At 36.4% G+C, this 72,089-nt stretch overlaps 2 protein-coding genes, 3 long non-coding RNA genes and 1 other non-coding gene across 11 annotated transcripts in view; 4 read left to right on the forward strand and 2 right to left on the reverse strand.

Annotated features, from left to right (window-relative positions):
- Positions 1-774: 774 nt before the first annotated feature.
- On the reverse strand, positions 775-880 carry LOC119987593. The gene has a single exon (XR_005465481.1). It is a non-coding gene; the product is annotated as a small nucleolar RNA R71 (small nucleolar RNA).
- Positions 881-5,943: 5,063 nt separating this feature from the next.
- On the reverse strand, positions 5,944-34,525 carry LOC119987003 (lysine-specific demethylase 5A). Of its 4 annotated transcripts, none has more exons than XM_038831686.1 (34): positions 34,387-34,525; positions 32,903-34,267; positions 27,888-27,945; positions 27,311-27,433; positions 26,821-26,878; positions 26,573-26,709; positions 23,499-23,660; positions 23,283-23,369; positions 22,400-22,582; positions 20,804-20,956; positions 20,519-20,710; positions 20,355-20,420; positions 20,103-20,198; positions 18,497-18,583; positions 18,284-18,400; positions 17,965-18,172; positions 17,294-17,358; positions 16,828-16,886; positions 16,601-16,732; positions 16,355-16,511; positions 15,940-16,275; positions 14,349-14,531; positions 14,141-14,202; positions 13,491-13,569; positions 10,586-10,735; positions 10,369-10,502; positions 9,945-10,065; positions 9,776-9,849; positions 8,774-8,918; positions 8,426-8,575; positions 7,654-7,749; positions 7,437-7,532; positions 7,171-7,361; positions 5,944-6,456 (listed from the first exon to the last, which is right to left on the reverse strand). In XM_038831686.1, the coding sequence occupies exons 2-34, from the start codon at positions 34,240-34,242 to the stop codon at positions 6,210-6,212; spliced, it is 5,544 nt and encodes a 1,847-aa protein (XP_038687614.1). In that variant the 5' UTR covers positions 34,243-34,267; positions 34,387-34,525; the 3' UTR covers positions 5,944-6,209. The 4 variants fall into 4 exon arrangements, with proteins under 4 accessions (XP_038687614.1, XP_038687615.1, XP_038687616.1 ...); XM_038831687.1 differs by having other exon boundaries at positions 32,903-34,276; positions 34,387-34,455; XM_038831688.1 differs by having other exon boundaries at positions 23,499-23,657; positions 32,903-34,425.
- A 1,398-nt stretch (positions 34,526-35,923) lies between these two features.
- Positions 35,924-36,998, forward strand: LOC119987563. The gene is made up of 5 exons (XR_005465465.1): positions 35,924-36,027; positions 36,196-36,371; positions 36,559-36,651; positions 36,779-36,852; positions 36,948-36,998. It is a non-coding gene; the product is annotated as an uncharacterized LOC119987563 (long non-coding RNA).
- Positions 36,999-38,316: 1,318 nt separating this feature from the next.
- LOC119986652 lies at positions 38,317-39,658 on the forward strand. Its single transcript, XR_005465309.1, has 3 exons — positions 38,317-38,473; positions 39,431-39,476; positions 39,560-39,658. It is a non-coding gene; the product is annotated as an uncharacterized LOC119986652 (long non-coding RNA).
- Positions 39,659-62,764: 23,106 nt separating this feature from the next.
- On the forward strand, positions 62,765-63,266 carry LOC119987368. Its single transcript, XR_005465441.1, has 2 exons — positions 62,765-62,831; positions 62,959-63,266. It is a non-coding gene; the product is annotated as an uncharacterized LOC119987368 (long non-coding RNA).
- Positions 63,267-68,550: 5,284 nt separating this feature from the next.
- LOC119986791 (serine/threonine-protein kinase BSK7-like) overlaps positions 68,551-72,089 on the forward strand; it is a 9,292-nt gene continuing 5,753 nt past the window's right edge. Inside the window, exons 1-8 of one of the 3 annotated variants that reach the window (XM_038831473.1) lie at positions 68,556-68,706; positions 69,141-69,142; positions 69,182-69,392; positions 69,472-69,692; positions 70,224-70,359; positions 71,299-71,432; positions 71,525-71,630; positions 72,027-72,089. The exon at positions 72,027-72,089 is cut by the window's right edge and continues 23 nt beyond it. In XM_038831473.1, the coding sequence (XP_038687401.1) occupies positions 69,311-69,392; positions 69,472-69,692; positions 70,224-70,359; positions 71,299-71,432; positions 71,525-71,630; positions 72,027-72,089 (742 nt within the window). In that variant the 5' untranslated portion in view covers positions 68,556-68,706; positions 69,141-69,142; positions 69,182-69,310. Of the gene's footprint in view, positions 68,707-69,140; positions 69,143-69,181; positions 69,393-69,471; positions 69,693-70,223; positions 70,360-71,298; positions 71,433-71,524; positions 71,631-72,026 lie in introns of those variants that run through there. The other 2 variants (XM_038831471.1, XM_038831472.1) reach the window with 2 other exon arrangements.

Here is a 72,089-nt window from a genome sequence, read left to right on the forward strand (position 1 = left end):
ATATTACTTGTGCGATTTGTGCGCTTGCAATTAAATCCATATCAAGTTTTTGGCGCCGTTGCCGGGGATTGAGGCAATTGTTTTTTGTGTCAATTTAGGTTTTAAATTGTGTTAATTGGTTTTTTTTATTTTTCTGCAGAAATTCTTTCTCTTGTATGAGCTTGGGAACACGTTCTTCTAATCCAGAATTAATTGCTATTGATTTGGAGATTGAAAGAACTCTTCACAATCTTAGACGGGAGCTTATTAATAATCAAATGGAAGACATTGGAGACAATCAAGGAAGGGGGAATGTTGGTGATCTTGGTGGAGCTTTAAATGTGAATGTTGGCAATGGTAATGGTGGAGGTGCTAATGGAGGAAATGGTGGTGATGAAGTTGAAGGCCCTCCTAGGCAATTTGACCCTCGCTCTCTTGAGGATTGTGCTAGGCCTACTTGGGACACAAATCCTTCAAGCATCTGCTATCCTCCTATCAATGCTACTAATTTTGAGATCAAGCCGGCTATCATCAACATTATCTCAAATTCGGTTGTTTTCTATGGTCTTCCTAATGAAGAGCCCAATATCCATCTTCGCTCTTTCTTACATATGTGCACTACTTTTGGGATTAACGGAGCTTCTAAAGATGCTATCTTGTTGAGGTTATTCCCATTTTCTTTGAGGGATAAGGCTAAGGGATGGTTAATGTCCTTGCCTCCCAATTCTATCACCACTTGGGATGAGATGGCGGAGCAATTCTTGACAAAATTCTTTCCTCCGGGCAAGGCGATGCAAATTAGGGCGGATATCATGTCCTTTGCCCAAAAGGATTTTGAATCATTTTATGAGGCTTGGGAGCGCTTTAAAGGAATTATTCGAAGTTGCCCAAATCATGGTCTTCCGGAATGGGTGGTGTACCAAGCTTTCTATAATGGGTTGTGCATGCATACTAAGGAGATTATTGATGCGGCTGCGGGAGGTTCTTTTATGACCAAAAATCAAGAGGAGGCTAGGGAATTACTTGATAAAGTGGCCAAGACCACTAACTCTTGGTCCTCGGTGAGGGGGAATCCAAAGCAAGGAGGAAGCTTTAGAGATGATGAGGTTATGTCTACCTTGAATATCATGGCAAGGAAGATTGATGCATTGACACTAAATCAAGCTCAAGAAGTACATGCTATGCAAAGCACACCTTCTCATATGTCTTGTGCTTATTGTTGTGGACGCCATCCTACGGGGGAATGTTTTATTGCTTCTTCATCTAATCCTAGTGAGCAAGTGAATGCCATTGGTGGAGGTAATTTCAATCAACCCGGCAAAGATCCTTATTCCAACTTCTACAATCCGGGATTTAGGAATCACCCCAACTTCTCTTGGAGCAATACTCAAAATGTGCAAAATCCTCAACATCTAGTGCAGCCCCAAGAGAAGAAGAGGGATATTGATGAGATGTTCTCAAAGCTTGCGGGAGGTCTTGATATGCTTACAACACATACCTCCCAATTTATGACAAGGACGGAGCAATACATGAGTAAAACCGATGCCACTCTACAAGCTCAAGCAACTTTGATGCAAAGCTATGGAACTTCCATCCGGAATCTTGAGGTACAATTGGGGCAAATAGCTAACAATTTGTCATCTAGAGAAAGAGGTATCTTGCCAAGCCAACCGGAATTGAATCCAAGAGGGAAGGATAAAGAGCAATGCATGGCAATCACTCTTCGGACTGGTAAGGTAGCTCAAAATGCTGCTGATCTTGATGTCGAAAAGGCAAAAATTTTGCAGGAAAAGGGGGAGTGCAGCAGAACCAGGGAAAAAGAAGCTGAAAAGTGTTCAGGGGCTATTTCCGATCGATCGGACCCCATCCCGATCGATCGGCCAACTGCAGTACATGATGAAAAATGCAGAAATGAGAAAGATATGCAGAATCGGTATGCTATGGAATTGGATTGGCCCGATAGTTCTCTTCCTGCACCTCCAGTCAAACCTTATGTGCCTCCAATTCCATTTCCTCAAAGATTGAAGAGCACTAAGAAGAATGATGATCAATTCTCTAAATTTTTGGAGGTATTCAAGAAGCTTCAAGTGAACATCCCCTTTGCCGAAGCTTTAGAGCAAATTCCTTGCTATGCCAAATTCATGAAGGAGATTTTATCCAAGAAACGGAGATTGAAGGAGCATGAAAAGATACAATTAACCGAAGAGTGTAGTGCCATTGTGCAAAGGAAGCTCCCAATTAAGCAAGATGATCCGGGAAGTTTCACAATTCCGTGCACCATTGGAAGCACCTTGATTGAAAGATCTTTATGTGATCTTGGAGCTAGCATCAATTTGATGCCATTGTCCGTTGCTAAGCAAATTGGGATGAAGGAGATTAGTCCAACCACAGTGTCTTTGCAAATGGCGGATCGATCTATCAAGTATCCTATTGGCATGGTAGAGGATGTCTTAGTGAAGGTGGGTGATCTTATGTTCCCGGTTGATTTTCTTATTTTGGATATGGAGGCCAACCCCACTACTCCTATAATCTTGGGAAGACCATTCTTGAGCACCGGGAGAGCTTTGATAGATGTTGAAAAAGGGAAGCTTACTTTGAGAGGTGCGGGAGGTGACCAAATCACTTTTAAAGTGTTTGGAACTAGGAGGCAAGAGGAGATTTCTCAACAATGCCTCCAAGTAGAGCATATTGACATGATCATCCCCGACACTCTTGAGAAGGAAGTTCCATATATTCCGGTGGAAGTTCTTTTAGGCAAAAATTCCAAGGTTGAGCATGAAGTTCCTAAGACAGCCTCCCAAGCTGCAATTGAAGTTCAAAAGCCTCAAATTGAAGATCCCAAGGAGAAGAAAAAGAAGAGCAAGAAAAAGAAGAAGAAGAGGAAGACCAAGAAAATGAAGAAAAATGTCTATCCTAAGGAAATGGTGGTGATGAAAGCTTATTCTCCTTGCATGGAACCTAAGCAATCCAATGTTAATCCTAGGAAGCCATCAAGGGGAGTCTACACCACAACTCTCAAGGATCTCGGTTGAATCCAAAAGGGAAGTCGGGCTGAAGACTTTAAACCAAGCGCTTTTGGGAGGCAACCCAGGTTTTATTGTTCTATCCCTATCTTTTTAGTTTTATTTTCACCTATTCCATGCATTGAGGACATTGCATATTTTAAGTGTGGGGGTGGGAATTTAGGTTTCTAGTTATTGTTAAATAATAAAATTTTTGACTTCAAATGCCTTATGTCATGCCATTCTTGAGTGTATTTGGATGAATTTTGTGATCCTTGAAGCATTGATGGATCTTGCTATGGACATTCTTTCCAATTGAGTTTTCCTATCTTGAAAATTGTTTTGTCCATTGTGCTTTTGTGAATATGGAACACTTGATTGTGGGGTATGAAATATGACTTGACTTTGGCATTTGTGGTTGTTTGAGATCAATATGATTCTAAGTAGCATTACTTGAGCAATAAAAAAAAAATATAGATATATATATATATATATATAGAAAATAGAAAAAAAAAATATTTTGTGTTTGTGAATAAATGATTTCTTTCATAAGTTTTCTGCTGAGTAACCGGGCCTCTTGCCTAGCAAGCAATGAGTTTCGCGTAAAAGGTAGGAAATGAATGTTAGAGTACCTTGGTGACTAGTTTAACCTCGTAGCCTTTTTGACTCGGGTAATTAGATCCGTTGGGGTGTCTTAACACCTAGTGCCCTAAGCCAACTGGATTGGGAGTCATTGGTCGAAAGCTCGTTACATGGGTCATTTAGAAAGCTTAAGGAGGTTGAACATTGCACAAGTCACCTTTGAGAAGAAAAGGAAAGAAAAAATGTGAATAAGAATGAAGTTTGAATAAATGCTCTTTGTATTTGCTTTTTGATTCTTATTGTTCTTGGAAGACTTCATGGCCATTGTTTATGTCACTTTGAAGCCAAATATCAAGTGAAATCCATTATGTGCATCATTTCTTGAATTTATAAGCAAAGTGGATGAGATAAGATTCTTGAAGGAATGCTTTTATTGATTTGAATGCCCTAATGTTTGGTTTGTTAGTGTGGATAGGGTTGCAATTGTGAGTTCATTTTATACTCTTGTTGATGGCATGAATTTTGGCATTGAAGTTGTTTAATGTTTGTGGGTATCATTCTGGTAAACCCTCAGGAGACACAACTCCTCCTACTAGGGGCACCTAGGGGTTTAAAGGCTTGTGACACATGCTAAGTGTCATCGTGAGCCCTACGAAAGTGGCATAGATTAGTTGCTTATTTGGAGTAGGTCTTTGTTGTTTTATTTTTCATTTGAGCTTAACAGAAAATACTCTTTCCCTCCTTTATTCATTCTCAACTTGCTCGAGGACGAGCAAAGGTTAAGTGTGGGGGTGTTTGATGTGTCAAATATATACATACATTTGTGCATCCTTTACACATAAGTTCATTGCATTTTGAGTTGATTAAGAGTTAATATTGCCTAAGAAAGCTATATTTGCATATTATAAGAGTCAAGGCAAGAAAGGGAGGAAAAAAGTGCAAAATGAAGATTTGGAGCCTAGTACTGATTTCCGATCGATCGACCATATTCCCGATCGATCGGACCTGCCAAAAAATCTAAAAATATCATCGAGACAGATTGTATTCCGATCGATCGGACTATTCCCGATCGATCGGAGTACTATTCACAGCACTGCGCAGTTTCGCAAAAAAGACTCGAATTCACGTGTTTCTAAGCCAAAACGACCCCAACTTGTTTTGGAAACGACATAAGAGTTTGGAGAAGTATAAAAGGACATAAGATAGGGTTTTGGAAAAAAGCTTGGAGGCTGGGGAGCTGGATTTCGTGCTACCTCCATTGGAGAGCTTGGAGGCCACCTTGGAGCTTGGAGAAGAAGAGGATCTACAAGGGGGTTTCCTCTCTCCTTTTCTATCCTAGTTTCTATGGTTGATTTCCTTTGTTTAATGATGTATTTTGCTTCCATGAGTGGCTAGATTTCCTACTAGGGTCTTAATGTAACCAAACCTTGAAGATTCAATAAACTTGATTTCCTTATTTCTTGATTTCTCTTTCTCTCTTGATTGTCTATGGGTGTGATTAATGCTTTTGAGTGTTTGGCCATCATTCAATTGATTTGCTGCCTAGATTGAGACCGGAAGGAGATATCTAGGGTTTGCCTCAAGCCATAGATGACATAGGATGCATGAACCATAGGAATATAGGTTTGTGACTTATGCAATCGCTAAATGATTTCCATAGTTCGTAATGGGTTTTTGATATATTAATCCGATTGTTAGGAATAACAGGGATTTATATTGAAAATACGTTTGATGTATCTAGGAATAGAACATTGAATAGGTTGGGAAATCGATTGTCATTATTGAGAGATGAATTAGGGATTAAGGAATCAAGGGAATTGAATTGGATAGGTGAGGTGAAGTTAAGTACCCTAGTGCTTTCCATCCTTGATCTCATATTTGTGTTTGATTTGTTTTTGTTCTTTTTAATTAGTTTAGTAAAAATCAAATCCTTCTCCATCCCCCTCTTCACCCTAAAAAACGCAACGATTTGCATTCAACCCTCCATTTGGCTGCCAATTCCAGTGCAAATCCACCCCTCTAACTAGTGGTCTCGGTTGAAGCGGATGAGAACTACTTCGAAAAAAAGAACGTAGTCCTTAAGAACTGAGTTTACATTTGTGGCACGCATCAAAACTCTAGTGGAATTTCTGAGCAATTGGCGATCAACATGCAACAACTTTATCATCACCTTTTTCATGTCCCTTCGGGGACATCCGATAAAATCACCACCTTTTTTCATCAGCAACAAGACAGACCTGCAACAATATATTATTAGAAATACAAAATAGACTAACACTACAAATCACTTGAGCTTGCAATCTGGTTAACCTCGAGCTGCACAGACTGATTACATCTAGATTCAACCAACAAAACTAAAAACCAGTAAAGAAATGGCAAATAAGAAATACAACACCAACCGGCAAAGAACTTGTATTGCAATGCGAAATTAGTGGATCTCTAGAGTGTATGAAAGAAATGAAATTCTAAAATTGCTCGAGTCAGATACAACTAAGGAGGCTACAAAACTAAGTATACAGACACTGGTGAGTTCTGGAGGCGACGGCTGGGCTGCTATTGATTAGAGGAGATTAAAGTTTTTTTGCTGAAAGCTAAGAATCAATTGAATGAATTAAATAAAATAAAAATAATGATTTTTTAAAGCTATTACTGTCTATGATAGAATGGAACAAGACACTCGAAATCAGTACGTTTTTTAGCAAGCCTCCTAAAAGGCTTCCGATTCTGCCACCACAAACGATCCATCCCACTAGAACAGCCAGAAGGGCTACTGTGATTTGTAATTGCAATCATCTTTTGTGTTAGACTGGACTTGACTCCTTTAGCTCTCTTCCTTGATTTCGTGTGCTGTGGAGAGGGTGTTTTAGGCTCTACAGAGATAGAGTCGGTTGATCTGTCAAAAGATTAAAGAAAAGAAGTTAGCAAAAGCAGACAACTTATATATAAAAGTAGAGCATAAAAAACCAACGGAAGTTAAAAGACATGACATGCAAAACAATGAGACAGCAATTATGTACTTCCAGCGTCTAATATACATACTAAATTAGCCTTTACACTTGATCACAAATCATGGATACTAGTCAACAAAAATGATCATATGCGCATATGCACCAAAAATGACTGCACTCAAAATATTCTCAATAGCAAGGGTTAAACGGGGACAAAGCAAAAATGTGTCAGAAATACCAAATAATCCCTAGTTTGCAGACAAACGAAGAACAAAAAAAATACAAGAACGGGAAAAATAAGGGGGTAACAAAGGTTTCTTCATGGATTCTAATCGTTTACTTTCAATAGAATGGGAAACCAGTGAAAGATCTATCAATTTAGTAAGGCATGATCTGCAGTTTAGGGTTTCGGATATAATTATTGCATTCTTGGAAAGCCATGTCAAATGGAAAGCATTAGCCAATATAGTAAAGGGAATATACATCGTCAAATAATCACTCCCAAAAATCATTTTAAATGAAAAGCTTACCAAGTGCCAACAGAAAAAATATGTTCAAGAATCGTAAAGAAGCAGAATGTGGAACCAAATTCAGCCAACAGAAAATAATTTTAATAAAATGATGTTCTTTCTAGACAAGTTTCTAAACAAATGACTCACCTCTCATGATCCAACATTACACATTCTCCTGTCTGAGGCCTACATGCACCACAAATGTAAACTTTTCGTGGGGAATGTAACTTAACACATGCAATGTGGTACCACTCGTTGCACTGATCGCAGGCAATCATTGTCATCTCATCATAAGGTTTTCGACAAATACAGTAAAGCATAGTTCGAGCTCTTAGCCACTGCACAGACAAAGTTATCATCAAATAAGAAAATGATAAACCATTCAGACACACAAATATGACAATAGTTATCACCTTTAATTCTCGGTCTAAATGCACAGGCAAATTCTCAACTTCCGTAATAAGCTCAAAAACTTCATCTAGAACAAGAGCCCCCGAGTCTCTTGCAACCTGTACAATGAAATTAGTTTTGTATCAGATAATCAGACCAGCATAATTTCTTTTTTGTTGAGACGAGGTGAGAGGGGAGAGAGAGAATGAGAGAGAGAGGGATTTAGATTAGGTGCGGAACCTTTTTAGCTCGGTCTGCCCACCACAGACCAATACACTCCAACTCTACAAGTTTCTGCCTAAAGTGGTCTTCAGGTGGTATATTCATAGCCACTCCCTGCCAAGTATTTTTATACAGTAATCCCCCATTATACAATCAGGGAAAAGAAAAATTGCTCGTGGATTATATTTTCAAGCGCATCAGACCAAAAGCACATAAAAGCAAAGAAGTTAGCTGAATACATAGGAAATGTTTACGAAAGAGAAATCAGCAAGAGGGGCTGCAATATGAATTATGAAGGTTATTGCTTCATATTACAAATGGAAAAGAACTTCAAGAATGATCTATCCAGAACTATCACATTTTTTTTTGTGGAATGGAAAAAAAACAAAATCAACTTCAAACTACTGCTTGTAGCTAATGGTCTTAACATATTAAGGCACAACGCACTTGTGCACACTAGGACTCAAAGTAAACATTCATTTATTCCAGTTTAAAATGTTAAAAGTAATTACTAACCCTCTCCTTCCCTTCCCAATTTTAAGGCAGGCAATGCAATTACAAAGCTAAAATAGGCATGGAATCAAGGTAGTCAAGAAACTGGTTCCCATTTTATTGATCTTAATTGAGTACTTCAAGAATCTAGTGTAAGTTATACACACTTCTGTTTTCACAAGATTTTGATGTCATAATGATGAAGCTTCTATTGGCAAGTTCCGGAAAACTTCAACAAAAGAATTCCATTTTGAGTTGTGGAACAGTTTACGTCCTAGCACACACTACCAGCACATACCTCTTTCAAATGCTGCTGAATCTGTTTGATTGTGGGCTTTTCTATACCCTCCAGTAATCTATTAACTCTGAGTCTCCATGAATTTCTTGCCAAGGCCATCTGAAGGTCACAATGGTCCTGATGATCATACACACCAGCCATTTCGATGGCCTGCAAAGAGAAACAATTTCAAATCAGGAAGACTTTACCTATCCACAGCAACATCTTTTCAGCCTTTTAAAATATTTAAACACAACAGAGCAAAGACTAATCATGCCATGAAAAACATTAGTCCTCCAAGATTAAGGGAAAAAAAAATCGTAAATAAATGAATTGTCAGCAAATGATTCAGGGCTAGAAAATAAGTACCTTAAAAGCAATACTTAGCTTTTTACGAATAATGCTAAGATTTTTATCCCGATAAGAAGATGCAAAAGAAATTATTTCTGCCAAAAAACTTTTTAATAAAAGAGCTTGATCCATGAGTTGTTGCAGCATATCTCTTTCTTCAATCCTAAGAAAACAGGAGTCATACAATAATAGTTGATTCTCTCAGAACAAGAACACGAAGAGGATAAAAATAAGAACAAGAAAACTTGTAAGTGTTAATAACCCTCAAAGAAAAACCTTGCTTGTTGTCAATTATAAATTCTTGAAGGGATTTTATTAATTAGAATAGATCTGAGTCCAAAGATGCAAATAGAAATCAAGCTATTTCCCATTTGAAGCAGAAACAAAAGTGGGAAACACCCTCCCCCCAAAGCTCTTACTGTTCAAACAAGTAAAGTTTCAATTGTACTTGGAGGAAGATGAATAAATAGCGGCATGTATGCTTATCATTATAGCAAAGTTTTCAGGACCTTGCAAAGCGTTATGGAAAATATAATTGAAGGAAATTTCTTACTGATGCTTGATGGCACCCTTCTAAATGTTTGACCCAATCATTATCAGGTTGCTTTGCCCCTTTGTGGTGGTTTCTCTTTTTAAAAGAAGACTGTCATTATTACCACCTTTTACATGCTGAGCTTTGTTTGGCAGTTTTATGTCATAGGCATTGTAAGTTTTAGTTTGCTACAGTTCAAAATAAGTTTGTAGCAAAGGATTCCACAAGGAGCCTAAAAGACAGGAAATGAAATAATAGAGTGAATCTCACTATCAAATGTGTTGAATTCATGAAACAATTGTGATTTTATTCCCATTCAGCCTAAAATTCTAGGAATTTGTTGATAGTTAGAATAGATTCGTAGACCCGGTCAACTAATGCAAGCCAAAAACAAATAAAATAATTAAAATAGTGACAAGTTCAACTAAGACTTTAGTAACGGTGCTAACTATAGAGAAGAAATTTGCATCACTAATGCAGCGTATTACCTAATGCAGAAACTTTCAGCATCAGATATGAGCTGAATAAGAACTTTCAGCTCGGGACGCCTCCCTTTGAATCTCTGCATGAAGCATTGAAGAAATTGAGAAATGTAAACAAGGTCCACTGGAAAAAGAAACTCCTAAATCAACACAAAACTTGAGAACAAATACATACCAAAGGACTGCCTCCACTTTGAAATGTTGATCCACCCTCTAAAACCTGACAATACGTACATTTATATACCTCTGCGCAGTCAGCATCAATTGAAGTTGACTCCAGGCAATGCAAATGATAGCTGTCCATAATCGAAGAGTGGGGAGGGAATTAAACATCTATACACCAAATCATATAAATTGAACAAAAGTGATTATATGCAAACCATGGGTAATAGCTATGGGCAATAAAACTAATTACACGTCAAGCTTCATAATTCATAGCATAAATCCTCCAAAACAAGCTAAAACAATTACAGGTCATTTCTATGAAAATATCAGTCCACAATTTCTAATCATTAGCGTCAAGTCTCATAGCAATATTAGGACCTTAAGACGTGCATTGAAGAAGTACCAATAAACGTAACATAGTAATGGATCTTTACCAGTCCTCACATGAAGAACAAGTTAGATATTCCTGATCCCCTTGATAACAAGGATAACAAAAGCATATCTTTCTTGCTGTCCACTCCCGCAACTTGTCATATATGTACAAAGATCTTTCCATGGACTGTTGTATCTGCATGAATAAAAGTTACTGGTGTATTGTAACTACATATCCATCTAGTGGAAGAAAATTGAACATGATTATCCGATCAAAACCTTTTGCAGAGCTCCAAGTAATACATTCATGTCATCAACAGACGGTCCTAAGATGGCCAGGCAGCGTCGCTTCCACTTCTCAACCTTTTCTACTTCAGATAAAATCATATCTAGCTCTGAACAATTAAAGGCGGCAGCCTTACCAAGTTCCTAAATTTAACAAAGTGGAACTAAGTGAGCAAGAAATTAAGTCAAGAATATACTTGAAATAACTTAAATCGAGAAGGAAGCAATGTTTTGCTATAGGCTTTTGAAATACAACAGCAGCTTGTTGTGCGAAAGCACCAGTTTAACAAAAAGCACTCTGAACCCATAGCAAATGTACATAATCTTTTAAGCCACGACATCAAGTACATTGCAATGACAACTAAAAGACGACATATAGAGGTGGGAGAGAACTTAAGCCCATGGAAATATACAGGAAACAGAACTTCCCGCCTAAGCAAGAAGTTGATGAAGCACAAAAAAGACAAAAGCCCCATAAATACTAATACGCGCCACTACTAATTGGGAAGGGCAAGAACAGCAGGTTTAGACCTTGCTAGCATCAAATATATAAATGAGAAACTTTAGATAATTTAATTTGATTTACCAACACGTAAAAGTTTTCCACTGCATACAAGGGAAACGGATGTGATGAGTATCTGATCACAAAATGCATATGAACTTGGGCATCTCATGCAGTTAACGACACATGCCCAAAGTTTTCTTCTGCCAAAACTTGCAGAAGAGAAAGATAACAACAATTCTATTAAGGCAAAAATGTACTTTTCATCCCTCAACTATAGGCGTAGTTTCATTTTCCTTTCCTTTCTTGTCCCATTTTATGTCTCAACTATTGGGAGATAACCCAGTTGTCCCTGAAATAGATCCGGCGACGGAAAGTCTGATGTGGCATCTGAGTTGACTAAATTTGTACATGTGGGAATGATATGTCAGAGTCCACAGAAGACAACTATCCATGTGACTAATGAATTGAATGAAAAAACCCTAATCCCCTAATTACCTCATCTTCATTCTCCCGCAGCTGGTCTCCGTCTTCTCCGTAGGGCATATTGCAGAAACCATCTCAACGAGAGAGCTTTGATTGTTCCCTCGTAGCATACATGTCTCCCCATAGAGCACCTCAGAGAGTTACATAAGGAGGCATCATCGCCACGATCTAGCGAAGAATCTTGTCAAGCATATCAAAGCCCACGTTCATCTTGTAACTCTCTCTCTCTCTCCCCTCTCGTTCTCTCTGTTTCATTTTTGCGCTGTTTGCGACTTTCGTTATTTTCGGTGCTTCGATTTCTATAAATTGGCTCTATCTATGCCCAGCAAGATTTATGGTTTTATCTGCATAGATTTGGGTGGATCACGGAGGAGATTTGTGCAATTTGGGACAAATCCCTTCAAATTCTCTACAATGTGAGATTTGGGATGAATCCCTTCTGTTTGGCACAAATCCCTTCGAATTCTCTTCAATGTGCAATTTGGGACGAATCCCTTCAAATTCTCTTCAATGCAATTTGGTGCCCCACCTGCTGTTTGGCTAAGGATTTCAATGATTGTATGCAACTAGTAAAAGAGGAGTATGTGTCCATGAATCAAAAAGTGCATCTGTCTTATACAAATTAACACTAAAGTGAATTTACGCTAGTGAAGAGACTGCAATTTTTGTCTACATTTATAGAGTTCTTTGTTCAGATAAGCTTATAGATATCTTGATGTCTAGTTGCTAAATAATGCATGTGTACATTATGTGTTTATATGTACAGGTGGGTTTCAAGAATCCAAGTTGTTAGAGCTGCTTGGGGAAAGTGGTCTTAAGCATGGAAGCAATCCATTCTAAGCATATAGATGTAGCAAAGTTCATCCCATGTCCTGTATTACTTCTGTCATTATGAACAAGTGAGGACTTTGCTTACTTGGTTTTCCTTGGAGCTTATCTATGTTTCTACTAGACTGTTTTTGTGGTTTGTATTGGATTTTGTTATGGTTTGCATTGGATGTTGTTTATGTTTGAAGCAGCTGGCTTTGTGTTGTAATGTAAGACTTTATGGATAATATTTGTATTGAACTGAATGTGTTATGGTGGTAGTGGATTTAGTTATTTTGCCTTCTGAAAAATGCTGTGTTTACAGGGACAATTTGTCGATTCTCATGTAAAAATCGGGGACTAAATGTCTCACAATTTAATACATTAGGGACATATCGTTCAATTTTGGTATCGGTTGCCCTGTTAGCAAAGTCCGATTAGCCACATAGGTGCCACGTCAGATTTTTCAGACGTCAATCTCACTAGAAGGACTAAAGGGGTACCTGGCAAAAGGTCGGACACGAAAATGGTACAAAAAAGGGAAAAGGACGAAAATGAAACCTCGCCCATAGTTAAGGGACGAAAAGTACATTTTTGCCGTTCTATTAATGCCAAAAGTATGAGGCCAGAAATACAGTTATTAATAGTAGATATAATTGGTACACCCCCAAATTGTTATTTACAACAAAACATAGGAATGTCAGAATTAAGATTGGACATTCATTCAAAGACATTCATTTATTTCTCCATTTTCAAATCATTGACAGTAATTTGTGAAGTCCCTAATCAAGAAAACTAGCAGGACAACTTCGCATCACTGTTTTCTTTTTTCTTTTATTGAAAATATTCCCATCACTGTTGATAAAAGAGTTAAGGGATTAAAGCTTCAAGATTCCTCACTCCAAATTAAAAACTCCATTTTTACACTATCATCATCTTCACCAAAGCCTTTGTATCAAATAGTATGGGGTTTTACACTATCAACGTAAAGAATTAAATAAATTATGAGATTCCAAGTCTGTACATATAAAGGAAAAGTCTGCACATGATTTATTACAAATGAACAAGATAACAAAAACTTTTGAGTGCAAAAATGTGGCATACCTTGAGCTGTAATATCTGAGGCCAAGACCTCTCCTGAGATTCCAAACTAAAGAATTGATTCACTTGTTCTTGCCATAGCCTAAAATAGTTGACATTAAATTTAATAAAACAAAAAATTACAATGACGATGATAAATGGTGTTAGCCATATGCAAAGTACCACAACAGAAAATTACCGTAAATGGGAAACACAAAACATAAATGAGAAGACTGTAATGGCATTTAAATACAATATTCTACACAAAGGTATTGAGCAAGCTGTAGCCAGATATATGGCTGCAAAAGTCACTTCATCTGCAAGAGTTAAACTTTGTATTTCTCACTTGCTTCATAAAATAATACAACAACGATTCAGCGGATCTCCAAAATTAATGCGAAATCAAATGGGCAAGTGTGTTTCATCTTAAATGGAAAATTCAAACATAAATGAGAAGACCATACTGAAATCAAAAGGCAATGTTAGGTGCTAACTGTAGCCAGATGTACAAATACTGAAGGCATTTCATGTATAAGAGCTATGAATTTTTATTATACAGCAATGATTGAATAGACCTTCAAAAGTATATTTTATTCCACCATGAATTAGCATAATGAAATCTAATAAATAGAGAACATTAGATATTAACCATTTTACAGAATCAGAAAACTCACTTGTGCTCTTCAATGGCTTTGACAAGTAAACCAACCAACATTGGGAAGGATATGCTTATGCTCTGCATGTAGAAGATACTAGCATAATGTCTACATAACTATCTATATAATCAACTATTGATGATAAATATTCACCATAAATAGCGAACATTTAACTTCTCAAAAGTAACGAAAGCAAAGCAAAAAAGCAAACATAAAATCTAAACACCTGCGATTCAGCAAGAAGTTCTTGGGCTTCACTCATCTTGCATTTTCTGAAATTGCTTGAGAAGGAAACTACCTCTGAGGCTTTCTTGAGCCATTTCACACCATTAACTAATATAACCCAAAGAGAACAAGCAGACCATTTAACAGAAAACTTTTCCACAGCCTCCAACAAATTCTCTACTTCCTGCATGATAGCATAGAAAATTGTTCAGAAAATTTTTCAGGAAGAAAAAAATAAATAAATAAAAGAAAAAGAAAAGAAATAAGATACGAAAGGACACCATGCAAAAGCAAATCCAACAAGGAATAGCACAGAAAAAGCAACATCCAAACGTAAATATAACTCCATATGCAGAAAAGCTTCTATTCACTGAATACAACATTAAGGGCTCCTTATTAGCAGCAATTAAGTTAGAATCAATGTTGAAGCCAGTCCTGCAATAACCATATTTCTAAAGATCAAAATAGGGGCCAATACTTTGTGCAGGTTCCAACAAAGAATGATGATCCAAAACATAAGAAGTTCAAGGAAAAAAAACTTGATCAAAAAAATTCTGCAATTATGGTCTAAATATTAAATAACCCTCATTACACCTCAAAGGAGCTTATTTAGTTAATATTCTGTTACATTTACATTTATTAGGATGTATTATTAGTGACTTAATGTTGTTTAAGTTAACTTTCATCTGACTGATTGGGGAATTTTCAATAATTTCCAAGTTCATCAGAACTTGGCACCCCATACATATCTATGATATAGTTATTTCATCAGTTTTAATGTTACGTCAAACCCTGGCCAAGTCAATCTTATTCATCTCCAGATCGTAATCAAAATAATCAAAGATGAATATCCCCTACAACTAGTGGCTGGTGCAATTGCCTACACTTGGACATCCTACAGCCAAGATCTAGCCTTTCACTCAATCATCTGACATCATTTGTTGCTTTTTTTCTCAAGAAATTCATCGAGATGTGCTCTTTCAAATGACGCAATTTTAAACAGAATCGCAGGCAAGTGCACCAAACAATAACTGCAGGAAATCCTTTTTCATACTAACAGAATAGGATAACATGCATGAACATACATTTACATAAATTTGTATTTCAATAAGCTGTAATTTTGAAAGCATTTCCAGCTCAATATGACACAAAATCGCGCCATATGGTCAATCCTTAGTTCTGACGTTCAGGGCACACTATATTTGACGTCCAAGATTCCACCTTTTCTCTAACTTTCCAAAAGTTGCCTACTAACTCCAGCACATTCAACTATAGGTACATGTGCAAACCCTAAAAAATCTCACTTTGCGAAATCCAACCTTGCAACAAGATATTCAGCCCTAGTTGTGAATCATCAGATCCTGAATCTCTAGAACATAAAAAATGCCCCAAAATTTCCAATTTCACTGCCAAGTTTTTCTCAATAATTATAACAACACAAATCCTGAACCTTTTTACCATCTTGAATCCTCAGAACAGGAATTCAATCTTCAATAAACCCAGAGAAAGAAATATAACTGTTGAGGTCCTACGGAAAGGTCTTACATGTAAGCACCACTGGCAACAATTTAAAAAAGGAATAAAATTCTCACCTTGAGAGAAGGAACGACAGAACAGAAAGAAAGGGTTGTACTGCAATATTGCAGCATTGAACAAGCATTTTGGAGTTTAGGAATCTGAGGAAAGTCAAGACCAAGAGATAATCCAGCTTTTGTAATGGTTTCCAATTTAGTAATCAAACATTCAATTTTCGAACGAAGACCATTGCTTATTTCACTGCCAATATCACTTAGATCAAACAGGCAATCTGCCTCAAGAAGTATAGAGCAGGCGTCATTCTCCCATTGCTCACAATTCTTTAATACTCTTTCAAGTAATTTCGGTTCTTCAAAAGATATCTTCAGTAAGAAAGACTGAGAAACCAACTCCTGCAAGAGTTGAGCATTTCAGCATAAACGTGCTCCATTTTCAAGGAAAAAAAAAGCAACATGGAGAGACATGACAAACCTTGAGACTATCGATCTTCGGCAAAGAATGGGTAGGAATCCCAGAAAAGGCAGAACCAAAAAATGGTTTAGAATTCTCTAACCAAGACTTTGCCAGTGATACTGCATCTTGGACATCATCCAGAGAAGGGAGGACTACCCATATATCTTCCGAATTCCTAAAGATGTAAACTCAACGATTATTTCTGGTAAAAGAAGATAAACAATAAAAGTCATGTGAAGATAATGAGAGAAAAACAGCCAGAACCTTATAGCATCCTCAAAGTCAGACATCTGAGCCCCGTGTGCAAGAATTCCTGTTGCTCTTTGTTCCCAATGTAGAGCCTTCTCAAGAATCATCGACATATCAACAAATAATTGCTCTCCCTCAATGTGTAAGCTGAAAAAGTCGTGTGCAAGACTTGAGAAAATAATTGAAATAAAAGTAAAAGAACAGAAATGTCAGACTGAGAGGCATCAAGCAAGAAAGCATACACGACAGCCTCCATCATCAGCTGCTGCATTGATTCCAAAGGCCCTTTGATTTCACGAGCCTGTATTAAATAACATTTGATGGTGAAACTAATCTTCATTTGATGAATAGCAATCATTATAGGTGAACATGTGGCCCAATGGTAGAGTTGTAGGATGCAACCTAGAGGTCAAAGGTCCAATTCAAACAGTCTCTCCACAATTCAAGTGGGGGTCAGGTTTGCGTACATCTTATCCGTCCCCGACTCCACTCATTGCGGGAGCTTTGTGCACGGGTGTTGTTTAACTTTTATGAATAGCAATCATTAACTAAATGAAGCATTCATGTCCAGCTATAAGAAAACATTGGACTTTAAAAGCTTTCCCTTTCTTGGAGGTGGGTGAAGGAAGCTGAAGGGTTATATTAAGTGGCAACAAAATACTAAGCACTGGACAGAAGCTGGAAAGAAAAATATGCTGTCTCTTTTACCTTCAATGCCTTCTGTCTGCAACAAGCCTTCTTCAACTCAGCCTCCACAAGAGGCAACTTATCAACTGTCGGAGAAAAGAAAATATATTCAGGGAGATTTAAAGAAAGATATTTACTACAGAAAACAATTCAACTGATGGAGGACAATATTATGAGGACGAAAATTATCGATGCAAAATAAGGAGCAGGGAGAAATGGTTTCCAAGGCTAATAGAAATTTGCAATGGGTTCGGTTTTGGAAGCAAATTTTTCAAGAATGGGAGGAATGGTTGTCCTATGTTCATTTTGCAGTTGGCAAAGGGAAAAGAGTGGTCTTTCGGCGTGACAAACAGTACAGGATGGATCCATCAAGTGTTCAATTCCATTCAATTTTTGGGATGGCTATAAATAAAGAGATGTTTTGGTGGAAGATAGCTATGAAATGGGGGAAGGGGTAGTTAGTCAGAATGTAACTTTTACAATGGAGGTTATACATTGGGAGTTGGAGGAGTTTAACATCTTCTTTGAAACCATCTACAATTGTATCCCTTGGTGCCTATACAATTTTTTTACAATAATGACTGTGCCTTTTGTTTATGATACTTATCACTTATCATTCAAAAAACGTACTACTGATAGATTAATGATTGCTACTAAAAAACACCACAATAAGAGTTCAGAAAAGAACAAACCTTGAATTCTCAAATATGCCCCATCTTTAAGAATGCAGTTCAACTCATCAATTACATTACATTGATCCTTCCGTTCATGAACATTCTCTAAGACATCATTAACACGAGTAATCCATGAAAGAGCATCAAAGTGGTATTGCTTCAGAAGGGCCAATTCCGGTATATTAATCGTGAAAGTATTCCATTCTTGGAGAACCCCTTCAACATTCTGTTAAACTCAAATTATAATGTTAGAAATATGTATACATGACCTTCAATTACAAGAATCATAGGTCAAAGACGAGAGAGAGTGAGAGAGAGAAGAAACCGCAAAGCTCACCTGCAGACTAGTAAGACCATTTAGAATTTCGTTGCACCGAACTCGACACAATTCAGCTTGCCTTAATAGATTCAAAAGCATTTCTGCTTCTGGAAGATTAACTTCAAGCTCCTTCATCTACTCAACAAAATCAGCACTAATCAAAACCAAGACCACAAGATATGACAGCAGGAATGACAAAGCAATTGTAGAGGATAAAGAAATTCATATCACCTCTGAGTTTAATTTGTAAAGAACATCAACTGCAATTGCTGCAGGACGTTTATCAGCCACATATTTTCTTACGCTGTCGATCCAGACCTACAGTGTCTCAAAATGAAATCCCATTAACAACAATGAAAAAGCACAGAAACATTGTCATTCGGAGGAAACTCGATTAGATTGGCAAATCAGGTTTTTCATCCTAAAAGAAGTCGACAATCTCTCTTTTCTCAAAGTACATGGAAGAAGTCCGAATGCAGTACCATAAAAAACTGATAACTAAAATGAACATCTTCTCCTAACGTATTTTTCCAGGAGAAACAACAGGAGAAGTATAATTTCTTTATTCCAACTTGTGAAAATACGCGGAAGTCCAATGTTTGGAGTGAACCAAAAGCATGTCAAGGAAATATTTTGCAGGGAAAACAAGAAGCTCATTGATGAGCCTATATCAACAAAGGCAACTGATGAAGATCTATCTAAAAAGGACTATTGTAAATATTCGACAATTGTATCCTTCACAGTGGGTGCAAAAACATAAAGCTGTAAAGAAATGCTTGATTATGGACATGTTAGAAAACTTGGCTTGTACTTACTGATTCAAGGCAGTCACATAATGATTTAAGGGAGATACAGACTTTAGTGTCACAATAAAACTTCTAGAAGTCCGGTTTACTTTTCCTTTGGTCTGATGCACTGTTTTAGGTGTCAGGACTCAGGACAGTAGTTTTGCTTCTAGTGTCAAATTCTTCAATAGGATGAAAGAAGTACACAAGATCATAAACATATATTCTATCTTAAAAATTGTTCAAGAGTTTAACAGATAAAAGTTTCAGTTTTGAATGTTTAAGTCAAAGGTATGTTTGTCCAGATGAGTCAGTTACTTCTAAATCTCACTAATTTTTGACTCAGAAAAAAACATGTACAATGAATAAAGTTCACACCACACACACACACACACACAGAGCATACATAAAGAATGATGCAGGACCAAGATCTGGAGTAATACTAATTTATTTTAGATTAATATCGTTTGTTCATGCTTGTTTTAAGCATACTAATATCGTTTATTCATGCTTGTTTTAAGCTTTTTAATATTAAGTCGTCCGAGTCACTTAAGTACGAGTACTAAAGTCTTACAGTCTACGGCAATGCTAGATTATTATAAATGGTTTTTAGCCACCACTTTTTTAGTATCCAAACAAGGAAATCAAGTAAAGAAACGTTCTTGGGTTGGATAAACCCTACAAATTCGGGTTCCCTCTTCTGTCCTATGCTTTTCTCCTGACTCTACTTCTACAATTGACTTTGGAGAGAACTCACTTGCTGGAGTGTTGTGTTCAAAAGCCCCTACTTGTTTAAACTATCAGAAACGTACAAAAAAACCAATCGTGAATGCCTACTACATAATTTTGAACTGAAATGGAACTATTACTACAAAGGCACAGCACAACCATAAACATAGCATATACACGCGACAGCACACAAAAGGGTTTGTAACTCCACAGAAACTAGGAGGAAGAGAACAAAACAGACATAAACACAGGAGTTTGCATGCACACACACATATGACAGAAAAAGGAGAGGAAGAAAACTTGATGTGTAATCAGAAATATACCTTTGCTGAACTGATTTTCTGGGACAACTTCTCGCTTTCTTGTACATAGATTGGCAAACTACAAGCTCTGGCGCATAATGCTTCTAACTCAGAGAGCTGAAGCAAAACAAAAATGGTTAAAACATATATATATATCAGTAAAAGACCACTGAAAAGAAGCATAAGCAATCAAATTACAAACGTGGATTGACAGCATAATTATAGATCCAAGATAAAGTAAAGCCCCGATGATATGAACTGGGAATGATTTACATTTGAAGATGTGGACAGAGCGTCATCAACTTGCTGAATCAACATCCTAGCATCTTGTGCCCAGTCCTGTATGAATGAATGAAAAGGCAAGAGTTCTAATTAGTACGATGCAAGGGGAGAAAAGGCATAGCAAAAGCTATAACCAAGTAGGAAACAATAACCACCTTCAACTTAAGGCGTCCAGGTTCATTACATGGCACGGGATCAAACTGCAACAACTTATTAACATATTCAAATTTCACTCTCTCTAAATCACTGTCATGATGACATGACCACTTCTCAATTTTAGAAAGACAATCTCTTATGCCTTCTGCCCAATTTTGAGCTTCAATCAAATTCTTTACCACTTCCCGCATCTATATTCAAACGAAACAAAGTTGTTTTAGACAACATTCAAAGAGCACATTGAATTAATAGAACTCTGAAACAAAGGAAAGCTCAAAGCGAACCGGATCCATCTCGTAGCCAGCCCAAAGAAACTGTTCAGCATCCTTCAGCAAAGTAGCATATTCATCAGCAGAATATGGATTTTGTGAGATCTTACAGGACCGTAGAATCCATTTTTCAGCAAGTTGTCCAAAAGTTACATTGCCACTTTTCACCTACATGCATTATACATTCTTTAGTAGTTAATAATTATGAAGTACCTTTCACAATCAACCCTAATTTTATGACGTAATATCCAACTCATCACAGTAGTCAGTAAATAAAATCACAAACATCAAGATCGTGTAGTGGTTGGCTTCTGGCTTCAAGAGAACCTCAGTTAAAAGATTATAACAAATAAAATTTAGTTCGCATACAACACGATAAACAAAACAGATTCAATAAGAACTAAGAATAGGCCATTAACATTCAACCAACAATGTTCATATGAACTGTAGTTTGTTTCAACCAACACTCACAAAGTCACAATTGCTAAAAGTGTAATAGCACTATCGCAATACTAGTTTCCTTTCCTCCTGATGCACACCACTGTACCTCCAAAAAAGATGAGTATATGAAAGATATCACAATGGGGACCTTCTCCGGTTTTCAAGGGTTGCACATCATATTCTGAACTCCTATAAACTTTCAAATTTTCAAGAAAATTTTGAACTTATTTAAGGCCCAAAACTATCTTCCAAGTTCTAGGAAAAATCTATCCAAGGAATATGACTAGAAAGAGAAGCTTCATTCAAAAGGAATACCAAAGTAGGAATACCAAAGTAGAAATACCATTTCCACAACAGATCCCTATGACCATGCAATGCCAACCGTTGAACCACCCCAAAGGCACAGATAGTGGTAGTACATCTTTGCCTCAAAAGGAAAGGAACAATAGCAAATTTTAAAATTAAAGAGCCGAGATAGATAAAGCAGCAATCTAACTTCTTTTTTTAAAATGATAAATAAACCACCTCCACTTATCACGAACATTAACGTGCATCATATGAAAGCCGACACATATTAACACCACAGCCAATACCCTAAAACTATCAATAGAACACCAGCCATGATTTCAATATAAGTTGTGTATCTTTCAGCCTGCGAGCAAGGAAGATGGCAAAACAATATTTTATATTATATTGCACTACATTGCATCCTTAAGTTTAGCAACCATTAAGTATCATATGCTGTGAAAGGTAAAAATTGGAAAGAAATTGCTAATACCAATGAGCCGTTCTACCAATAACCAACTAGCATTTCCTTGAGATAAGTCATAAGTCATAACCATGCAAGGGCCATCCATTCATATTTCCATAGGCCAAAGCATGACTTTCAGAGTTCACAGTCTAATAACACTAGCCAACAAATCAGACATAAGCTATTATCTCAATCCAAAATATATATGAAAAACATAATACGCAGTATAAATGATGTGAAATGCCCCAACCCACCAAGTTAACTTATTAGGTTGAATGGCAAAGTAATTAAACTTAACATGGTATGTGGGTTCCAACACTTTGAAAGAACCTCATATGCGACAGATCATTTACCAACAATAAATATAAATCAATCATTTTATATTATCCAATACTATCAAAAATTAATTTTGAACACACCTTTTTCTTCAATAAACACAGCTCACTGGAGAATGAGATTCGCCTACGTGAATTATTGCTCCGTGGTCTCTCCTCGGAAGAGTTTTTAACCACAGGAAGCAACAAATCATATAATTCTGCCAGCGAATGACGATAAAGAAGACGATGTTTGCTGGATTTGCATTCGCAAAGGTGTTCCCAGTGCTGTATATAGGTAAATGTCGTAAGTAATCATGGAAAAATGTATGTCAAAAGCACCCACAAGATTTAAAATATAGAAGATGAGATTGACCAGGTCTGGTTACCAGGGATAAATACATAGGAGTCCACCATCCAATCACACAATTATGAACCATACTTACAGAAGTGGAAAAAAAAAAAGGACCAACAACAAAGAAAGTTAATGAGAGCTTACTGTTAGCATTCCCAATCACTGATTGGATCGCTTTCACTTACTGAAGAGACCCCAACAATTTATTTTTTTAATGGAACCCATAGTTACATACCTAAGCCTTTTCAGCACACTTAAATAAAAGAACTAGAAGTGCCAATACATGCAATATAATAGGGCAACATCAATTTATCATTTACTAACATAAATTATAAAAATAGGACAACACTAAATTTAACAAGTATCTAAAGCAAAGATACTCCATTTTCCCCCAAAATAATAAAAAAAATAGCATACTTTCATTGTTAACACCAAATTACAATAAATATTAGCATTGCAGATCAACACAAATAGAACAGTACAGTTAAAATGCAGATAAGTACTCATTTCAATAACAATTTTCTAAAGCTTTCACTGCTAGCAAAGAGAAGATGAATAGGCTAATAAAATTCTCATGGAATGAATACTGACTAATTTAAAATCAGTCATTTAAAGTTAATGACTTAATGTTACCTCCAAACATATGAAAGCTGATGGCCTACAGCGGCAGACAACAGCAGAAAGATAAAGATACTGCTGGCATATAATGCATGTTGGATCCTGTAACGGCCACCAAGAAACATTAATCACAACCAAAAGCCATCTCATGAAGTCATGATAAATTGATAACTACAATTGAATTGCAAGACACCAAAACAAAATATTAAGTGCCTATATTGTGCCATTTACCTCTTCAGTACCAAGATATGCAGGATATTTCCGTGGGGACATGGAAGATGATCTGACGAAGCCACTTTTCCAAAGTTGTTCTCTCCAAGTTTTCTCATTAGTATAAATCCTTAGCAATTCTTCTTCAAGATGTGGCAAAACTTTGCTATCGTGATCACCCTGCTAAAACAATGAATAAATGATATTTATCATATGCTACAAACAACTTGTTGAGTGAAGAACGAAAAGTATGAAAGCAGACAAGTAAACAATTATATCAAATGTGTAAAATCAGGAAACTTGTTGCGGACAAATAATATTGCAATTGCATACATCTTGCCCTTCCTGGACCTGCCTCCACTACGAGAGCCTTGTGCATCAGAATTGCATATCTTTCTTTAACATGAATCCATAAGAGAAAGTTGTTGGAATAATTCTCTATTGGTATCATGTTTCGTAGTTTTGACAAAGTTTTATACTAGCTGCGAACCTAACATAACCCACTTCCTTTGTCATTGCTTGGGACCAACCATGACACAAAGCGAGTTTCATTCTCTACTCTCCTTGCATCGCATGTATTCCGTTTTGTTCCTACTTAGTTTATAGCCCCACAAATCCAGAGTTTGCCTCCGTGTTTATATTTTTGACAAGCTCCCGACACACTTTGATTTCATACACTAAAACAATATCATATGCAAATAACATGCACCAAAGGGCTTAACCCTTAATAGATCTTGTAAGCACGTTCATTATGAATCACCACTATCGGCAAACTACAAGAGGCTCATATAAACTTATTGGGATGAAAAATTCAACAATAAATCCCTACACTTTTCACTATTCCCTCTTAAATATCATTTGTTATATTTAACAGGGACTAAAACCCACCAACAATAGTCCTTTAGATACCTTATCATAAGCCTTCTCTAAATCAATGAAAACTAACATCCTCTTCTCTCTTGCTTACTGATAAGGACCTAGGCACCAACTCATTATACCAAGGGCCCAACCCCCACCCACGCATGGGCCGGGCTGTTCCCATAGGCCAGCAGGCCCACGGGCCAAGATACCATCAGGTATCTCCAATTGGGCTCAGCCCTCATCAGAAAACCCTTGGTACAATGGGAAGGTGGCGGCCACGCTTATAAGCTGTATCATCCTGCCCACATCTTTCGATGTGGTACTTATCAATACCGCCCCCTTTGAAACCAACGCCCACGTTGGTCGAGCACCATGGCCCTTCTGTCCGTATTCGGACAGGCACTGCCATGGCCGGCCACTCCGCAGGGGCGGCCCAAAGGGAAGGATCGACAATGCTCCGATACCACTGATAAGGACCTAGGCACCAACTCATTATACCAAGGGCCCAACCCCCACCCACGCATGGGCTGGGCTGTTCCCATAGGCCAGCAGGCCCACGGGCCAAGATACCATCAGGTATCTCCAATTGGGCTCAGCCCTCATCAGAAAACCCTTGGTACAATGGGAAGGTGGCGGCCACGCTTATAAGCTGTATCATCCTGCCCACATCTTTCGATGTGGTACTTATCACTTACTTTTCTACATGTCTCCTTAATAAGAATATATCATAGCAGGTAGGCATGGTAGCATGTTCTCCTGACAATTGAGATGTTAAAAAAGCTAATATATTGATAGCCCTGCATAAGAGGAGTGATCCTATACAACAAGGTGGGACCGGTGACTGATTAAAAGGCTAACACTTGTAGCTTTTCTATTAGGTAGTTATTATAGTAGTTTCTCTAATGGGCGTTAAAATGGGGTTGTGCGAGGATGGGAAGCAGGTTTATGTAGTGGAGAATATTGGGAGGTTATTGGCGCCTCAAAAGCCATTGGGAGGCTACTGGTTCCTCAAAAACCAGATTATCATTTGCTTGCTCAATCTACTATAATTTCATATATCTATCAATTTGTTTCTATTCACTGTGGTGCTTGTATTTGGGTGTGTTCTTATCAATTGGTATCGGAGCGGTGTCGATTATGGTATGGTCTGATCTAAGATGGAAGGACAATCAAAGTTCTTGGAGAAAGAGGTGAGTGACTTGAAGACTACTGTAGGGAGTTTGACGGAAGACATGGCGGCGATGAAGACGTACATATGCAAGATGCACGACTTGTCGAAGCTGCAGGCTATGTCGGAGAAAGGGAAGAGGAAACTTGAAGGAGACTCTTCTCGTACTCCAAAGGACACAGTCAAGACTCGAGAGACGATCTCCAGTGGAGTAGGAATTTGGTAGGCGGAAGTTAGAGTTACCATTATTCTAAGGGGGTTATACAACCAGGTGGTTGTTTCGAGCGCAACAATACTTTGCAATCAATAAGTTGGCTGTAGATGAGAAGCTCTCGGCAGTTATGGAGCGTTTGGAAGGTAAAGCCCTGAGATTGGTACCAGTGGGTGGAAGCTCGTACACCCATTGTTACTTGGCTAGCTTTTCGATCTGCTCTATGGCTGATGGGGAGGAAGAGGGAACTGAAACATCCGATGGCCAAGGTACGTTGGAGGGTGAAACTACTATGGAAGACAAACCTTGAGGACAAGGTTGTGGAATTTTTTTATTTTTTTTTTTTTTGGGTGGTGGGGGGGATTGATAGACCTGCATAAGATGAGAGATCCTATACAACAAGGTGGGACAAGTGGTTGATTAAGAACTTGTAGCTTTTCTATTAGGTAGTTATTCTAGTAGTTTCTTTAATGGTAGTTAAAATGGGGTTGTGGGAGGATGGGGAAGCAGGTTTTACGTAGTGGGGAATATTGGGAGGTTATTGGCTCCTCAAAAGCCATTGGGAGGCTACTGGTTCCTCGAAAATCAGATTATCATTGTCTTGCTAAATCTACAGTAATTTCAGTTCTATTGCATATATACATATGGCGTGTTCTTATCAACTATAGTCAGACCGAAGAGAAGTGCAACCAACTCTTGAAGGAGGGAGAACTGGCCAATGGAAGTTACACGTGAGCTAAAACTTTGGTGTCTACGACCAAAAACTTACTATTAAATTTAGTTTTAAGTGGAGCGGAATGATGAGTCAAAAAAACCATCATTGTTAGCATCAAAAAATTGGGTCAGTATAATAACCTTGGCTACCACACAAAGAAGCTCCTCATGAGATAACACAGAAGATTTATGATACAGCCGATACCGTTCTGCTGCAAAACCACCATGAGGTAGCCAGTCAGCAGGAGCGAAATTGACAGCCTCTGCACAGTTCAGACCTGACAGGATCAGAGACCAAAAGTGTTACTTGCCGTGCACCATTCATAACAAACTTCAAGAGCTTTTCCCATAATTTATCTATACCAACTTATAAGATGTTATGCACATACCGAAATTGAATCCAGCATGGTAAGATCTTGGGAAAGTGATGACAAAATTTCCAGGCTCCTGAATGTAAAGCAGCCATACAGTTACAATATCAGAATCATATGACCACATGAGAAGACAAAAAATAATGCATCAGCAGCCAATAAAAAAACTGCTAATGTTATAAAAAGATTATTAGGCAGAAAGAGTAAATAGGCATTGCAAAGAAAGGACTCAGGCTGCTTTGACATCATACATGCAACCAACTCGAGATTACTCGGCCACTACTTTTCTTTGAATTAAAGCATGAATCTAGAAATGCACCAAGTGAGTTTCTCTTTTTTTTTTTCTGTAAGTAAAGTTAAGAGAAAATTTATTTTAAAAAAGAAGCCTGATAAAAAAATTCAAGCATCTTCTGATTTCAATAATGTTATTGTATTTCACAAAGGTAAGAAAATAAACATTTAAATTAAAGAAAAAGATAACTGATAAAGTGCATGTCTTTGCATATACCTGCATCACATTATAGACTGGAACCCCATTTTTTTGTAGGACGGATGGATTCAACATGGTTACGAGCTGAAACAGCAAATCTGGTTGGGCATCAAACAGATCAGGAAGACTATTCCGCATCACCTGCAGAAAAGTAGAATATCAATCATATTTCTTCATGACACATTCAAAAAGCTAACCATTTAGCACATGTGAACAAATAAGCAGAAAGGTCAATAAAGACCATGAGTAAAAAAGACACTTAATTCTCAAAAAAATCCAATTAACCTACTCTAAAGGTGATTCAAATGCTAATAAAAGGACGGATAATCATGGCAAGTTATTTTTCTTTTCTACTGTGAGTGAGGAAAAAAGTTCAACCAAGCAAAAATAGTTGGTTATGTGCAGAATAGTCCTAAACATGAAGGACAATAACAATCTGCAGAAGCTTAACCAAGAAATAACATCCTCCACCAGTTACAAACTCTCAAGGTTTTTTGTCACAAATAACTTATTTATCAAAAAATATGTGGAAGGCATGTCTAAGTACTTTAATAGCGAAATTTAACTTCAACTCAAAATAACAAAAAAGATCTACCTCCTCAAAAGCACTGGCTTCATTACCAGGGATACTGTACCAACATTTTGGCTCACCCCTAAAAAACAAGAGAAACAGTTATCAAGTTAATGAATGACATCCATAAAAGAACTAATTAATGGTTTTAAAGTAATCATCACTCGGAAATGAGAGCTAGAAAGAAATAAAGCTATTTCTTATAGTCTGCTAGGGTTCAAGAGTGTATCCATATGATAAAGAAACAAGAATCATCACAGTTAAACTTTAACTCTTTTAAGTTATTGCATAATATGAAATTCTCAAATAAAAAACGCACCAATTGACGAGAGGCATATGGGAGACTGAAAGAATGTCAACTGATTCAGGTTTTTTTTTTCTGGAACAGCAATTGAAAGTGGTGCCAACTGGGCACATGAACAATCAGGCAAGTTTTTGAGTTTAAACTCAAACAAATGAGAGACACCAAACCAATTTCAATGTGGTGAGGCACCCTCACCATGAATGTTAACAGGATCAGTCCACCCACTAGGGGTGGGTGGAAGAAAAAAGGCCCATCATTTAATCCGTCAGTGAATTTGAAGTTTTAGTTTACTAAGCCCAAATTGATTTGGATTTTAAAGCAGCCGTGAATTTGAAGTAGTCCAGCTAATGTTAAAACAGGTTTCAAGCTATCATCATCATCATCCGAGCCTTTATCCCAAAAGTTTGGGGTCGGCTACACGAGTCTATGAGAACATCACCGGAAATCCACCATATGTATTTGTTTTCTCCATTCATTTCTATCATGGATCATACACTCATCCACTCCTATTAAATTCATATCATTTCTTATTACTTCAAGCCATGTCTTTTTAGGTCTACCTCGCCGCCTCCTACTCTCTCCTATACAAATTCTCTAATTCCTCCTCACTGTTGCACCGCTATCATTAATGAAATGCATTTGACTCATAATTAATCAAACTAAGCAATACCTACTGAAGATGACATCTTGAAGTGCACAATAAAAAAACAGGCCAGCTTAGTTTAATATAGAGAAATGGTATGAGACGACAACCATTACTTTTGGCAGCGCAGCGTATTCAGAGTCAAAATGAAGATCAGCCACCTTGTTCATTTCTCAATGAGATACCTCTCAATTAGCAACTCTGTTTTTTTTTTTTTTGACTATTTTGGAGTTTGAGAAAAGATCTAACCCATGGATTTTAGGACTGTGAAGCTTTTCTTCTTGCTTTTCTCAATTTTCTTGAGAAGGGCTTGTCTTTTATGCATCCCAATTACTATTATTATTATTATTATTATTCAACACAACAAAAGAAAATATAAAATTAAATGGACCCTAATAACCAACATTTAGTGCATCATGTCTCTTTCCACAATATAATGTAAACATATCAACGAGGTACAAAACATCGTTAAAATTACAAAACTGAGGTGTTTGGAAGCACGAATAAGAAAGCTACATTAAACAACCGTTAATCCAAACTATTTCAAGGCCACATATCGAGGGGCATGTAGTGCCTAGCATCATATCCAAAATCTGCATAACTTGTGGTACTTTCCTTCAAGAGGTTGAGTAAGCAAGTCGAACAGTTTTACAACCACCTGTTCAATAAAATTCTTCTTTGGCTGCTAAATAAGTTCTGCCGCATGTTTCAGAATTTACTACTCCTAATGTAGTGAAATTGTAACATTACACATTTAACTACCACACGACTTAACAAAGGGCCATTGGCGTCTCTACTGTAATCCTCTTTTTTACTTTTGTTTAGGTCCCAATATGTCTCTAATGTTTTCTTTCCTTTCCTTCCCACGAAAGAGAATGAGTCGCAATGTAAAGATTTAGCATTGGCATGCTAGGTATCATATATAGATATCACAGAAACAGAAAATTCACAATGTGAGTTAAGACAGCATAGATATATCCTCCCTACACCTCTCAGTGGCTGGAGCCTGCCCATTTTCCATTTATTCGTCAACATCACAATCAGCAATAAAATGAACAACTAATATGTAATGTGACTCAAACGTTATGTTCACCAGAAGAATCATGTTTACATATAATATCCACCACACAAATAAATATCAAGAGCTATTTTCCAAGACAGTAAAAGGAGAAATTTTAAGTCTTACAATATCCATACATTCCAAATTACCACTTTCCTCTTTTTTTATTTTTGAAATGTTTTAAGGAGCAATTTTCTTCTATTGCAATTTTACAATAGTTACAGGGTTTAACGACTTCCCTGGCTGCATGCCCATGCAAAAATATCAGTTTGTTCCATGTTTCTAAATAATTCTTTTGTGGAAAAAAATTTTATTAAAGGGTGTATGCCACCAGAATAAAATTAAGCATCTTCAAACTACTTAAAGTTCATAATTTCATATAAGCTCAACGTGCTCCAAGTATGTTAGCAGCATAATTTTTGTTATTTTCATTCACGCAACTTTGCCCACAAGAAAGCACTAAGTTATGAAAAGATATTTAGCAAACATGGTTCATTCTATGTCTGCCTTCAAATCCTGCTAATTTCCCCATAACTGGGCCAGAAGCTGGATGTTATGACAAATGATATCCCTCAATATATTACATGTCATGGATACATATGGTAATCAATATCGGACTCATAACAATTTTAAACTCATAACAGGAAAAACCATTCTTCCTTGAGACATTCCCACATGTTAAATTCATCTCACTACTAAGAGGAACAAAAGGAGGGAAGAAGTATAAGGTCAAGGAACACAAATGCACTAAAGGTTCCTTCTCGAAAACAATAAAGAATCAAAGCATGAAATATCTTGCTAGAGAAAAGCACTTAGTAAAAAGACTTCAGCTTTTCTATGATTAATAGAAAAGAGACGTACATCCTTATTACACCAGTTCATAAAGGTGATTAATACAAGGAGGAGATACCACAAAAACATAAGTATCACACTCATGTTGCCTGCTTTCCAAAACATGGACATAGTTAAGAAACCGACTTCGACCAAGAGTTTATAGAGGATATCGATCTCTAAATGGGTATGGTGCAAAAAAGGATTGAAATAAGTAAACCATGTTATTACAAGTTAGTTGGGTGGCGCGCATAACCAGCTATCAAAGGGAGCCACAACACCCCATAGGAAGTAAAGTTTCAATTAGTATGAGTGAACCACCAATGTCAAGAGTTATAAATATTCTTGATGAGTTCCTATTTTTATCAAGGCAATATAGAGGAACAATTCAGAAAGAAGGAAAACTGAGTTGCTACAACAAACGAGAAGGGCAGGCCATGTTTCTTACTTTCTTTTTCAAAAAAACAATTATTAATTTCACTGAAAGAAAAGATGATGAAACAGGTACAAAGGATTTCCAAATCTGAACCATTGCAGAATTAGAAATACAAGATGAAAATTTTAAGAAATCATTAAAACAAGAAATTGTTTACGAAAAAAAAGGCCCAAGTAGACAAATAAGCTTCAAACATATCATCAAAAATATGGAGAGATGCCACTGCCACATCAAGTACATATATTTATCTAGGTAAAAATCTATATTAGGTACAATCCACTAAATATGAATCCGGTTGTTCCAAATACTCCTCGCCAAAGAAATATTTTCTATCTTCAACACCATTTTCATCCGTTACATCCAAGTCTCAAATGTAGGCCTATCTAATATTGAACAAGGATCAGCATTTCCCAAACCAATTTTGTTAAATGTAGGCCTATCCATGCACTCTCAAAGTAATAAACTACTAATCATATTCTACCAACAACAATGACTTAATAGTGATTAAAAATACCCTCGTATTTATATGTAAATCTTAAAACCAGTGCACAAGGTTCTTGTCCTTGGAGCCTCGGAGAGTCTGGGGAGGGCAATATATAGGGTCCGTTTGGCGCACAATTTTGACAGTAGCATATATTGCAACATATATGGTACATAATAAATGGTAGTAGATATGGTTCCAGAAATGTTGGTAGATGTTTAGTTGTACTTTTGTTGATAGTATAAATGGCGTTAAATAGTTGTGTAAATTACGTGTAGGGGAATTATGCATTAAAGTTGAAACATGGTAAAATAAATAACAAATCATTTATAAAAATTAATAAAATAAATGTATTATCAGCAATTACTTTTCAAATAATTTTAATAATTTTTATTTAAAGAATTAAATTATTAACTAATCCAAACTAAAAATGTGGGGTAAAAAAGGTGGAGAGAGAATGAGGGTATTATATTCACTCTAATATAAAGTGAGGGTTAAAAAAGGAAAATTGTTGCAAATTGTCCCATATAAGACCATTTGAAAATTGACAATATATTGTCTAGAAATTGTCTCGGTTTTTGGGATGGGAAATTGTTGTTTGTTTGTGGTTTATAATTTATTGTTAAAAGACAATATATGGTACACCAAACGGACCCATAGTCACTTTCTCCTGCATAGTGGAAATGTCGTTTTCATGGCATGAACTTGCAACTCCTATGTTCCAAAGGAGAAAATTATCGTGATACCAATGATCACCTTCTTATAAATTTTACATGTTACAATAAATGATGCATCTCATAAAAATCAGGACCATTGACTGGTCTTCTCATTTTCGAAACCTCCACCTTCATCAAATCCAAAATAACTTGGCACGTATCTCCAGAATGGTCTCCTTGAGGATCCATCGAAAATCCTCCTAATTGAGGAGTTGCAAACAGAGTAGGAAGTATTGCTTTTTTTTTCCCCTTTCGAATAGTCAATTTCCTAGAGATTAAACTACCACCACACTTCGCCTATTGGTCTAATATTAGATTTATAGTTCATCTTATCTATGCAAGCCTCAACTTTCATGAGAACTCACACTCTTGCTGAGCAACTCAATTAAGCCAACTTAATCATTATTCAAACAAAGCATTTGGTAATTAATAAATTTCAAATTACCAAAGATAAGAATAGGTTAGTACAAAAAACAATGAGACTGGCATGATATTTAAAAATAAATGATTTCTCCATCAAAATTAAAGATTAAGGATTAAGCATAATGAGGTGCCAAGAAATACATACCAATGTAGATAGTTCATTGAGTAAAAACAATGGTCTTCAAAATGCCAGCAAAAAGATGAGAATAACATGCCAATATAAAGCCACGGCACCATGACACCAGTAATGTTATGATGAACAGCTTGAAGCATTGAGCCTTTTGACTTTGGCAAGTTATTGAGATTCCAAGGACTGGAACGGTATTCCTCCCATACTTTAGCCTCAATCGAATCCGGTCTCTGGTCACTTGCACGTGGAAAACCACTCCCATAAACGGTGGTATCTAAGTCACTACCATACATTACTTCAACCTCACCAGTCAACCCCTCCACAATTTCCCAAAACTTTTTCTCCATTTGCACATGAGAACGGGGTCCCGACCCAAACCATTTCTTCTTTGCACGATCAGCCATACGCCTGAAAGCATCCAACGAAAAATGTTTGCCAGGTACAAAACCAAAACTATCCTTGTCAGAATTCAAGCACTCCAAGCAATACCAGTTCCCTGGAGGTACCTGCTTTAAAGGAGGAGAAAGACAGTAAATGTGCCACCCTTTGTTACATCGATCACACAAAAGCATCAGTTCACCATGCAACCCACTTTGGCATTGCTCACATATCTGATCAAGCTCTTCTTCCTTCTTCTCAGCCTTATGAGAAACCTTGACTTTTTCACCTCGAATATTCTTTCGCCTCCTCTTCGGGCAAGAAAATTCAATTTTATCTTCACTTTTTTCATCGGCTGGTACTATGTTCTTACAGCTCCTATCAGCCTCCTTATTTAACCAATTGGAATAATTTTCATAATCGTACAAATGCTCACGATACAACTGACACAGCACGTGTTTCGCACAGTCAGAGATCTTCTTCCCGGACTTGAAAAAACGAAAAACTTCCCCCCACTTCTTGTCCTTCGTAACATTATCATAACCCCCAAAACGCTTTACGGCATTAAACAATTTACACAAGTCCAATTCCTCCCCATCAAAAACCACCTTCTTCTTCAATTTTTTACCACAATGTTCTTCCAAAAACCTATTGTACTCTAATTCAAAAGTCTTAGAATCACACCCCGGGGGCCGCACTTGCAATTGGTGAATGGCTTGTGTTTTCGTGGGAAATGTAAAAGAATCAGCATTCAGCGCAAATGGTGGAGACCAACTCTTTGGTGGAACAATCCTACAGATTCCGTAAGGCTCAGCCTCAGGCCTGATCTTGTATATATACTCTAATGGATCCCTAAATTCATCCTCAGTAGGATAATACACAGGCCCAGGCGGCGCAATCAATGAACCAGAAGTTGATACAGTCGAGTTCTGCCCTAACACCCCTTCCTTCACAGCCCTAGGTCTTCCCTTCCCCATTAATACCACAACATAAAAGGTTTACCTGCATACACTTTATAAAAGCGAATCTAAATACCTAGACATATATAGTATGCATAGATTCAACAGCTCCAAATCTATCAAGAAATTCAGAAAGATTTGCTTTCAGGGTTTCAAGCGTACCTTCCTACGGAGAGACTAGTGAGGTTTTGCGCACTCGCCATAGAGAGTTTCCCGTGATATCTCCTTTTCTATTTGGTCAAGTCAATTCCGTGCGATATTTGGCTCAAAAGCAGTACATTTTGGGTTGATAATGGGGCCTGGAAATCGAGATATTTACGAAATTAGTACATTACCTTTTGTGTTTTAATAGGGCGGGTCTTTCGTCGTTATTGTGTTCCATATCTCATCGTAGTCTCCTTCGCAGAGTATGTAGCAAGTTGGAATCTTCATACGAGGGCGTGAATTTCAAGGCGTACAGTCTGCCGTACGTGGGATGAAGGGTGATGATTGCCTCGTATTGAGAAAGATTTCTCTCGAATCTATCTAGCGTTGATCTTCCTCGAAAGTTTTCCTACTATTAAGCATAGTTTTTAAAATCCACTCGTCCATTGAATCATCAAAACGGAATATTTAAGGCTTTCAATATTCAATCGTTACGATGAAGGTTAAATAGTAGGTTTTAATAAATAATAAAATAATAAATATTTAGTTATATAATAATTAATATATATTATATTAGTATCTATTACTTATATATAAAGCCCCTGGTGGGCCTGTGCTGAGGTGGCGAGTAGAGTGTGTTTTCTACAGTCGCGAGTTTAGCCGTCTTTCTGGATGTGGTTCGTGTATTGTTTGGTAGCGCAAAACGGCGACGTTTGTGTGCTATATTTGTTTCGTAGGTGAACGGTGACGTTTTGTTGTGTTAGTTAGAGAGTTCCTTTTGTCATTTTGTGCTGCTGCTTTTGCTACTGTGGCTGACTGTTTGAGACAGCGTCGCATGACGACAAATGCCTGGGTTCATGAATTTTGGTAAAGAGATGCTTCGTGCATGAACCAGTTGTGTTCGGTGGTGGCGATTCGTGCAGGATTGTGCTATGGGTGTTAGACGGAGCTCCAATACTGTGTTCGGTTGCTTATTTGCTTCAGTATTATGGGAAAGATTGGAGCTTCTTTGCTATGTTGTTCATCAATTTCAGTGCTCCGTTTCGTTTTTGCTGTCAATAATTGATCTAAATTGAGCGCGCTGGTGTTGTTAGCTGAGAGCAATGGAAGATACCAATTTCTGGAATTTGCATTGTTTTCGTGTTTCTTTCTTCCATTATTTGACAATTTTTTTTGCTAATCGTTGTGTTTATGTCGGTTTGCCTTTGTTCAATTCGAATGGAGTATATTGCAATTGTAGTTAAGTTAAGCGACGGATTCCATCTGATTTTGAAATTGTTGCGGCGATTCGTGCAGGATTGGGCTACGAGTGTTAGGCAGAGTTTCGAGACTGTGTTCGATCGCCTGTTGTTTTGAAGGTTTGTCAACTCAAATCCTTCTTAGTCTGTTAATTTCCCTTTTTAGTGTGTTTTCTTCGATGTGTGTGGCCATTTCGTTTGTCGGGTGTCGTTTCTCTCATCAGCTTCTTCATGCTTTTTGTGGTTTATATGGGTACGGCTTAAATCCACCATGTGATTATCTTTTTGATGCTTTTGCCTTCGATTTTGGTACGGTTGAATTTCATCGGCATCCTGAGTTGGGTTTATTGAAGTGCATGAATTTCACAATTGCTATTTTGTCTTGCCTTCTTCAATTTACTTCGCTGGTGTGTTCGGTTTGGTACGGAACTCTTTCTCCGTCTTCTTTTTACTGTGTGTTTGATTCATGAACCACAATAGAGTCGTGCTTAATCCATCAATGTGTTGATCTGGGGTTTTGTTGTTTGTGGGGGTTTTTGGCTGCGGGTGTTAGGTGTGGGTTTTAAAGTGATCTGATCTCATTTTGCAGGTTTGGTAGCTGAAGTTGGTTCGATCTGTGGTGGGATTTTGAAGGTTTGGTAGATTGTTGATCCATGTGTGTCAGCTGTGTATGGTTTGATGATTTTCTTGATGCTGGTGTGGTTGATTTTTTGTACAGGTTCATTTCATCGGCTTTGTCTGTTGCTTTGTTGATTTTTGCCGAAGGTAAGTTTACTTCATCGAGATTTTAAATTGAGGGAATTACATGTTTGATGAAATAAGCATCAGCTTGGGTCATGTTGGTGTTAATTGCTCCATTGTTGTCGTGTTTCAAGGCAATACTTCTTTAATAAGTCAAGATGGCATCGTGTGTGGGTGGATTCTGATTGATATTACATGGAAGTTTCTGCAGGTTTTGTTCTTATTATCATGTAATGAAGTTAAGATCCATGCATACCAAGGACGGATTGATCCAGGAACATTGGAGGAATAGCCTAATATCCATGTAAGAATCAATGAACATTACTTCCAATAAATCACACGTTACATTTCTTTTAGTTTTGAGATTTATCTGATATTGGGTGCTTCTCAAATACTGAAATGAATTCAGTGGTCGCATTCTCTTATGATAGATGGAACAAGAAACTGGCCGAGGAGAAGGCACTCTGAAGACAGGTTGGTGCATTGCAGTGTAGAGGAGCTAATGGTATGGATACTTCATTGGCACATGGTTTTGGTTAGGTACAATACATTGACTACCATTAATTGCTAAATCTGAAACTCTGGGTTTTCTGGGAGCAGATTAGCTGGTTGTACTACCAAAACGAATGTTGGATTAATGATGAAGAACCAAATAGTCAATTCCTCAATGAGATCAAATAGGTTGAATGTTAGAGGGGAAAGGCAATTGTTGATGCTCCTGTCAAAGGGAATGTTGCAGCTTCTAACCACAGGCTCTGTTGTTTTGCAAGCAATGTTCAACTCTCTTTTATTCTCAGGTGAGTTTCTTCAGTTGTGGGTTGACGTTTATCATTTGTGCCTGTGGTTCTTTGGTGTGGATTCAGTGCGGGTGTTAGGCGGGGTTCATAGGTTGAGTGCGATCTGGGTATGCCTCTATTTTTCTGCTCTCTTATGATTCACCTTAATTGTTTCGATTACCTGATTTTGTTTCAGATTTTATGGTTCAATTCTTCGATTTTTGACGGGTAATTGGCTCTGGGTTTTATGGCGTTTCCGGGTTGGTCGGTTGGTTTTGAGTGACACTCAAAAAATGAAGCAAACGCTTTACCAATCTCATTGTGAAGATACCCAACTTTATATTATGTTTGGTCAGAATGTTCTCTGTGCTTATATTGTCATTTTTTCAGCTTTAATTAGAGGATTTTGGTTCTTTGATGAGAAGTCTGAGTTCTTGAATTGTGATTTACAATATCATTATTTTGTGCAAACTACAAATGTTTCAATACAGGTCGTGTTAGGTGGGACTCTTCATGACCTTACCTGGCTTACCATGCTTTCAATTTTGTAGGGAAGCAAATGAAAAAAAAAATTAGGTGACCACTTCCTGGAGCCTAAAGCTACTGAGATGCAACACATTCTCTGAGTTTTCAAGGTATTGGTTCCCATCTTTGTGGATGTATTTATCTGTAAATTTTTGTAGGAACAATTTATGGAACATAACACAATTTTTTTTTCCTTTCATGCATAAATGAGGTCTATTAAAAAGCATTGGACCTGTGAAGATGTCTAAACGTTCTGGCTGGAGTGTGATACTCAACTTCATTGTCATATTTTAACTAAGATAGGAAAAACGTTACTGACATTTTATTACAGACATCCCGGGGCAATGCGCAGGTCGGACACTAGTATATATAGATATACTATATTACTCTAAAAGCCAAAGTTTAGGCGGATTTTTGTGGCGAATTGGGACTGTTTATTCTACTCGCGATTGGTTTTGAGTTCACTAATTGGTTTCCTGCTATTGTCCACAGTCTTCTTTGTTTCGTGTATGAAGACGAAACCAAATGCGGACAAAACCATTGTTTTCGTTTCGTGTGGGTGTTGCTTTTGACCTGTGCAATATGTCCTGCAATTCATGCATCTACTTCTTTCTTGCTTTCTAATCTCCACGTATTTCTTCCTTTCTAATCAACCTGGTTTTCTTCTGTTGGTCTGTCAAGCTTTAGTACGGGTGTGAGACGAGGGAAGATCTTTAGAGGAGGCATCTTTGTAGGTGTCTGATTTGTTTGCAGATTATCGTTGGTGTGACCAATCTTCAGATCCAGAGTTTGGCAAAGCCAAAGAAGGCAGATCATGAACGCTTGGTGAGTTTTATGGCTTTGATCAGACCAATTTTCTTCCATACGACTCTCTCTCTAGGGATTTTAGAGGTTTTTGGTGCGGGTGTTAGGCGGGGTTGATAAATTGTCTTTGATAGTTGATTTTAGTTTGCCATGTTATGATTTCTTCTTTATGTCGATAATTTTACTGTTACAATTGTGTTGCAGCTCTCTCTATCTCTGTTCTTCCCTGGGTTTTGTGGGTCGATGTTGTTATTCCTGTACATAGTTCTTCTATGTCTCTGAGCTTTGTAGAATGTCCTGATTTAATTCAATATGCTAATACCACAGACCTAAAACCTGAATAGAAATCAGGTACATACTCAATTGCTTAACAGGAGTGTCAAGAAGAGAGGGAAAGACCCAATTGACCATGAGAAAACAATAAAACTTCTTCCCCACCCCAGCCGCAACCCTTTTCTTCTCTTAGTCACGGATGTTACAACAATGATTTCTTGGAAGCTTTCAGCATCAGCCATTAAAAAAGCCCTATTTTGTGGGTTTGTTGGAATCTACTGTTGCTCCTTCATGTTCATTTGTGCATGTAATTTTGGTTGCATCTTTGCTTCACTACTTCTGCAAACAAATCAGTAAGACTTTGATCTTCTAATTTTTGTTCTTCAATATGCTATGCCTTTCGTTTTATATTTGGGTAGTGGTAGTGAAGGCACTCCCAGAGGGGGTTTTGTTGGAAGAGGCGATAGAGTCGTGTCATAAAGGTAGGTGAACTATCCGGAGTAGATTGTTGGATTTCTATTGCTCATGTTTATAGTTAGCAATGCAATTACGTATAAGCCAAAAGGGCAAGATGTACATATAATGGCATCCTCACAAGCAATAACAGAGGCTAAAACACCAAGTAAAGTCTTACATCATACATTCTCATGTGAAACCTTTTCCTGAGAAGTTACTGAATATATTGTTGTGATTCTTTCTTTTTAGCTCCTAGCCCCAGTTGTGGCAGAGACACGAAAAAGAATGGTCATAGGTAATATTTTTATAAAACAAGAATAAATATGTAATTGAGTGTGTGAGTAGCCTTTTAAATTATATTTTTAATTTTTTTCTCAGCATATGGAAGGAATGACCCATCTTCCTTACTTGTTCAAGGGAGAAAAAGAGGTGATAATGTAAGTAGGTCAAGTAATTGAAGGAGCTCTAGCAGTGAAATGGGATCTTCTTCAAGTGGTAATTGCTACATCTCAAATCCTATCCAGTTTTGTTCATCATATCTTCTTATTCATGCAATAACATCAATGTTGAGTTTAGGTCTTGACATCTATTTTTTCTAAAATATACTTCTATCATAAATATTCCAGACTCAAATAGTCCATGGACAACATAATATCAAATTTGTTAAATACTATCGTTAATGGATGATAAGATGCTTAGTTATGGTACTAAAATGAATCTATATGGACATTAGGTTTTGTTGGGTTGGTCTATGCATGACCATATTGCTTATGGACATTAGGTTTTGTTCATTTACCTGTATTGGTCTATCCATGTTGTACTCTCTTGTTAGAACCCCAACAATTTTTGATTTTTGATAGTTTTGTTGTTCATCAATTTCTGATAATTTTGTGGTTCATGAAGCAGTTTTGCCTTGGTTAGGGTTTCAAAAATTTAGTGTTTTAGCACTGTGGTGAATTTCTTGCTTATTTTGTGTTTAATATAGCCTTTACTGTTTCATTATTTTTCTCTTCGATTAAGTCCTCCCACTTTCTTCTAGACAACTCTATTCACTTGGTGGGGAGAATACAACTGTCTTGTGCGCAATTCCTGCTTTTCAATTTGAAAATCAATTTGGGCAAGTGGAATGGGAGATTGGTGCACTTGGTAAAGCCATTTTTGTTTATTTTGGTACCACCTAAGATAGACATACATATTTCTATCGAAATTGATTGAATGCATACTCTCTGGAAATTCATTACATATATGATTCTCAATCACTTTTGTTTGTTTTTGCTGATTTGCTATAGGTTTTGCACACAAACACTAAAATTATTTATATCTACATTGATTGAGAAGTGAAGAGAATAAGATATAGGAAAGTGGAGTGGATATAAATACATGGATAGAAAAATGCGACTTAAGAGAAAAATTTCCCCGCATCAATCCATGGGTTACACACTAGTAGTTATATACTACCAATAGATAAAATGGATATTGAGTATATTATTATTATCCAAATAACAATTCGTCTTTTTGCCAACGTGATTATGGTTTTTGATTAAATAATAAATATAAAAACAATCAGTTATATATTGTTGTCTCATGCCTGGTATGGTTTGGTCCTACACTTACAAAAAGTATTTATGCAGGAGATGAAAAATTGACGAGTTTTGAGTGCAGTAAAAGCTTTGTCAAACAAATCCCACATCGGAAGGATGACAAAAGACGTTTGTACAATTTACTATAAAAAAAAGGTAATTCTTAGCAGTAAGAATCTCACATCGAAAAAGGACATAAACTTGACGAGGCAATGACTTTATGAAAGCAACTCCTCCTTTTTCAATGAGTGCGTCAGCCTCCTTTACCACTAAGCCCTACCAGCAGATTTTAATCAAACCGGCAATTCATGGGTTTGATGAGTTTTGTGGTTTAACTTGTGGTTTGCGACGATTCAATGCTTCAATGATAAAATACTAGTAATAAAGGCCACCGGTTCTCGAGTTTGACGGTCGAACTGGCGGGCCGGTCTGGGTTTCAAAACTATGATATTAAGGTGAACGGTTTAGGATTTAAAAAAAAAAAAGAATGTCCTCACCCGAGTATATATGTAAAGATGTACACATAAGGCACACATGAGTAAATACACAAGAAAACTCCACCTTTATTCATCTGGTGAGAGTTGAATCACATGTCCTCAACTTCCAAGGTGGGATGGCCTACCTACCGATTTACTCTTAAATCTAAAATAAAAACGTTCTTACCTGAGAATGATATTATATATATAAAGATATATACACATAAGTCCCACATGAGTAAATATATAAGAAAACTCTACCCATATTTATCCGGTGGGATTTGAATCACATGACCTCTACTTCTAAGGCAGGATTAAGCTACCAACTGACTTACCCTTAAACTCAAAATTTTATAATATTTGTGTTTCCCGAATAGGGGGTTTGCGGGTTAATAGTCAAGAGGGGTCAGAGCATAACATATTATTAAGAGAAACGAACTACTCAATGAACGGTCAGAATGTTTCGATCATTAAACCTTGTTCCTCATGGATAGATTTGACCATGAATAAAGTTTGCGAGGAAAGCCAAAATTCACCAACATGAATCAAGAAACCAATTAGTTGATACTTCAATTTTTTTTAAAAAAAACAATTTCAATTACTAGATAGTTATACAAATATTCATTACATCACTAGCATTGATATGCCCTAAACAATTTCGGCCCATTGTTTGATTGTTTGACATCTTAATTCATTATGAGTAAGTTTTTTTGAAAACTTCCTTCTTTTGATTAGGTTTTGAAATCATTATGGCGGTCTAGTTTATTTGGGTAAATATTCTTGGAAGTTTCCTATTTCACCATTGGGTTTGAAAACAATTATTGATCAAAATTTGATGTTTTTCTATTGTGTGGGCAAACTAGAAATTCAGCTTATATAGATAGACAAATTATAAATATGGGGCCAACAAGGCAAAACTATTTGGAGTGGGCAGATTGTGTTTAGGGCCTGTTTGGTTTAATGTAATGCGATAGTAATTATAATCCATTTACAAGTAATCCAATTGCAGTAATACGATTATAAGGTAATCCTACTAGGGTGTTTGGTTTACAAAATGAAAATGTAATCCATTTTTTTAGTGTTTTCCAAAATTGTCCAACATATCTTAATCATGGACCATTATCTTTGCTACTTCATACGATTATAAATATATATATATATATATATATATATATATAATACAATCAGGTTATACACATTTGGTGGATATATATGTATTTATAAAAATTAAAATAAATGAGACACGTGTATGTATATATCGAATATCTATTATATATTCTAAAACTAAAAGATTTCTCAGAATTCTACGGCGAGTCCAGCGCTTTTTATGTACTCGCGGGAGTGGTTGCCTTTTTGTGGGCTCCTGGGTGATCAAAACGACACCGTTTTCGAGCCCTTTCCATGATGTATCCAAGGGAACCGACATCGTCTTTTGTTGTTTTTACCAAATGCTTGCAAAAGACAAAAAGAAAACCATAGAAATTTCTCTGATGCTCGACCTCTCGGTGCATGAATCTGCTTTTGATGTCTTTGTACTGGTGATCGACGTGGTTTCCACGTTTCTTCAACCTCTCTCTTCTCTTCGTCATCGCCTAGGCTTCGTCGACTATGTCCTGCATCTACTTTTCTTTATGGGTTATTGGCGGCTTCTACGCAATTTGTCTTGCAACCTTTTCCTCTTCTTCATCTTCATGCTCTCTCTCAACTGGGTTAACGAGTTCTTTCCTCTGCTTTGGTTGCAGCTTAAATTTGCCACGGTCTATTGTTCAATTTGGTGGTCATCGTCAGCTACGTTAGTGTGGCATAGGAAGAAGCCGTTCGATTGGTTTGTGTTCGATTCATCTTTTGGAGATATATATTGGAGAATTCAGGTTTGATTTATATATTTTGGTGTTTGGTGCTATGTTTTCCTTGGGTCTTTGTCAATTGTCTGCTCTTTGGTTCGTTTGGTTTGAGTTTGTCAAATTATTTCTCTCTATGATTTAATTAGAGATCTGTGATTGTTTTTTGGTTATTGTTGTCTGTGTGTTTGTCGTTTAGTTGGCTGTATAGTTTGGGACTTTGTGGTCCTCTTCTCAATGATATGTAGATTTGGATTTGGGTTTTGCATCGAATTTTCCGTGGCTGTTTTGTCTAATTACACATCTCACAATACTATTTGGTCGACGTAACAGTAATCCTCTATTTCAATATTTTTACACTTTTTTCTTTTCCTTTTTACTATTTACGTGATTTCTATAGTGAAGTTTTGATTCTAAAACTAGCTATGGTTGTGCGCTGCAGGATGTTTAGGGAGGCATAAATGCATTCAATACTCTACCATCAATTTAATGTGATCTTCTTTTCTTTTGTAGATTTGTAGTGAAGAGTTTTTATCCCTTTGCGATCACTAAGTCACTGTAGTGGAGAGTTTATGTTAATTGTTAGTACACTTTTTTTTTTCTTCTTTTTTGTCAATTGTCATGTGAGTTTCTCAAATTAGTTCTCTTTATGATTTAATTACATATCGTGGGCTACTTTAAGTTACAACAGTTGATCCTTTGTCATACTATTGCAGTGGCTGCACTACTAACAAACATGAAGACTCAGTTTTATGGCTTTATGGGATGGTTTTACCACAGATCGTGATTTTTCTTCTTCAAGATAAGTTTAATGAATGTTGTCTTTTGTCTTAATGGGGAGAGGCTTATCTTGAGGATATCTTACATAGGATAATTTTCATAAATATATACATCGGTTTGGTTTAATTACGTCACAATGTTTTAGTGCTCTTTTGCAGATTCTCAAGACTTTCTATTTCAAAGTCATTTTGCAGGGGACTACTAGCCATAAGGTTTGTCTTAAATCGACATAGTCCATTCTCATTGTTAATTTTACCGCATTTCATTCTGTATTTTATTTTTCCCTAAATGGTTTTTGCTTCTTCTAGGATAGTTGTGGTTCACCATGCTCAAAAATTGATTAATTACCTCAGTTGAGACTCAAATTTGTGGTTTTGTTGTCATTGGATGCATTTCCTCTGTTCTTTGGCAAGTACATTTGTTTCTATGATCTCACTCAGTACTTATTTTTATTCTATGCAGTGTGCTTCAGGTGTTATTGGGCTTGCAGTTACTATCATGGAGACATCTATTTTGATTGGTGAACCTTATTAAGATTCACCCTTCTTCCTCATCTCTCATGCAATTTTTGCCAGGTTTTATTCTCACCATCATAAATTTTTTGCTGCAAAATCCCTTATTTTTTTAGTTTTTTGGGATTTTCATTACTATTAGAGCATTATTTGTTTAGTGTTACTTTGGTGAAAAACACTGTAACCTTAATACATTTGACCAATGCTGGTAGAATTAGATGACGTGAAAGTTAGATATAGCCTGAAATCAGGTGCAGTTGCTGGATTGTTTGAAAACCAATGGTTTTAATCTGATTGGAAGACAGATGTATTGGACATCCCAATGACAAAGGTATGCTTCAATCCGCTTCAATCCACTTCAATATTGATACATATAAACATATTGATTCTCGGATCTTGATGCTTGCTTGGAAAGTTAAATAGAATTATTTGATGCCTTGCTTTCTAATTTTTTTGCCATAAGATTCACACAATGAATTGAGAAGCTAAACATTTCAGGAAAATGGGAGCTAAGAAACAGGGATATGTTGTCGTAGTACGCATTGTCACTCATTCACTCATGGGTTGTTTGTTTATGTTGTACAAATCTTTTTAACTCATTGTCCCTTGCTCTTTATTTGTAGGTAGCAAAATCATTTTGGTTTTGCATTTTATACCACCTATCTCTTTTTGTGCATTACATCTGTACAATGGAATATATGTGTGTTTCAGTGGTGATTCAAAATATTAAGAGATTTAGTGTGTTTGTATATCTGCAGATGCTGAGTTCGGGTTCCCAATTCTTCGTGCTGCAGCTACCTCGCGATGCCCATGAGTGCTTGAACAACTATGTGTAAGATTGTGTCTCTTTTTGTGGTGTTTCGTGGTCGTAAGATTTTCGGTTTCATGTTATAATTGACTTATGATTTTCGTAAGCAACCAAATAGTTTTGACCTTTGGGCATGTACCACGGCTATGTAATGTATATTTGCGAAGTATATTGAAGGATTTTACAACCACCAAGAGTGTCTTAAATCACAAAACCTGTAATATTTTATTCTCATGTAATGCTTTGGATTTGCGATTGATACTGAACTTCTGTCTGTCTGAACCACATTACCTCTTCACCCGCAGCAACGCGCGGTCCAAAACTAGTATATATATATAAATACCCATGTAATAAGCTACAGGTACACACCTGTAGCTTATTTTATATTTATATATATATATTATATGCGCACAAGTGTGTATATACATGTGCAAAGGGGGGTGTGTGTGTATGTATATATATATGCACAGTTGCACTGGTGTGTGTATATATATACACCTGTGCATAGGTGTGTGTGTCTATATATATTGTTGTGAATAAGGACGGCTCAATTCAACGAAACAATAATGCGAAAACAAAATAGAGAAAAAAAGAGCAAGACACAAGTTTAACGAGGTTCGACAAATTGCCTAATCCTCGAGCGAAGACAACGATAGTTTCACTAATATGAACGACAAGATTACAAAGAAATTCCAAGAGACAAGTTCTTTATGTCAAGAAGTACTCAAAATCTCACCCGTAATAACCCCCAACTCTCTCACATTCTTCCCAAACAAAACAGCGAACAAAACCCCAAATACAATGTTAAAATCCTTTTGTAATCCAAATACATGCTTTTAATCAGTATTTGGATTCCTAGTTTTTTGTAGATATCTTGAATACCAGTATTTGGATTCCTATTGTAATTTTTCTTTAGTTCATACCAAGCATTGTAAAGTAATGGGATTCCAATTACCATTCCATTACTTGACGAACCAAACGGGCTCTTAGTGTTTGTGGAACCATTTTGGCAACAAAAATGCTATATATCCCAAATATAAACACCCCAATCCACCCCAAGTCTATGTGACAATGGTGAGTCAATATGCTAACATGAAACATAAATGGATATGTGACGGAACCAAATTGAGCTGACCTCATTGAAAATCAAAGCCATTGGAAGATAAACAAGGAAGCGAAAGAGATGAGAGATGTTGTGGTTGATTATAATAATGAAGTTGAGATACTAGACGTAAGTTCGAGATGGGTACATGATAAGAGCAAATCGATCTTATTGAAAGCCGTGGAAGAGCAAAAAAAAGACAGGTGAAAGAGCAGTAGAGGAGGAAAGGGATTAATAACATTAGTATTCTTGGAGGTGGAGGAGATAAATTGTGAAATTGACAATATTAATTATCCGTCTCCATCATGAATTGCGATTGGGATTTTGAAACAAGCACAACTAGTTGAATCAACTCCATCAAATTGAGGTTTTTAAACAAGCACAGTTGGGTGACTTCATCGATATTGAGGTTTCCAAACATCAGGTTGAAACGACTCCATCAAGATTCAAACAAATGAATGTGTTTCGTTTTTGACAGTAGATGTACAAAAACTTACAATGCATTGCAGTGGGAGCTAGAAGGAATAAATTGCAGTGGGAAGGAATAATGAGTGTATAAATATATTGTATCAATTGGACATTTGGAGTCAAAGAACTAATGGCAAAAAACTTCACTTGACATTGGCATTGTTGCATAGGGTTTCCATATAGGTCTTTGTTTCAGAATATTTGGATGATATTTTTGTGTGCAAATATTAATGATTTTTTTTGTGTGTATTTAGAAAGATTTGGAATTCGGGGATTTGGTGATTAGAGGATGTGAATATGACCGCCTAGATTTTACAACGACCAGACAACAACCTAATTTCACATTTTAAGGTCTAACTAGTTGTAATATCCTGACACGATTATACACTGTTTATGATATTTTGACACGTTCATCGAGGTGGAGTGAATCTCGGTGATCGTGAATCGAGATTTGGGGAGAATAAAAAATTAAATTACGGAAAAGTATGAAAATATTTTTCATACAAAGAGGATTTTAAAAGAACATTTTTGGCGCAAGAATTACTCAAATCGGATTTAAATTGGATTTATTATAAATTTTTGGAAGTTAATTAAACATTTTAGTAAGGGGTGTTTTTGAAAGAGGGGTGTTTTTGAAAGAGGGGTGTTTTTGAAAAGAAAAGATTGTATAAAAGAAAAAATAAAAAAATTGCAAATAAGCCCTCTTCTCACACAACTCTCTCTCTCTTGATTTTCTCTCTCTTATTTTCTCTCTCACATGGGTCAACAGTGATTCTGGCGATTCCAGCGACAGTGGTGGTCGTGGTTGGTACCAAAAGAAGCGTATTGACGATACGAGTGTAACCCAACTTGCATCACGTCGAAGGGAGCTCCGGTTTGAGAGAAATCTGAGATTGAAGTTCCGGCCACCGTGAACTTTCTTTGGTCGATCCGGCCTATTCCGACGACGGTTTGACTTGTTTCAGGTACCTATGAGTTCATTTCATCGAGCTCTTCAATTTGATATAAGATTTGGCAGGTTTGGGTGGCCGGATCACCGACGGTGGTGTTGAGTGGGTTTCAACCGAGTTGACTCGATTGACTGGTGTGTTGACCGGTCTGACCTGGTTTAACCCATTTGACCCGGTTTTGACCCATTTGACCCGGTTTTGACCCATTTGATCGTTGACCATAGTTGACCGATCGTATTTTAACTGTATTTTCGTATATCATGTTTTTCGGTGTAGACGGTGATCCCGGTTGAGATTCGGAGAGGGTTCACTTTCGGAGTCAGGGGTTTGAAGGGGACGCGTGCATGGTATTTGCATTCCGATTTCCAGGTAGGGGTTTTCGTGTCTCTCGCGTGTGATTCTAAAGTTCCGGTTTCACAGGCTCTTATTATTTTATGGTTCTGTCGGTTTTCGGGGGTGGAAATACGACCTGTTTGTATGATTTATACTATTCTCTATTGATTATCATTGTTGGTATGTTTTTGGGAGTGGGGTGATTGGAGGTGGTTGATGTACACTGTGTGGCCCATATAGGAGGCACTCTATTGGATATGGATATATGATGGATTATACAAGAAACTGGGTACGTACCTGTAGAGCGCCTTAGGTGAGGTGCATCACAGGGGACGCTCTCTGGTGTAGGCTATGTTATCGGGATATCCAATCCTCATCCAGTTTCGATGTGGACCTGGACTGGGAGACAGCCTACGGGGATTAGGGTGGGTCCAGGGGTGGATTGTGGATTATGAATTACCGGAGACTGGTGTTTGTGGTTACGGTACTGTATATAAATTTTTGAGTAGCATTTATACTACTTCTCAAATGCTACAAATTTGTACAATTTTACAATATTTCACCAGCTTTTCTCTATTTTGTCCCCATCAATTTATGCTTATTCCATTTATACCCTCACATGTCGTTATTGGATGAAACTGGCTATTGACCATTTCTTTGTCCCCGTTATTGGATCAAACTGTTGGTGAGAAATTCTATTTAATAGATAAATGGAGAAATTCCAATTTGATATGCAGTGATATTAATAGTTGTATCACATTAATTTATTATTATGTTAATTTTATGTTAATTTATTATATTAATTTTATAAATTAATTTTTATATTTGGATACAACTATATTTCTCTATTACAAATAATACCCCTGCACGTAATTTATCACAATATGTTACATAGAATAAATGTTACCAGTAAAAGTTCAACCAAACACTATCAAAGCATTCAAGCAACATATCTGCTACTAAAATTGTCCAGCATTCCTGCTATCACCATTTCTGCTAGCATATCTGCTACATTGAAAATGCTTTACCAAACTAAGCCATTGTACTTCATATTATGCATTATATTCCTGGATTTCTTATTTCTGAATATCGGTGTTCCCTTTGTATGCCCTACTGAGCTTCTTGGCTCATCCCTCTTCTTGTTTCCCTTTCAGGTGAGTTGGATTTAGGTGACGATGGTCAGCGGCAGGACGCATGAGGTGGTGTGTGGCCTTGAGCTGTTTCTTTAGCGAGTTTTGAGGATTTTGGGTATTGTATTTGTATATGTGTCACTTATTTACTCAGTCTGATATCGGGTAGATATATTTTCTTATTTCCGCTGTTGTATAGATACTCCGACTGTTTTGGGTGGGTGTATATAGGGGGTATTTTGGAGAGACTGTTTCCACATTATGTTTCAGGAATTGTTACCATTTTATATAATTTACATATTGGATTAAGGGTTGGTTCGGGGGATGGGGTCCCCTGCCGGTCACGTTCTTATGGATATAGGTACACTTCGGTATACCTTAGGAGAAAGGGGCGTGACACTAGTGGCATACCCGCGCTTTGCGCGGTTAATTTCTTATCTGCATCTATTGTATAATATTATTTTTTCAATCAAAATGTAAACCTTTCACTCATGATATGGCAGAACATTATATGGTTACGGTATATTAAATAGTGGTCGATTTTAAAGACAAACTTTTATAGGGTTTTGTGGAAGATTTTTTCGGTCATTTGCATGGATTCTATTAGCTGCATTTATGTTACTATCTCTCTAATGTTTGCCTTCTTATTTGCAGTAGACAAATAAGCAGACAAAGCCATTCAAAAGTCTAAAGGTTCTAAAAGGACATGATCTTCCCTTTTTCTGGAAGCTAGTAACTCTATAATATCATCAAAGATCAGAAGGCCAGGCTTTGAAGTATAACACTAATAGCTTTACAAATATTGTTTTTTAACCCAAATACATACAACACCTATTAGGCAAGCTTAACGACTTCTTCAACTAATATTTCTAAGAATCCTCCATCACATTCCAGTACAGACCTCCATTTTCAACATAGACTTCTTGTATCTTATTTACTTCCCTTATAAAACTAATTCAAATGAAATGTTTCTCAAATATCTTAAATAAATTAACTCAAGTTTTAGTTCACAGCAACCATTGATCCCAAAAGAAGTGTGTAATAATAATTTACTACAGTCTTCTTCTGTAGAGGGAATCTCGTCTGTTCTCTGTAGCACACCAAGAAAAACAGTGAAATTGACCATCAAACATGATAAACATAAATTATTTTTAAATAAAAACTCCAGGTGAACATTTTTTAAAAATTAAAACTTGCTTTGACAATCTCAAATTACTTTATTTTCGCTTAATCTTACCGCATTGCAAATTGTCTCAAAGAGTTATCATCCAGCAGCGTACTCCATTACTATAGCTAAATGAATGGGCTCCAACAGAACCTGCAAGCATAAGATCTCATATTAAACACTCTGAGCCTAGGTTTAGGTTCTGTTCGAGGATGTTAAGTTCAATAGTTTATTCCATTCAAAACAGAGAAATACTTTGAGCTTCAGGGACCATAATCATACATTCTAGCTGCATTTTTCATGGTGAATTAAACATGATAGAGGATCTTTAGCGAATTCCTGAAGTTTCCATATGATTCCCCTAATTGTAACAAATGAAAGCAAATGACTTATAAAGGTGATATGCAATATACTATATGTCATCTATCATCTAATATCTAAGTCTAAAATCACCTTTTTAAGATTAATCATCAAATTAATTTGTTTCCACATATGTGAACGTAAATAAGCTACATTGAAACTTTTCACATCATAATGTGGAAGACCAATATTTGAAAAGCTTCCTAATGATGAGACATAAAATCTGAACAATTAAAGAAAGTACGGTAAGTATCCTATGCAACACAGTTCAATACATTCGAATTAATCCACCCTTTTTCTAATGTTCTCCAAATGCAAGCAAGAAAACATTAAAGTACCCAGATAAATAAACAATTTTCGAATAACAACATACAAAATTCCTAACAGGAAAGACATGACATAAACTTATTAAAAAAGATGAATTTATACATTGTGTGAATGACTATGAATGACGCACTCGAATTTAATCCATATACTAAAATTCAGAACCCTTCTACTTAAAAACACTGTGAAAAAAAACTAAACAGATACCTGGAGAGTTACAATCATCGTACAATCATGCTTGGGCTTGCACATCTAAGCTCTAATAGCAGCAAGCGGCCACATTAATTGTTGAATAAACAATTTAATAATGGCAAAAATTTGAAAGAGAATTAGTAATCATTAAATTAATATTCTTAACAATGAAATTTCAATTTAGAAGTAACTACTTAATTAAGTCAAAGAAGATACTCTTAAAGATGTGAAAACTATGAAACACAGTTCAGCTTGAACAACACCCCTTCCCTTATCGACTTTGGCCTATTCATGAGTGAGATGGCTTCATCCTCGTTCTCCTTGAGACTATTCTTCATCTCCTGGTGCTCCAATAATCCACTAAAAAAATCAGTTACAACAAAACAAAGAGAGTAGTGAACGCATACATTGCCAAAGCAAGAGAAGAACCTTTGAAGTAAGTCAGGGAAGTCCTATAAATCTGTCAAAAGATTGGATTAGATTAAAAATTAAAACAGCCTATGACATCACCACCAAGTGTTGAGGTTTCATCTCAACATTAGGTAGCTTAGAATAGTCTCTTAAATATTGTCATGTACTGTTAAAAAAAAAGTTTGTGTGTATGATTGAAAAGAACCCACTTGTATATCAAAAGTAAAAGCACAAACAAACATGTATATTGTTGTCTATGTCATGTACTACCATAGAACTGCGTATACATTAATTGTGTGTATGAGTGAAAAAGGTTCACATGTATATAGGAAGTAAAAGCACAAACAGACATGTATATTGTTGGCTCCCAAGAGTAATCAAATGCAGCGTATTATGGCGAATACCTAAAAAGACAATAGCAAAAACATACCAAGACCTTTCTTGAAAAATTAATCCTAATTATCCAAGGCCAGCTGAAACTTATCACAATTGTTCATGGTGATGAATAGATTCATAACCCCTCCCCTTCTCGACCTTGGCATGCATTTCACGTGCTAGCCTTCACTAACATCATCAATCTCTCCATCCTGATTAACTTTATCTAGAGTTCTCAACCAGCACTGTCATTAAGATAGCTCATGCTGCAGAGTAACAACGAACATGTAAAACTTAAATCTGTGTCAAAGTTATAGGTGTTATGGTTGAGAAATTACGTCACGCACCAAAGAACTGCATATACATTGTGTGTATGAGTGATAAGTATTTAGTTGGATATAGAAAGTAAAAGCACAGATAGAAATATATATTGTTGCCTAAGACAGACATCATGAAGTGAGATCAAAGAATATATTCTGCAAACCAAACCAAATCATACACTTAAAATTCATTAGCTAATTCATTGTTTATCTCTTCTGCAACAAAGATAAAATTGAAGAAAAATAAGGAACATTGGGATAAGATTCCCAACCCAAACATAACGAATACCTAAAAAGACAATTACAATACCATACCAAAACCTTTCTAGCAAGCCACGTTTGGTTCAGATGTTTCAATGTCATCATCTGTCGCTAATCAAAGAATAAGAAATAGAGAAATCAAGTGAAAAATTCACCAATTCAAACTAATCTTTGTACAAAAAAATACTCGAGAAAACAGAAGTGAAGCGGCGATGGTTCCTTGGTAATCAAATCGTATTTCGTGAGTACATTAAAAGTTTAGCAGAGATGATGGTGAAGCAAAGATCAAATGGTAGAAGAGGACTCACAAAGACGTTTAAAAATACTAGCAACAACCCCTTTGCAAATTTTGCAACACCCCTGTTGAAATTTAAGTGAACAAACTAAACAACAATTGATTAATTTCATATTTGCCATCAGAATCTAATGCTTCTAAGTCGTGCGCTCGACCTCCATCAACTGTGATCCTCGGCCGGTTGATGATCATATACCCATAAAATCGATGACATGAAACAACATTAAAAAGTGCATCTGATGACTGGATTTAAGAGAACATTGTACACATATGCAAGAAATGAACCGAAATCCCTTTAGTAGTCATCTGAATCTATAAATTTCTTAGATGATTTTGGCCCTGGTTTTGTCGAGTAGTCAATTGCCTCTTTGTTTTTACCCATCTCCATCAAGACCATGTCCGACCTCTTATATTACTGAAATCATTTCGGTAGTCATCCATGTTTCTAAAATGATTAAGGCACTAAATCTGGTTGTCGGTTAGTCATGTGTCTTTTGTTTTTACCTCCTCCATTAATACTTTGTGCGACCTCTCGTGTTTATGCTTCCTTCATCATTAGTATTTTTTAAATTTTTTTCACATATTGAGTAATTCCTACGTGGCACCCAGAATTGCGGGGAAGCATTCTCATGCTTTCCGTTTTATATATAGTATAGGATAGGATAGGATAGGATTTCAATGTTTTAACAGTAATGCTAGCTAGCCTAGTGGCCCAAATCTATTTGGCAGGCCATGTCTGTTGGACCTAGGTAACACAAGAGGGGGGTGAATTTTGTCCCCAAATTCCGAATAGGAATCCCTTTATATCAATTTCATAAATCAAGCACCACACCAAGCACACAAAGTGAGTCTTACTAATACAATTTCCCTAATTTATTTCCAAGCAATCAAATCTTATCTTTAGACTTGTAACTTAAGTATATAATGCGTCTAGATGCAAAATCAATCAATTTAATCAATGACAAAGTATAGTTGCACACAAATGGAGCTATACGAGCAATATGAATCAATTGCACAATAGGAACCAATTGAAGCAAAGCTTCTAACAAGATAAGCACTAGAAAGTACTTAAGTTGCAATTTTACAGGACAATAGCAATATAAACATAATAAACAGTAATATAAAGTAAATAAAATAAAGCAAGTTATGTTAGATTAGAAGAGTTAATGAAAGCTGTAAAAGTAAAGCAAGTAAAGAGCACACAAGTAATTTATAGTAGTTCGGAAACCCTTCTCCTACGTCTACTACCTAGGTTCACCACCTAGGATTTTCCAACCTCCACTAAGGTGTGGCTTTTCAAGAGCTCCACAAAACTCTTACACAAGGGTTTCAAAATTACCCCAACTCTTCCACAATCTCACAAATATAGTACCCGGTTTGGGTTTTACAAAGATAAGCTCAATGATTCACTCACTCAGTGTTTGCACTCAACAAATTAGGAGGAACTCTCAAGAGATTTTAAAGTGAGGCTCACGGATAGAAAATCCGATTTGAGTTTAGAAGAGCTCACAAGAAGACAGGATTCTTCACACCTGGAATTGCTATAGCAATCGGTGAAGATAAACAATAAAGATCAGTTCTTCACACCTGGATTAGCACTAAGCTAAAGGTGAAGAATATGAAAGAATGTTAAGAAACTTTTGTAGCCGAGTGAAAGAAAAGATGAAGTATAGCTTTCTGATTTGAAACAATAGAATATGCTTGAGAGTGAAAACTTTTCTTGTATCTTTGGTGGCGTCCCAAGAGCTCCTTTTATAGTCCACAAGGACTCTTTGATTTCCTCTTGATTTTCTCAGTAATTTGATTCTTCTCAAACCAAATGAATCAATCAATTAATAGCTTTGATTTGATTCATATGATATCCTTCAATCTCTTTCACGTTTTGTCTTTGATAAGAAATAATCTCCTTATTTGCAACTCCACCACTTTAGAAACATCTTGACTTTTGCTTGTATGAATCCATATTAGAATAATAGCTTGCTGGACTGACGTTCAATCTTCAAGAATAGCTTGAATCAAAGCTTTATAAATGGAAAGTGATATCACACTTTATTCTCCAATCAACTTGATAATTTTCTCACCAAATCAATTCCCTTGAATTCAGGAGTTCAGAGAATCAACGTGTAATAGTCTTGATTTTGTTTCCCTTCGTAGATCATATTTGAGTGCACCATATAAGGACTTTAACACTTGATATAATTCTCCATAATTCTTGGCTTAATGGCTTCAATCAAATATGGTAAGTCTTTCTTCATTTGAAATCAAATGCCGGCCAACTCTCTTTCCATTTAGTCTCTGTAATTTGGCAGTACACGCAGGAGATTTCCTTTATGAGATATTGACCTCCAGCTCTACATGATTTCGGACAATAAGTAAGGAAAGTAGACATTTTGCTTTTAATCTCCAAAATATCACCAAATCAAAAAAAATTCCTCATGGAAACTGAATCATCCTCTTTAATATAGATCACACGTCTTGCATGTGTAACAAAAAAATTTATAATGAACTCTTGATGAAGTCCCTCTCAACTTTCCTGAAAATTTGCTTATAAACTCATTTGAGTTTCATGCTTGAACCATAGGTTAATTGAGGTTAAATAATTAAAATCTAAGCATATAATATCATAACATATATAGACTAATGTTCATGTAAGTTTCCAGCTCAAATAAATATCATATAGTCATATAATAAGTCACATAAATCAATTGGATAATAACATTGCGCAACAATTTCGGACAGATATTTGGGCAACGATTTTGAGCAAGAAAAAGTCAAAATAGGTGATTGTTGACAAAATAATTATTCCATAGATTTCAGCCCTTCGCTCCATATGTGAATATGGAATTAGAGCACTCACAATGACCCAGTTTTGCTGGCCCAGAAGTGTAATTTAATGTCCCTCTTCTTGAACCAAGTAAAAAATTCGGCTACACTGGGCTGTTTTATTGTCCCAAATTGATGGGCCAATCTTCCAAGAATGGATGTTTCAATACTTAATTGTTTGCACACTTCCAACAAGTCTCAACTACCAAAATCGTATACGAACCAAGCCTTCTTCCTCTTTATACAAAGTCTTTCACAAAACGGAAGCATGGAGATCGCTAGTGACAAGTGATCTAAGAGTGTCTATTCACTCGATCTGCAATAGGTATGGACTGATTTTCATGTGAGATTTAGGGTTTAGATTTCCAACCCATTTAGATACCACTATGACGAAGTGATTTTCAAAGTTTTTTTTTCTTCATTCTTTGAACAAAAAAGGCTTCAATGGCTTTGGCTACTGAATTCATAATTGTATACTTCCTTTGATTTATTTCAATGTTGGCAAAGGTTCTATGACTACGTAGTCGTAGTATGGTTTTGATACTTTACAATTTCTTTTTCTTTGTTTTGTCAACTCCATTCCCTACTTAGCCATGAACCTCAATCAATCCCCGAATTGCCAAACCCAGCCAAACCAACAAGAACGAACCCCAATAGAAATGACCAATTTACTTAATTCGATCTTTCAATTCTCACAATCAGGCATAGACCCTATTGCAATAGCAAATAACCTTGCTATGGTCCAGCAGTGGCTTCGTAATCAGCAAGTAAACCAGCCTTCCCCTTATATTTCCTATATATCCCCGACACCTACAATTATTTTCAATCAAAGCCAGCAGGCATAAAACCAAGCTGGAGTTCAATCCACCCCTACTTCTATTCCAGACGACATTGGTACCTCAAAGCGGAGGAGGAGACCTCAAAATCAGAATGAGGAATGCACACCACGGCCATCAAATTGGAAATTGGAGGAGGATGTAGATTTGTGTAAAGCTTGGGTGAGGATTAGTACAGACTCAACTGTTGGAACAAGTCAAGATAGGCACACTTTTTGGATGCGAATTTGGCAGGAATTTGTACAAATAAGAGGTGGGGATAAGTCCCAAAACAAGCATGCATGTGAAATTAGGTGGGGTCTCGTTCATTCTTGGGTTACAAAATGCACAGCAATTTGGAAGCAAAATATGGAATTCAAACCGAGTGGATTCACCATCCAAGACCAGGTTATATATATATTGTAATACCTTTAGCCTCAGTTTCACTCTTTTTGGAATATTATTATTTTTTGCAATGTAATTTAGTCTTAATTTCACTTTCTAAGGCCTAATTTGAATGTTCTAAATTTCATTATTTTTTTAAAAAAACTTTGAAATTCCATTATTTGTTAATTGTGCTTAATCCAAATTTCACATTTTTAAGTTCAATTTCACTGTTTTTAGAATATCATTATTTCTTTTGGAATGTGATTTATTTCTAAATTTGCCTTTAAGGCCTAACTTCACTATTTTAATAGATTATATTATTTTTAAAAACAGTGAAATTTCATTGTTTTTTGCAATTCTATGTTTTTAATTTAATGATGGACAATTAAAAAATGTTGACAATAAGTCTTGTTGGAAAGAGTTTTCCGTGTTAATTTTGGATATGTGATTTTTTTTAAAATCTAACATGTATTTTGAGATATAAATATTTTGAATTTTTTTTTAAAAAAGTAAAAAATAAAACAATGATATCAGCATATGTGGGAGAGGAATTTGACCTATAGTTTTGAAAAAATATGAGTATTTTTGTCCAAAAAATAATATTCAATTTTTTTGTAGGACATGCTGAGTCAGCTTCCCATGTCATGTTGGGATGAGCTGGCATATTTAAACTTGGGATACCTAGCGCTCTTCCGATAAGTTCGATTAGATAAAGGAAGGTATAAGTGGTTATAGTGTCATACACATCATAATAAAATAAATAGTAATAATAAATCAATAAGGACTTAGTTTATGAAATGATAAAAAAATAACAAAAGGGCTTAAAGGAATACTCGAAATAGTTTTGGGGGTCAAAGTAGAAAAACACAAAAGATAAATATTTTTTTAAGAAAAGGAGAAAATGGTGATGACATCACACCTTCACTTGATTCTCACATTCACAAAAAAAAGGGACCCATTTTCCCTCTTCTGTCTCCACCCCCTTAACCCAAACGGCGTCCCCATTTCAGTGAAGCTACGATGAGTCTTACGACCGGCAAGAGTGTCAAATCACAGCTGTATAATATCAAGCAAGAAGTCAATAATATCAAGCAAGACGATCACAGCTGTATAATATCAAGCAAGAAGTCAATAATATCAAGCAAGAAGATCACAGCTGTATAATATCAAGCAAGAAGTCAATTCAAAGATTCAGCAAGATTATAGGAGTCTAATTGTACAAAGAAGTCAATGATTAGTTCCTAAAATCACTCTGTAAAATATTTCATTATTCTCTGTATATAATTAGTCTATCACGACATATTGAAAAGGTAATAAGATTATTCCACTCTTGCAACTTTGAGATGGTATCAGAGGAGTCAATACTGGCCGTCTCTTAATCAAACCCTACTCATTCATTCATCACCAAACACAGTCTGTTGAAACTCATTATCTTCTCATTCTTGAGTCATCATCATGACAAGTGAAGATGTCTCTCCCAAATCAAATTCAATCCCTCAGATTGTCACCATACAAGGAGACAATTCCAACTTCTCAACTGGCATAAAGTTAGATGAAAATAACTATTCTCTATGGCACCAAGTCATGGAGATGAAAATTATCTTCTCATTCTTGAGTCATCATCATGACAAGTGAAGATGTCTCTCCCAAATCAAATTCAATCCCTCAGATTGTCACCATACAAGGAGACAATTCCAACTTCTCAACTGGCATAAAGTTAGATGAAAATAACTATTCTCTATGGCACCAAGTCATGGAGATGAAAATCGCTGGACGAGAAAAACATGGTCACCTAACCGGTGATACTATCCAACCTGCAGCTACAGATCCAGCATACAACAAGTGGCGTGCATCAGATTGTCAAATTAAGAGTTGGCTAGTTGATGCCATGCACCCCAGTCAGATGAAACGATTCATTCGTTATGATACAGCCAAGCAAGTATGGGATGCCATCAAGAAAACATATCTGATGGTTCTGATGAGGCAAAGATTTATGATCTACATCGACAATCATTTATGATGAAACAGAATGGTAGATCAGTTGCAACATACTATAGTGATCTCACAGAGATATTTCAGGAACTTGATCAGTTAAGCCCCAGCAACATGCAACACCCAGAAGATATGGAAACAAGACGCAAGGAGATTGACCGTCTTCGAGTTTATATTTTTCTTGCAGGTTTGGACAATAATTTTGATCAAATCCGAGGAGAAATTTTAAGGATGGAGCCTAAACCTGAACTCGGGGAAGTATATGCACATATTAAAAGAGAGAGTAATCGTCAAGGCACTATGTCTGAAGCAGATTCCACACCTAAAACCGTAGCCTTGGCTACCACAAGGTATAAGCAATCTCGCTCTCAGAATTCAAGTGCTACTCGTAACAGAACTCCAATGAAGTGTGCAAAATGTGGTCTTGAAAATCACACAATTAAAGGATGTTACGAGATTATTGGTTATCCAGAAGGATGGGTTCATAAAGGCCGAAAGAAGGAACCAAGTCGGGCTTCATTCGTCTCTGCTGGACCATCCCAGGAGAAAGACTCTGAACTTCCATCAGGTACATCTGAATCCAAGGCTTTGGCGACCTCAGGTACTTCTTCACTTACTTATAATAGATCATGGATTATTGACACTGGTGCTACTGACCATATGACATCTAGCTCAATTGGATTACACTCCACAAAATCATCATCTCAAACTTATGTTACTAGTGCAAATGGAACCACTTCCCAGGTTTTGGAAGAAGGGTCCCTCTCTCTTACACCTTCACTAAACCTAGATCACATCTTGGTTGTCCCTTCCCTAGACTATAATTTGTTATCTGTTCCTCAGATTATTGATTCCCTTAATTGCACTGTGTGTTTTTGGCCATCTTATTGTCTTTTTCAGGATCTACTCACCAGGGCCGTGATTGGATGTGGTACTAGGAAGGGAAAGTTGTATTATTTGGACCTATCAGATGATTGCAGTAGCAGATTGAGTCGTGTGCATCATGTAAGAGGTACAGAGTCAGACAGAATAAAGAAGATTTGGTTATGGCACAAGCGACTAGGACATGCTTCCTTTGGTTACCTAAAACTTTTATTTCCAGATTTATTTTCTCAATTTGATTTATCAGACTTTCATTGTGAAACTTGCATTTTCGCCAAAAGGCATCGTGTTTCTTACCCATTGAGATTAAATAAAAGTTCTATACCTTTCATGGTTGTCCATTCGGATGTTTGGGGACCATCAAGAGTTCTCACTATTAGTGGCTTTAAGTGGTTTGTGACTTTTATAGATGACTGCACCAGGATGACATGGGTATTTCCCATGAAACAGAAAAGCGAAGTTACTGCAAAATTCAAACAATTTCATTAGTGTGTTGCTTACATTCAGTTACATACTCACCAACGTAGCAAGCTGGACCCATGTGCATTACGTTGTGTCTTTGTAGGCTATGCTACCACTCAAAAAGGCTACAAGTGTTTCCATCCACCTACACAAACCTTATATGTTACATCTGATGTTACTTTCAATGAAAGTGAATTTTATTACTCAAGGAACACTTCTGAGCATCCTCTGCAGGGGGAGAACTCTATCTTTGCAGAAGATACTCAAAACCAAGTTGTCCATGTTTCCCAGTGTCCTGATGGTAATATTGATGGGTCAACTAATCCTGTGGAAGAACAACTTCAAGTAGGTCAAACCATGAGGGACGAAGAGCAAGGACCAGAAAATCAAATTCAAGAGGAGATTGACCCAGACCATGCCAATCCTACAACAATGCCAGAACAACCACCTACGAATCCAGATAGTGTCCCAAATACAACTTCTCCTATAGTACCATTGCCAGTCAATCAGTCCAGTCCTGAAAACCCTACACAGGTACTTGAACAATCTAACTCTGATTCCCTACCTGAGTCAAGTCATTCAAGTTATAAATTGCCTCCTCGTTCAAACCGAGGAATTCCTAAACAGCAATATGAACCTGATCCAACTTCAAGTGTTAAATACCCTATTGCTAATCATGTGTCTCTTCATAGGTTATCCCCGTCATATGCATCATTTGTGTGTCAATTATCCACTGTATCTATTCCAAGTAATGTGCAGGAAGCTCTTAAGGATCCCAAGTGGACTCAAGCCATGAATGACGAAATGGAGTCTCTCCAAAAGAATTCTACTTGGGAGATGACTCCTTTGCCAGAAGGGAAGCAAACAGTAGGCTGCAGATGGATCTATACAATCAAATTTAGAGCAGATGGAGCAATTGAACGATTCAAAGCAAGACTGGTGGCGAATGGGTATACTCAGACATATGGAATTGACTATTGGGAAACGTTTGCACCTGTAGCTAAAATCAACACAATTCGGGTACTTATCTCATTGGCAGCCAACCTAGATTGGCCTTTACATCAATTTGATGTAAAAAATGCTTTTTTACATGGAGACCTAGAAGAAGAAGTCTATATGGATCTTCCTCCCGGATGCAAGATGAAGCCAAGTCAGAGCAACATGGTATGCAAACTCAAAAAGTCTCTTTATGGATTGAAGCAATCACCCCGAGCATGGTTTGGAAGGTTCAGCAAATCAATGAAGAATTTTGGCTACAAACAATGCAATTCTGACCACACTCTCTTCTTGAAACATAAGAAAGGTAAGATAACTACACTCATTGTGTATGCTGATGACATGGTAGTTACAGGGAATGACCCAGAAGAGAAGGAAGCATTGCAACATTATTTAGCAGCTGAGTTTGAGATGAAAGATCTCGGCGAACTAAAGTATTTCTTGGGCATTGAAGTGGCACGTTCAAAGCAAGGAATATTTCTATCACAACGAAAATATGTCCTTGACCTTCTAACCGAAACTGGAATGTTAGCCTGCCAACCAATAGAGACTCCAATGGAGGTGAATCTTAAACTTCATGAAGATGCTGAACAAGTACCTACCAATAAAGAACGATATCAACGTCTTGTTGGTAAGTTGATTTACTTATCACATACAAGACCTGACATAGCATATCCTGTTAGCGTCGTAAGTCAATTTATGCATGCACCGAGAGAGGCTCACATGGATGTTGTGATTCGAATTCTGAGATATCTTAAATCTGCCCCGGGGAAAGGATTGATGTTCTCAAAACATGTTCATCTTGATGTTAAAGGGTATGCAGATGCAGATTGGGCCGGTTCAGTTACTGATAGAAGATCAACATCTGGTTACTTTACTTTCGTGGGAGGCAATTTAGTCTCATGGCGTAGTAAGAAACAGAACGTGGTGGCTAGGTCAAGTGCTGAAGCAGAATATAGGAGTATGGCACATGGAATATGTGAACTACTCTGGATAAGAAATTTGATGAGAGAATTGGGGTTCAAACAAAAAGGAGCAATGCAATTGTATTGTGATAACAAGGCTGCAATAGACATCTCCTATAATCCAGTGCAACATGATAGGACCAAGCATGTTGAGATTGACAGACATTTCATTAAGGAGAAACTCGAGGCCAAGATCATTGAGGTACCATTTGTCAAATCTGAAGATCAACTTGCAGATATTCTCACCAAAGCAGTTACAGGCAGAATCTTTCACAGCTCACTTAGCAAGTTGGGCATTAAAGACATATATGCACCAACTTGAGGGGGAGTGTCAAATCACAGTTGTATAATATCAAGCAAGAAGTCAATAATATCAAGCAAGAAGATCACAGCTGTATAATATCAAGCAAGAAGTCAATTCAAAGATTCAGCAAGATTATAGGAGTCTAATTGTAGAAAGAAGTCAATGATTAGTTCCTAAAATCACTCTGTAAAATATTTCATTATTCTCTGTATATAATTAGTCTATCACGACATATTGAAAAGGTAATAAGATTATTCCACTCTTCCAACTTTGAGAAAGAGTCTTCCTTAGGTGGAATCGACATACACACTTCATTTGCTTACAAAAAAGAAGGGATTGAGGTAAATCTTTGATTTTAGGGTTAGAGAGTTAAATGGGTTTTAGGGATTTTAATTTCAATGGGAGTTTTCCTTGTCCAATAACTCAAATTAAACTCTAATTATAGTGTATTGTTATGTTCAAGTGTAGGTTTTGATCCAAACCAAGAGGAGAGTTGATTTTCAAGTGTAGGTTTTGTGACTCGACTAAAAAAATAAGCTCATTTCTATAGGAAAGACTCCATGAAGATCGACATAATGTCAATTAATAAATCATGTAACTGGTAAATATTCATTACTTTATTTTTTTAGAAACTGGTCATTGTTGCGAGGGAATTCAACTATTTCGAAACATCTAAACCTCTTCTACTTTAAAAATGAGATATATTTTAGTGCCTGATGTGCTTGACAATGTCATCTGCCTGTAGCTTAAGACATCAAAATTAGAAAGTTCTCTTATGGTGCTCTATTGAAATGTGTTGAAATGAAGTTATATTGGAAAAGTACCTCTACACAATCTTACAGTCATTGGTGATTTCAAAGGATACTAGGTGCCCTTTTGTTGATTTCAAAGATTTTTATGCTTCTTCTCAACCATATTCTTGACTCTAATTAGTAGAGTTTCATTCTCTTGTTGTCTGTCCATTGATAAAGTTAGAGTAAGTGAATGCTGATCAACTGATCTTTTAGAGCTTGGTTCGTTGAATTTCACATTCTAGTAACGTGAGCAACTACCTTTTAGCGTCTGCCATTCCTCCAATTTAGTGGAAGTTGTATGCTCCATATTTATTAGTCTTCCATTGAAATAATAATTTAATGAACTGTTAAATTCAAGGCGTCTAAAAACTTATTAATTAAATTGTAGTAGATAATATTCTTTTGATATATTAGATTGATAATGCACAAACCTTGTTGAAAATACTATTTTTCAGCGTATGCTCTGCCTCCAATTTAGTTGAACATTGTGCTCTACATTTATTGCTTTTTGATTGAAATATTTAACTGTTAATTTATCAATTTAATTGTAGTAGATAATATTTTCTTGAACATTAGATTGATAATGCACAAACCTTGTTGAGGATCTTCAAAAATTTCATCATATATAATATATTTCGTGTACATAAAGTCTTCTTTGTCTTCTCCAGTCATCAAAATCTTCATTCCTTTATAGCATGTAACCCTTGATGCAGCAACATATGACTATTAGTTATTGTATTTCGTCCAAAACACAATCGAGACAATGATTATTCTTTTGGCCTTAAGGCGAATTATTGTCTACATCCTCAGGTGCTTGGCGATTATAAAAATTACCTCCCAATTCTACTTGATTACACACCTTTCGGTAGTATAATCACAGATGTAACAATGAACCCGAAAGTTGATGAAACTCTTACTCAACGGAGTTAAAGACTTATAGAAGTAAGAAAGTTAAAAAAAAAGATGAAAACATATGTTTTTTAAGAAGGCAAAACATTTTTTCTCAGCCTAGTTTTTACCATCTTTTTAAAAGTAGCTTTAAAACTAAAGTCCAAATATCATAGAAGACTTTATCAGTTTATCCTTTGCAACTAACCACGATTGTAGTTTAAAAGAAAAAACAAGGGGCTATAGCTCAGCCCACCCCACCCACCCATGAGCGGTGCGTTGTACACGCACCGCTCATGTGTGCAATTTAGGCTCGATCCAAACTCACATAAGTCTTTTCCCAACATAAACATAAGTCTTTCTCAACATAAACTTGAGTGCCCTTTGGGTCCAAACTTAAACCATCAAAGGAGAGTTTTATATCCATACAAAAAGAAAGTAGAGTCTTATATACTCATTCTTGAGCTTGTAATTGTTCAATGTGGGATTGATGTTTTCTTACAATCACGTCAATGAATACTTAGTTAATTGACTCCGTCTATATGTTGAATATAATATTCAGATTGTTTAAAAGGAAAAAGAAAAATATTACACAAAGACTATAAGAGTGAGTTTGGAAATTAGTTTCCTTTTTTATTTTCTAAAAAGACTTTGGAAACAAAAAAGGCCCATTTTGTTGGGTCCAGGCCCATTGTTGTTGATCAGGCCCATTCTAAAAGGGCTCATTGTTGTTGACCAAGCCTATTCTAAAAGACCCATTCAAAACATAAATCTAGGTCAAAATGACCCAGTTTGTGTGGACGTCGGATCTTCAGCCTCCGGTGGCCATTCCGGCGGTCAAGGCATGAAATGTGTAGTGCTCTGACCGAGCAACCTTTCTCTTGTGGTGGCAACCACTGATGACTCATCTAGGGTCCGGATCCGGCATTCGAAGATCCAGTGGTTGTGGCCTTGCGATGGAATTTTCGGCGATCATGGTGACTTTTGACGGTTAGGCTTGGCCAAAAATGGATGGTGGAAGTCCAGAGCTTCATTTTGGTGGTCTGGTACCCCAGATCGGTGGCCAGACGACAATGTGATGTGGGGGAGATGGTGATGTGTGGTGAGAGAGAAAGTAGAGAGAGATGAGGGAAGTTCATTTTATTTACAAAATTGCCACTGGTCTTATTTATAATAATGCCACTGGTTTTTTACCCAAAATTTTACAAAACATAATTTTGTTGTGTTGATTTTTTTTTAAAAAAAAGTGGTCTTCAATATTTTCAAAACAAGTTACTAAAAACAGGTGCCAAATGAATTTTCACAGCCATTTTTGTTTTCTATCTCATGCATAAATTTGATTTCTATAATTAATTAAATACTTTTTATTCATTTAGAAACACATGAATTAACAAATAAATAATAAAAAAAAAAAAACCTTAGAGCAGAAAAGTTAGTAAAAAAAGAGTACTTTTTTCAGAAAAATAAAATAGAAATTCAAGTGAATGACTAAAATCAAATCATATAAATAAATAAATGATGTTTGATTCAACAAGTTGAGAGCCCACTACCACTAGCCACACTAAAAAGCCATTGAAACCGGAAATTGTAGGAAACTACGGGGGGAATGGGAACAGAAAAAGAAGCCAAGAAAAATAATTAAGACTTGAAATGGGTTGGTTGAAAGCATAAAGTTTTTTTGTCTCCTTCTAGTTCGCACGGTTGGGAAAATGAAATGAAATGAAAACCCACCTTAAATCAAAAACTGCCAAATGCAGTATGTGCTGGAGTTGGGTCCTAACCCAATCATAAGCTACCCAGCAACCATTTTGATTTAGTTAGTGCATATAAGTTGTGAATATCATCTCAAAACAAACCAATCAAATAATTCCAAAAAGCCATGCCGTGATTGGCTCCAGGGGCGAAGCCAAGACTTTATGTGAGGGGGATCGTAGTGATGGACAGAGGATTTTATGTCATGGCAGACAAAGCTAAGCGAGGGTTCAGTCCTTAGAATTTTTTTGGGTTATCTATTAATTATACATTCGAAAGTACAAAAAATAATACTAAAAATAAATTTTTTATAAAATATGATACGTAATATTTATCACATGTCTTATTGTTTCAACCATGAGCATGATTTTTTATAACAAGGGGGTCTAAATTGAAAATTCAAGGGTCTAAATTAAAATAAGTATATAATTAGTATTTTTTTTTTGAAGGGGGTCAGTTAACCCCCTTGTCCAACGTGGCTTCGCCGCTGATTGGCTCACCGACCATAATTATTTATTTTTCGTGGCATTTAATTTTTTTTAAATCACAATAAACTTATGTAAATCTCAAAGCTAATTGTCTTTAACACGTCACCAATGAGAGATGACTCGATTAACAATTGGTTGGGTTATACATATGTGTATCAAAAGTTTGATTCCAATGAGAAACACATTTCTCAGAGATATTTCAAAAAAGAAAATAAATTGTCTTAACAAGTTGTGGAATGTTAATATGAATAATAGAAATTGAATACTCACGTTGGAGAAATTTATCACAACCAAGTAACACACCTGGATAAATTTATGCACATTTACAGAACAAAATTACGTGTCGCAGCATTTCATTTCATTTTTGGATCATACTTTCATCAATTCTTATTGAATCCATATACATTCGAAAAAGGTCACTCTAATTTTTTTTTAAAAAATATATATATAAGTATGGATTTGTGACAAGAGTAATGTTGTTGTTATGATTGAAAGAAACAACAAAGTAATAAGTATGAGAGGCAAAAGAGGTAGCTGAGAGTGACATATTGAATAGGTATATATATAATGCAAAGATTCTTGTTGCTTCAATTACGGGCATCCATTGCTGCACGCCCATCCCTTTTATTCTATATTTTATATTTCTATTCTATTATTGGTGCTTCTATTTGTTTTTATATCAAGTTTTTTTTTAAAAAAATTTTTAGGATAAAAGCTCCTATGATAGTAAACACGTTTTTTAGTGTGTGTGAAACAATTCTGGTTCTGAGTGCTGCATCACAATCCACTACCAAATCCCAATTAACACCTGCCTTTTTTTTCCGTTGACTTAGTTTTGTTGAAAAAAAGAAATAGAAGATGACTTTCCAAAATTTCATGTTGTGTATTAATTTTTTTTAGAGCCAAATTTCAAAATTACTCTAAAATCAAATTGAAGTTACAAAAATGTACTCATTGGTATCTATTTTGAGATTGATATTGTTGAGAATTATTGGAGTGTCACATTGGATAAGTATAACAAAGTTAAGTGCTTAATATATTTGGATGAGTTTAGAGCCTAATAGCTTAACTTTTTTGGTTCATACGAGTTCCAAACATATGGCATCAATGAGGTTGAGTGGGAACATACGGAGATAGGGTGGCTCGAAGGACGACTCTTACATGTTTGATTTTGTGGACTTGTATTGCACGCATTGAAAGAGAGTAAGACATGGCTCTTGGGGGTCAGTAACGAAGTAGGTGGTTCAAGTACGAGGGTGAGTGTGCTCGATGTGGAAGGGAATCACATGTGAGGGAGAAATTGTTGAAAATTTACAAGTGATTGAAGTTCCACATCATATGAGTATAAAAAAAATTATGTCGTTTATATATCTATATGAGTCCAAAACCTAAGAGTTTGAACTTATGGCTCCATATAAGTTCCAAACATGTATGTTAGCACCGTATCCACATATGGATGCGCATGACGCTACTATATATGTAAACTTGGTATTCTCTCAAACAAATATATCATCTTTTAACAACATTGCTCAGGGTTGTTAAAAAATTACTCGAATAATCGAACCGAACGGTTAACCAATCGAATCATCAATTATTTTAAATTTTTTCCTAGTGAGAATCGACCAATTAACCGAAATAACCATTTGTAATCGACCGATCGGTTAAATTATTGACCAATCACCCACATTTCTTTGTTAAGAAAAAACATATGAATACATATTGAATACCCAATCCTTCCAATTAGTGTGTGATGTGCCTTTTGTTGGACCAAAACCGTGCGGATGTTATAAATTATGCAATATTTGAAGATAGTGTTTGTGTTTTAGTGCTTAAAAAATAGGGTAAGAAAGATTTTTACGGCATCATAGATTCATACTTCGTACTATTAACATTAATTAACTAAGTTAATTTTTGGAAACACTTAGTGGGCAAAATTGATTTATGGAGGGTACGCGTAGAAAAGGGAGAAACAGAGGGTCCATGTCGGTGGAAAATAAGGCAAATTTTGATGAGATAAGCACAAATATATATATATTATATCTATAATAAAATTGATATAGATAAACCGTATCTGAAACAAAGGTCTCATTCAGCACCAGACGAAGCACAACAATCTCTCTCAGCTCAAAAAACTCCCCCCCCCCCCCCCCCACAAAAGAAAACAAAAACAAAAGAGAAAAATCAGTTCCCAATACACAGCTTTTATTTTCTTGCAAAACCCACAAAGATAACAATCTAAATTAAAACCCTGAACTTTCCCATTTCTTCTGGCCGAAGTTCGCTCGTCAATTCAGGTCCTCTGTCTTTGGCTTTTATATCTTTTACATATACTTGTGTGTGATTGTAGATGTCTATTTGTTTTTATTTTTTGCTGTTCTGATTTGATTTAAGACGTGAGTTGAAGTTACGCAGAGAGAACTACCATTTTCATTGACCTGGTGGATTGAGTTGACTCGGTGGAGAGTCGTTTCCCACTGTAGTTTGGCTAGGCTTTTCTGAGGGAAGGGAAGTCTGTGCAAACAAAAAGAAGAAATTAAAAAATGGAATTCGTTTTTGAATTTAAAAACTTGAAATGGAATGCTGCGACACGTAATTTTGTAGCTTCTTTTATTGCTTTTAATAGGTTTTGGAAGGATAATCTATATCAAGCTGGTATTTTTGCAGGCAATTAGTGTTTTTTTTGCTCGAAAGGCATTTTTACAGCGAAGCCTCTCAAAATTATCAACAGTTGTTGTGGCAGCAATTTAAATTTTTATGGGTATCGTGCAGTTTTTTTTGCTAATCTAGAAGTTGGGAAAGAAAGTGGATTGAAGTGGGAACCTGGATGGTCTAGTTGAACTACATAAAGGTTGAAGAGCTCAAATCTTGATACTGTTCACATTCAGATTTTGAAGTGGAATGGGCTGCGGTTGTTCGAATCTGTCATGGTGTTGTTGGGGCTCCGTGTATAATGCATCAATTCCTGAGGCTCAGGATGTGGGTGAGTAAGAGTGGGTTTTTGGCTTCTTGTTTTTACTTATAGGGAGTGATTTCTGATGTATGGGTTGCTTTTTTTGCAGCAAATGAGGAGAAGAGTGAAGTTGATGATGTACCTGCATTTCGTGAATACAGTATTGACACACTTAGGATGGCTACATCTGGGTTTGCTGTTGAGAATGTAGTTTCGGAGCATGGAGAAAAGGCTCCAAATGTGGTTTATAAAGGGAAGCTTGAAAATCAGAGGCGGATTGCTGTGAAGCGTTTTAATAGATCAGCTTGGCCTGATGGTCGTCAATTTTTGGTAAGCATATACTGATGAGGCCATTTCATGAATTTTCACTATTTTTTTTTTCATTTTCTTTCTATTTGTCGCCTAATGCATAGGCCAATTATATGAATATAGTTTGCCTGTTGGCATATGGGTTTACTCACTAAGGCATGTAGCGGGGCCTTGATTAGGCTCTTTACGATGATGCTGCGTAAGTTTATCATACTTTGAAACTTATCAAGAATTCTTGGGTTATTGAAAGTGAAAAATGGGCCGAGGAAGATTTGAATAGGTTAAGAATTTCTATATTTGGTTTCCTGAGTTTTGAAACTAATATTTTGGGGCTCCTTAAGGAGTTGGGCTTGTTTATTTGTTATGGACTGCCTATCATAGCTTTTGTGTCCTAGGTTCAGTATTTGGTGTGCATAGACGCTAATGAAACGTAAAGAGCTATGCTTTCTTTCTCTTTTTTTTTTTTTTTTTTTCTTTTTCCTGAAATAGATATTTTGTTCTGTCTTTCATGAAATTTGCTATAGTGTTAATTTTAACATTCTATAACCATAGGAAGAAGCAAAAGTTGTTGGCCAACTGCGGAACCTACGGTTGGCAAATTTACTTGGCTGTTGCTATGAAGGAGATGAGAGGTTACTTGTTGCAGAATATATGCCCAACAATACATTAGCAAAGCACCTATTTCATTGTAAGTTTCTTTTCAGGTCCATTACTTAAGCTCGGTCTCATTTCTACATTGGAATTTCAAATCCTTTATGTTTTTGCTGCCACTAGATGTATATTGGTCTTGTTAAGATTAGTTACTTTACCATTCAACTCAATAAGTTAACTTATTGGGTTGGGTAATTTCACATTATTTATACATATTCTAACACTCCCCCTTAAATGTGGGCTGGGCAATCCAACGGCCAAGCACGTGCACAACAAATGAGACCCAACACTAGGGCTACTCTCACATAAGGCCCTTACTTGGGGCAACAACAAACACACACAAGGCCTACACTTGGGGGCTGCAACAAAAGAGATTTTAAATGGCACAAGTTAAGGTTTGAACCCAAGACTTTTTGCTCCGATACCATGTTAAGATTAGTTACTTTGTCATTCAACCCAATAAGTTAATTTCACATTATTTATACATATTCTAATAGGTCTCATTTCCCAGTTTACTAAAATTTACTTCTCTTATGTTTGATTGCTTTATCTACCATGAAGCACCACCTTATGATTAGATTACACATGATAAAAAGAACAGTGGTGTGAGTGGTGGTGCATGGTTGAATGCAGTAGTTGTGTAATACTTGAATCAATTTGCAGAGCATTTAAATTCATATCCTCACATTTTGCTGTTTGTCTGTCATTTTAAGTGTCACAAATCCTACTTTGTCTGCTATATTTATCTGTCTTTCATTATGCTTGGGAATGATAGGTCCTTTCTCTTGATATTATTATGTACTCCAAAACTTGTTTTAGTGTAGGAAATGTGATGCTACGTCTTCCTCTTATCTCCTGTTGACAGGGAAACCCAATTGGGCAAATAATCGTAAACCTCACATTCTTCTTATTTACGAGGATTATAATGAGTATTGTTATGAACCTCAGTAGTCATATTTAAGCATGCCTTTTTCAGGGGAAACACAACCAATGAAATGGGCAATGCGATTGAGGGTGGCTCTATATCTTGCCCAAGCTTTGGAATATTGCACCAGCAAAGGACGTGGCCTATATCATGACTTAAATGCTTATAGAATTGTTTTTGATGATGTAAGTATGATATTATCTTCTGAGTTGTTGCATTTTTTCCTGTAGTTGCAGTTAATTCAGATTGCTTTTTTTTTTTAAATACTATTTATCAGGAAGGCAACCCTAGGCTTTCATGCTTTGGTCTCATGAAGAACAGTAGAGATGGAAAAAGTTACAGTACAAATTTGGCATTTACTCCTCCTGAGTATCTGAGGACAGGTGCTTGTCTTCTAAAGTGCAAAAGGAAAGATGTATTGTGTCATGCAGATGGATCTTTCTAATTCATTTGCAGTACAAACTTGATAGCGTATTAAACTGCTCAGCAAATTGCGAATTACCTTTCTTAATGCAACTGTTTGTTTGCCATTTTGGATATCCATTCAGATATTATTACAGATTTTTCAATATAAAAATCCAGTTTTTTTGAATGGCAAAAGACTTTATAAGTTACTTGAAATTTCTTATTGGAATGTAAAAGACTTTTAGCGAAGAAGCACCAAGGGGTTTCAACCCACAGAGCATAATTTACTTGAATATCTGCCATATTTTAAGTTACATTTGATTATTATATGTTGCTTTTCTCCTTTTTGATACTAGCATCTCATTCTTTTGCAGGAAGAGTGACTCCAGAAAGTGTTATGTATAGCTTTGGCACCCTTTTGCTTGATCTTCTCAGTG

This window comes from Tripterygium wilfordii, chromosome 20, assembly GCF_013401445.1.
Source record: "Tripterygium wilfordii isolate XIE 37 chromosome 20, ASM1340144v1, whole genome shotgun sequence".
NCBI classification, from domain to species: Eukaryota; Viridiplantae; Streptophyta; class Magnoliopsida; order Celastrales; family Celastraceae; genus Tripterygium; species Tripterygium wilfordii.

Coding starts and splice junctions, on each gene's coding strand:
- LOC119987003 (XM_038831686.1), bottom strand. CDS start 34,242: ATGGGGAAGGGAAGACCTAGGGCTGTGAAGGAAGGGGTGTTAGGGCAG. Junction 26,710..26,820: donor CCATGCTGGATTCAATTTCG/GTATGTGCATAA, acceptor TGATCCTGTCAG/GTCTGAACTGTGCAGAGGCT. Junction 18,401..18,496: donor TTTACAAATTAAACTCAGAG/GTGATATGAATT, acceptor TTTGTTGAGTAG/ATGAAGGAGCTTGAAGTTAA.